Here is a 72,089-nt window from a genome sequence, read left to right on the forward strand (position 1 = left end):
GCATCATCGACTCAATGGAGATGAGTCTGAGTGAACTCAGGGAGTTGGTAATGGACAGGAAGGCCTGGCATGCTGTGATTCATGGGGTCACAAATAGTCGTACATGACTGAGCGACTGAACTGAACGGAACTGATGGTTTTTCCAGCAGTCATGTATGGATGTGAGAGTTGGACTATAAAGGCTGAGTGTCAAAGAATCGTTGTTTCCAAACTGTCGTGTTGGAGAAAATTGTTTGAGAGTCCCTTTAACAACAAAGAGATTGAATCAGTCAATCCAAAAGGAAATTAACCCTGAATATTCATTGGAAGTACTGATGCTGAAACTGAAGCTCCAATACTTTGGCCACCTGATGGGAAGATCTGACTCACTGGAAAAAATCCCTAATGCTGGGAAAGATTGAAGGCAGGCGGAGAAGGATTAACAGCGGATCACAGACTCAATGGACGTGAGTTTGAGCAAACTCTGGGAGATGGTGAAGGACTAGGAAGCCTAGTGTGCTGAAGTCCATGGGATTGCCAAGAGTCAAACAACTGAATTTCTGAACAATAAAAACAACTTTCTCTTCTTTACTTCACTCTGTATAATAGGCTCTAGTTTCATTCACCTCATTAAAACTGACTGAAATATGTTCTTTTTAATAGCTAAATAATATTCCATTGTGTATGTGTGCCACAACTTCCTTATCCATTCATCTGCCAATTGATATGTAAGTTGTTTTCATGTCCTAACTATTGTAGATAATGCTGGGCAGTGAACATTGGTATATATGTGTCTTTCAATTCTGGTTTCCTTGGGGGTATTGTTGGGTTGTATGTTAGCTGTATTTGTAGTTTTTAAGGAGTCTCCATACTGTTCTCCATAGTGGTTGTATCAGTTTGTATTCCCATCAGCAGTGTAAGAGTTCCCTCTTCTCAACATCTTCTTAAATATTTGTTGTTTGTAGACTTTTTGATAATGGCCATTCTGACTGGTGTGAGATGAGAACTCATTGTGGTTTCGATTTGCATTTCTCTAATAATGAGCGACATTGAACATCTTTTCCTGTGTTTATTAGCCATCTATATATCTTCTTCCCATTTAGGCCTTCTGCCCAATTTTTGATTGGGTTGTTCATTTTTCTAGTATTTAACTGCATGAACAGCTTGTATATTTTGGAGATTAATTATTTGACAGTTATTTTGTTTGCTGTTATTTACTCCCATTCTGAAGTCTGTCTTTTCACCTTGCTTATAGTTTTCTTCATTATGCAAAAGCATCTAAGTTTAATTAGATCCCACTTGTTTATGTTTATTTTAATTACTCTGGGAGGTGGGTCATAGAAGATCTTGCTGTGATTTATGTCAGAGAGTGTTCTGCCTATGTTTTCCTCTGAGAGTTTTATAGTTTTTGATCTTACATATGGGCCTTTAATCCATTTTGAGTTTATTTTTGTGGATTTTGTTGGAAAGTGTTCTAAACTCATTCATATACACATGTTTGACCAGTTTTCTCAGCACCACTTGTTGAAGAGACTGTCTTTTCTGCATTCTGTATTTTTGCCTCCTTGATAAAAGATAAGGTGTCCATAGGTGTTTGGTTTTATCTCCAGGATTTCTAGTTTGTTCCATTTTTTTTCTATATTTTTGCTTTGTGCCAGTACCATACTGTCCTGATGACTACAGTTTTGTAGTATAGGCTGAAGTGGGGAAGGTTGACTCTTCCAGTTACATTCTTCTTTCTCAAGTTGCTTTGGCTATTTGGGGTCTTTTTGTGTTTCCATATAAATTATAAAATTATTTGTTCTACTTCTATGAAATGCCATAGGCAGTTTGATAGAGGTTGCATCGAAACTATAGATTGCTTTGCATAGTAGTCATTTTAATTATAGCCCAAGTCAACTTGATTCCAGTCCAAGAACATGGTATATTTCTCCGTTTATTTGTGTCATCTTTGATTTCTTTCATTAGTGTTTTATAGCTTTCTGTACACAGGTCTTTTGTCTTTTTAAGTAAACTTATTCCTAAATATTGTATTCTTTTTGTTGCAATGGTGAATGGGACTGTTTCCTTAATTCCTCTTTCTGCTTTTTCATTGTTAGTGTATAGGAATGCAAGGGATTTCTGTGCATTAATTTTGTATCCTCTAACTTTATTATATTCATTGACTAGCTCTAGTAATTTTCTGGTGGCATTTCTGGTGATATTACTGGGTTCCTGTCACCTAGTCAGTTATTAATACCTGCTCTGACTGTGGCCATAAATATGTATTTTTCTCTAAATGTATTCAACCTCAAACAAAGCAACAAGAAAAAAGTCATCCAAGGAGTTGTGGGAATCCAGTCCCAGTAAGGGATGGAGTTAACACCAAGCTGTGACCATTTAATATTTTTTTCTTTTTAACTAATTTATTTATTTTATTTGGAGGCTAATTACTTTAAAATATTTTAGTGGTTTCGGCCATACATTGACATGAATCAACTATGGGTATACATTTAAGTTGTAAGGCCCTCCTTTATCTTGAGAACAGTTAAATTATGGTGGTGTTAGTGTTAAAGAACCTGCCCACCAATGCAGGAAATGTAGAAGATGCGGGTTCAATCCCTAACTCAGAAAGATCCCCTTACAAAGGACATGGCAACCTAATCCAGCATTCCTTCCTGGAAAATCCCATGCACAGAGGAGCCTAGTGGTCTATGGTCCATAAGGTCACAAAAAGTCTAGCACGACTGAAGTGTCTTAGCATGCACACAAGGATAACCAGACTAGCAACAGTAGGAAATTAGACTGGGAGCCTTTTGGACAGTGTCAATATATAATTTCCTGAAAGACAAAGATTGGCACATAATAGACTAAGTCAGATGACCTGAAAATATACTGAGCAATAGCTAATTGAATCCCTTGGCTTAATTGTCACTACATTATTTGTATTTTACCTGTTTTATGAATATTTTTGTTACTTATATTACCATATGTGACTGAACCTCCAATAAAAGTAATGATGACTAGTTGATTCAAAGCAGTTGATCAAATATATAGTTCTGTATGCAATTGATTATTGTAATAGTGTGACTCTAGGTATGGGAAGATAAAACAAGAGGGAATTTTTCCTGGATCATAACAGATTGAGTAAGACAGATTGATCCAGAACCCTATGGTTACTGTTGATAGACCTAGTCCAGTAACAGCACGTTCTGTGGCCTATCATAGAAATCTTAGGCAGACCTAAGAATGGGACCTAGCACTGTGGGAAGAAATGGTCATGAAATGCCTCCCAAAGTATGGTTAAATTTATGATCATCAGGTGGTGATGGTGGTTTAGTCGCTAAGTCGTGTCCGACTCTTGCAACCCCATGGACTGTAGCTTGCCAGTCTCCTCTATCCATGGGATTCTCCAGGCAAGAATACTGGAGTGGGTTGCCATTTCATTCTCCAAGGGATCTTCCTGACCCAGGAATCAAACCTGGGTCTCCTACATTTCAGGCAGATTCTTTACTGATTGAGCTATGAGGGAAACCCATGACCACCAGGGGTTCCTGTCAACTACAAATTGGCACTTACCATCAGCACTTGCAATCTTGTGCTGCTGCAGCTGCTGACCTTCAACATCCCCTAAAAGGAATTCAGAGTGGAGAGCAGAAATGAGGCACTTTGTACCCAGGGAATATCTGGCAAGACAGGTCTTCAGATAGATAATTTCAGGAATGAATTTTATGAGTCCAATTCTTGTATCTCCTCATATCTAGAAAAGCGCTAAAATCCTTCACGGTGATGACTGATCCTTTTACTTATCAAAACGATTCACAACAAAATGCTTCACTAGCAGAAACTTTCTGTAAAAAATGTGTGATTGTATTGTATTCCTGTTCACAAAAACCACGTATATACTGATCTTTCCCATTGCCTCTTTGGAGAAGTTTCTCAGAGTTATCCGAAGTGCTGTCCCCAGAGTTGCAGTTTTCATTTTGTCTCCAATAAAACATAACTTGCAACTCTCATATTGTGTAGTTTTTTTTTAAGTTGATAACTATTTTAGAAAAAGGGACAGACACTGGAAGAAGTCATAAACTAGCATGGAATATTAGAGCAGTTATTATTACATTCTGAAAAAAAGAAGGGGGAAGTGGATAGGCAACCAATAAGGTCTATCACAGCATCTTTCAATGGGGGAATAAATATCAAGGATATGAGGGGACTAGCAGAAAAATGATTGAATGAATAGTTTGGATACACATGCTCACCTACTGAAATATGGGAGTTTTATGTTAAGTATTTGTATTGATAAGAATAGCCATAAAAAGTAGTGCATGGATATTGCTTCTTAAGTTTTCTGATTCTGTTGCTTTTTTGATATGTCTCCATTTGAAAAATCACAATAAATATGTAATGAATTTTGTCAGTGATCTTCAGTTGTCTTCTTAAAATTTAATCCCATTTTGTTGTTTGGGGTCTTACATATAAATATAACATTTAGTAAAGTTTTCTCAGCAGCTTTATAAAATTGCCTTTTTTGAATAAGTTCTTCTGATTCTGTGATTCATAATTGTGTGTGTGGATGCATGTGTTTATAGTACTTTGAAAATGAGAATTTCTGAGCACATGTTTCAAATAAGAATGTCTAAAGCTATAGAAGACCACAATAATTGCAACACAATACCCACTTTAGCTTCCCTGATAGCTCAGTTGGTAAAGAATCCACCTGTAATGCAGGAGACCTTGGCTCAATCCCTGGGTCAGGAAGATCCCCTGGAGAAGGGATAGGCCACCCACTCCAGTATTCTTGGGCTTCCCTTGTGTCTTCAGCTGGTAAAGAATTCACCTGCAATGCAGAAGACCTGGGTTTGATCCCTGGGTTGGGAAAATCCCCTGAAGAAGGGAACAGCTACCCACTCCAGTATTCTAGCCTGGAGAATTCCATGGACTGTATAGTCGATGAGATCTCAAAGAGTCAGACACAACTGAAAGACTTTTACTTTCACCTACTTTATTGTTAAATGTCATTTAGAAGCTATAAAAATATCCACTTTTGTACTATTTAAGTTGAAACCTCTCAGCCCTTTATCTCTACTTTACTAAACTGCTCCTCATACAGTCTCTTACACATCTATGCATTCAACAAATCTTTGGTGATCATCTACTCTGAAGCAACACTCTGCTAGGCATAGGAGATTAAATTACGAACAACAACAATAGCAAAAAACAAAACAGACTAGCCAAAACTTAATGTAGGGCTTGGACTTCCCAGATGGTGCTAGTGGTAAAGAACCTGCCTGCCAGTGCAGAAGGCAGAGGAGATGCAGGTTAGACCCTGGGTCCAGAAGATATCCTGGAGTAGGAAATGGCAACCCACTCCAGTATTTTTGCCGGGAAAATTTCATGGACAGAGGAGCTTGGCAGGGTATAGTCTATGGGTCCACAAAGAGTCTGACATAACTTAACACATGCATGCACACACACACGCATAGGGCTTGCTTTTCATGTTCCAGGAAACATAAGATCTCTGGCTCGTTTCACATTACACTTTACCCCTTTTAATTTGCTCCAAGTTTATTCAGATTATTGACTCACTTCAAGGTTTATTTTGATAAACCTTTAAGTGTTCATCTTCACTTGTAACATCCATGAGTAATTAAAATATAAGAGTTGGTGAAAATATATCCAACTCCAAGCTCCTACTGGAGCTTCCTCCAGTAATGGTAATGGTAATAATGGGTAATAATAATGTGGGTAATGGTAATAATGGGTGGAAGAGACATTTCAAATTTTATTTTTAGCCATAAAGTTATAGTATTAACATTTATCTTCATTACATAGGTTTGAAAGTCAGAATGTCTCATCAATAAGAAATAGAGATATTACCTTACTGGGCTAATATTTTATATGCAAAGCATTCACATTTCTTTGTTTTATATAGGATGTATCAACACAAGATTCAACCTAATTCTGTTTTTGAAATGAAGAATATAGCTCTGGATGACTCTATTACTACCTTCCTACATCTTTAATATTCTATGTCATGCCAGGTAAACCGGTTATTTGATCCATCTCTATTACACATTGAAACCCTAGAAGAAATTTAATTAGCTTGTCCAGGGCCACCATATTAGTGACAAACACCAACATTTGAACACTGGTCTCCTGAATCCCAATGTATTTTTTTTTTTACTTCTGAGTTCTTATGTGCTAAGTTACTTCAGTTATGTTTTACTCTATGCAACCCTATGGACTGCAACTTGCCAGGCTCCTCTGTCCATGGAATTCTCCAGGCAAGAATACTGGAGAGGGTTGCCCCCCCCTCCTCCAGGAGATCATCCTGACCCGAGGGTTGAACCCACGTCTCTTACATCTACCTTCTCCTGCCCCCAATCCCTCCCAGCATCACGGTCTTTACCAATGAGTCAACTCTTCACATGAGGTGGCCAAAGTACTGGAGTTTCAGCTTTAGCATCATTCCTTCCAAGGAAATCCCAGGGCTGATCTCCTTCAGAATGGATTGGTTGGATCTCCTTGCAGTCCAAGGGACTCTCAAGAGTCTTCTCCAACACCACATTTCAAAAGCATCAATTCTTTGGCGTTCAGCCTTCTTCACAGTCCAACATTCACATCCATACATAACCACAGGAAAAACCATAGCCTTGACTAGACGGACCTTTGTCAGCAAAGTAATGTCTCTGCTTTTGAATATGCTATTTAGGTTGGTCATAAGTTTTCTTCCAAGGAGTAAGCGTCTTTTAATTTCATGGCTGCAATCACCATCTGCAGTGATTTTGGAGCCCCAGAAAATAAAGTCTGACACTGTTTCCACTGTTTCCCCATCTATTTGCCATGAAGTGATGGGACCGGATGCCATGATCTTCGTTTTCTGAATGTTGAACTTTAAGTAAACTTTTTCACTCTCCACTTTCACTTTCATCAAGAGGCTTTTGAGTTCCTCTTCACTTTCTGCCATAAGGGTGGTGTCATCTGCATATCTGAGGTTATTGATATTTCTCCCAGCAATCTTGATTCATAATGAAAAATTAGAAGTTTGAGCATATTCTTCATGAGACTTAGAATAAGCCATTTACAACTTTATGTTTTCATAGATATTACCTAGTTAATACTCCTTAATTAACTAGGAGTTACTCTTTGGAAATTTTGACACCACTTTTTTTGGTCCATTAATGCTAAATTTATATGTATTTGACTATTTTCATTGACTTAATAAGTATATTTAAAAAATAAAGTAGTACTTTATCAAGACTATTTTAAATTGGTTTTACCTCAACAGTTTTTCTAAAGTAATGCTTATTTTTTATTGACACTATATTTTTAGTTTCTCAATATAGAGATATTTTGTAGGAATTTTTAAATGCAAAAGATTATAGTCAAAAATAAAATTACCAATAATCTCACTATTAGCATTTTGATGTGTTTATGTCCTTTCTTTTCACAATAAATGTATTGGTTTTATGTAGTAGACAGAAAACTATATGTACAGTTTTATGTTCTTGTTTTTTTCATGTGAATGTTAATGATACAGTGATGAACAAAACAGACAACATTACTGTGGAATACAATTTGTAATGAAATTTTAATATTTTGATTTACTGAAACCACTCCCTAATTTGTACACTTAGAGTGTTATCAAATTTTAATATTTTATGTAAAACTATAATGAATGTCTTTGTATGACAATAATGTTACTTAGGATGCATACCTAGGAGTGGAATTGCTGGACCTCAGGGTAGGAACATTTTTAAGGCTCTTTATACATAGTTGGCATTCTTTTTATTCCTTTATATGATTATGGTACATTTCTTACTTAGAAATTGAGTGGCTTTGCAGTACTTTCCTTCATAAAGCAATACCATTTGACTGATTTGTGAAATTTGCCCAACAGAAGGATTCTGAGATATACTGCATACCATTGGTCAAGTAGAAACTAATGTGATGCCTTGAATCATACTTCCTTCCATTTTCTAAAATAAAATGGGCCAATTTTATATAAGAAACATAAATTTTCAAAACTAAAGAAAAAAATTGGAGATACCTTAATATGGCGAAGGAATAGGATGGGGAGAATATTTTCTTCCCAAAAAATTTAACAAAAGATCAGTTGAGTGCTAACCAACTTCCAAAAAACCACTTCTGAACACTGGTGAAGGACACCAGGCACCCAGAAAGGCAGCCCATTCTCTTCAGAAGGAGGTAGGGCAAAAGATAAAACACACAAAGACAGACAAAAGAGTTAGGGATGGAGACCCATCCTGAGGAGGGAGTTGTGAAGGAGGAGCAGTTGTTTCCAAATAGCAGGAAACCTTCTCACCGGTGGGTCTGTGGGGAGTTTTGGAATCTCAGAAGGCAACATAACCAGGAGGAGAAAAACAAACAAACAAAAAATCCATAGATTACACGTCTAACTGCAACTCCCAGTGGAGATGTAGCCCAGATGCTCACGTCCGCTACCAGTGGCGGGGGCTGGACAGGGAGGTGTGGGTTGCATGCTTAGGGTAAGGATTGGGCCTGAATGCCCTGAGGACAATCTGAACGAGTTAACCTGAGATAGCAACCCAAACTGTGGAATAGCCAAAGAGAGAAAAAGAGAGAGAGAGAGAGAGAGAGAGAGAGAGAGAGAAAATTTTCCCTAGAATAGCTCTAACCTAAGGCACAGCCTGGCCCACTTACAGAACAAAGGATTGAGTGAATGTCAAAGGAGAGCTAGCCAGCTACAGACCAGCCCCTCTCCCTGCTGGAGGTAGAGAGGCAGGTGTGCGACAGCCAGAGCCAGAAGGCAAGGGGCGATCTCGGCCCCAGAGACTGCCTCCTCCACCAGTGAGAAGGCTCCCAGTTGCTAACCAAGTCTTCTTGGGATCCTGGATGGTTGACATCTACCAGGAGGGTCGAGGCCAGAGATCAGCTCCCCAGAGGAGACACATGGCACACCTGAGATGGTGCTCTTGCAGCACACCCAGGAAACCTAGCAGCTGGGACCAGGGAGGTGATTAAGATGCACAGCCCACCTGGGACAGTGTGCTGGCTAAGCACCTGGTCACCTGAGCTCCTCAGGCCTGGGAAGGACACAAAACGCACACTCAACGGAGTGCCTTTGTGAAGTACCCAAGAACCTGAACCTGAGCAGCTTAGACCTTGAAAATAGGTATAAGCTGGAACAAGGAACTCTCTAAAACTGATCTGACCCCACACTACATTCAAAATCTCCTGAAAAATTCCTAGATATACTTTTATTATTTTCACTTTATATTTTTTTCTTTTTAAGTTCTTTATTTCTCCTTTAATTTTCATTTTTATAACTTGCTATTACTTGCAAAAAAGACTCCATTTTTAAGCAAATTTCATATAAATATTTTTAAAATTTCTGTGATTCATTTTGTTTAGTATTTTTAATATTGTATTTTTGAGAGTTTAACCTCTACTCTAGATTTTTAATCTTTGCTTTTTGGTAGTTGTTATCAATTTTGTACCTTTAAGAATCAAATCCTCAGTACCCACTTTTACTCAAGGATGTGATTACTGGCTTGATTGCTCTCTCCCCTTTTGACACTTCATCTTCTCCCAAAGGCCACCTCTATCTCCTCCCTTGCCCTTCTCTTATCTACTTAATTCTGTGAATCTCTCTGTGTGTTCCAGTCTGAAGAGAGCACACAGGGAAATTATTACTGGCTAGATGGCTCTCTGCCCTTTTGTCTCCCCTTCTTCAACTCCTAGTCACCTCTATCTCCCTGCTCACTCTTCTTTTCTCCATGTAACTCTGTGAAACTCTATGGGTGTTTCTAACTGTGAAGAATCTTTTATCCATTAACCTAGGTGTTTAGTCACCTGTGCTGTATGGATGGAGAAGTCTTCAGGCTACTGTAAGAATAAGATTGAAAGACAGAGGCAAGACGCCTAAATCCAAAACAGGAGAACACCAGAAAGCTCCTGACACCACTTAAGTCCTGTTCAGTCGCTCAGTCTTGTCCAACTCTTTGCAACAATATGAATTGCAGCACGCCAGGCCTCTGTGTCCAATACCAACTATTGGAGTTACTCAGACTCATGTCCATTGAGTCAATGAGGCCATCCAGCCACCTCATCCTCTGTTGTCCCCTTCTCCTCCTTCCCCCAATCCCTCCCAGCATCAGAGTCTTTACCAATGAGTCAACTTTTCAGATGAGGTGGCCGAAGTACTGGAGTTTCAGTTTTAGCATCATTTCTTCCAAAGAAATCCCAGGGCTGATCTCCTTCAGAATGGACTAGTTGGATCTCCTTGCAGTTCAAGGGACTATCAAGAGTCTTCTCCAACACCACAGTTCAAAAGCATCAATTCTTTGGCGCTCAGCCTTCTTCACAGCCCAAATCTCACATCCATCCATGACCACAGGAAAAACCATAGCCTTGACTACACGGACCTTAGTCGGCAAAATAATGTCTCTGCTTTTGAATATGCTATCTAGGTGGGTCATAACTTTTCTTCCAAGGAGTAAGTGCCTTTTAATTTCATGGCTGCAGTCACCATCTGCAGTGATTTTGCAGCCCCCAAAAATAAAGTCTAACACTGTTTCCACTGTTTCCCCATCTATTTCCCATGAAGTGATGGGACCGGATGCCATGATCTTCATTTTCTGAATGTTGAGCTTTAAGCCAACTTTTTCACTCTCCTCTTTCACTTTCATCAAGAGGCTTTTAGCTCCTCTTCACTTTCTTCCATAAGAGTGGTGTCATCTGCATATCTGATGTTATTGATATTTCTCCCGGCAATCTTGATTCCAGCTTGTATTTCGTCCAGTCCAGCATTTCAATGATGTACTCTGCATATAAGTTAAATAAGCAGGGTGACAATATACAGCCTTGATGTACTCCTTTTCCTATTTGGAACCAGTCTGATGTTCCATGTCCAGTTCTAACTGTTGCTTCCTGACCTGCATACAAATTTCTCAAGAGGCAGGTCAGGTGGTCTGGTATTCCCATCTGTTCCAGAATTGTCCACAGTTTATTGTGATCCACACAGTCAAAGGCTTTGGCATAGTCAATAAAGCAGAAATAGATGTTTTTTTCTGGAACTCTCTTGCTTTTTCCATGATCCAGTGGATGTTGTAATTTGATCTCTGGTTCCTCTGCCATTTCTAAAACCAGCTTGAACATCAGGGAGTTCACGGTTCACATATTGTTGAAGCCTGGCTGGGAGAATTTTGAGCATCTTACTAGCATGTAAGATGAGTGCAATTGTGTGGTAGTTTGATCATTCTTTGGCATTGCCTTTCTTTGGAATGGGAATGAAAACGGACCTTTTCCAGTCCTGTGGCCACTGCTGAGTTTTCCAAATTTGCTGGCATATGGAGTGCAGCACTTTCACGGCATCATCTTTCAGGATTTGAAATAGTTCAACTGGAGTTCCTTCACTTCCACTAGTTTGTTGGTAATGATTTTTTCGAAGGCCCATTTGACTTCACCTTCCAGGATATCTGGCTCTAGATGAGTGATCACACAATCGTGACTATGTGGGTGGTGAAGATCTTTTTTGTATAGTTCTTCTATGTATTCTTGCCAACTCTTCTTAATATTTTCTGCTTCTGTTAGGTCCAGACCATTTCTGTCCTTTACTGAGCCCATCGTCGCATTAGATGTTGCCTTGGTATCTCTAATTTTCTTGAAGAGATCTCTGGTCTTTCTCATTCTGTTCTTTCCTCTATTTCTTGCATTGATGTCTGAAGAAGGCTTCCTTATCTCTTCTTGCTATTTTCTGGAACTCTGCATTAAGATGCTTATATCTTTCATTTTCTCCTTTGTTTGTGGCCTCTCTTCTTTTCACATCAATTTGTAAGTCCTCCCCAGACAGCCTTTTTGTTTTTGCATTTCTTTTCCATGGGGATGGTCTTGATCCCTGTCTCCTGTACAATGTCACGAACCACATTCCATAGTTCATCAGGCACTTGATCTATCGATTGATATAGGCCCTTAAATCTCTTTCTCAATTCCACTGTACAATCATAAGGGATTTAATTTAGTTCATACCTGAATGGTCTAGCGGTTTTCCCTACTTTCTTCAATTTAAGTCTGAATTTGGTAATAAGGAGTTCATGATCTGAGCCACAGTCAGCTCCTGGTCTTGTTTTTGTTGACTGTATAGAGCTTCTCTATCTTTGGCTGCAAAGAATACAATCAATCTGATTTTGGTGTTGTCCATCTGGTAATGTCCATGTGTAGAGTCTTCTCTTGTGTTGTTGGAAGAGGGTGTTTGCTATGACCAGTGCAATTTCTTGAAAAAACTCTATTAGTCTTTGCCCTGCTTATTTCCACATTCCAAGGCCAAATTTGCCTGTTACTCCAGGCATTTCTTGACTTCCTAATTTTGCATTCCAGTCCCCTATAATGAAAAGGACATCTTTTTTTGGTGTTAGTTCTAAAAGGTCTTGTAGATCTTCATAAAACCATTCAACTTCAACTTCTTCAGCGTTACTGGTTGGGGCATAGACTTGGATAACTGTGATATTGAATAGTTTGCCTTGGAAACGAACAGAGATCAGTCTGTCATTTTGAGATTGCATCCAAGTACTGCATTTCAGACTCTTTTGTTGACCATGATGGCTACTCCATTTCTTCTGAGTGATTCCTGCCCACAGTAGTAGATATAATGGTTATCTGAGTGTAATTCACCCCTTCCACTCCATTTTAATTTGCTGATTCCTAGAATGTTGACGTTCACTCTTGCTATCTCTTCTTTGACCACTTCCAATTTGCCTTGATCATGGACCTGACATTCCAGGTTCCTATGCAGTATTGCTCTTTACAGCATCGGACCTTGTTTCTATCACCAGTCACATCCACAGCTGTTTTTTTGTTTGTTTGTTTGTTTTGTTTTGTTTTGCTTTGCTTTGGCTCCATCCTTTCATTCTTTCTGGAGTTATTTCTCCACTGATCTCCAGTAGCGTGTTGAGCACATACTGACCTGGAGAGTTCCTCTTTCAGTATCCTATCATTTTGCCTTTTCATAGTGTTCATGGGGTTCTCAAGGAAAGAATGCTGAAGTGGTTTGCTATTCCCTTCTCCAGTGGACCACATTCTGTCAGACCTCTCCACCATGGCCTGCCCATCTTGGGTTGCCCTGTGGGCATGGCTTTGTTTCATTGAGTTACACAAGGCTGTGGTCCTAGTGTTCAGCCTTGTTTAAATCAATAAAACTAAGCCATGCCTGTGGGGCAACCCAAGACGGGCAGGTCATGGTGCAGAAGTCTGACAGAATGTGGTCATCTGGAGAAGGGAATAGCAAACCACTTCAGTATTCTTGCCTTGAGAACCCCATGAACAGTATGAAAAGGCATAATGATAGGATACTGCAAGAGGAACTCCACACGTCAGAGGTGCCCAAAATGCTACTGGAGATCAGTGGAGAAATAACTCGAGAAAGAATGAAGGGATGGAGCCAAAGCAAAAACAATACCCAGCTGTGGATGGGACTGGTAGTAGATGCAAGGTCTGATGCTGTAAAGAGCAATATTGCATAGGAACCTGGAATGTCAGGTCCATGATCAAGGCAAATTGGAAGTGGTCAAACAAGAGATGGCAAGAGTGAATGTCGACATCCTAGGAATCAGCGAACTAAAATGGACTGAAATGGGTGAATTAAACTCAGATGATATTATATTTACTACTGCAGGCAGGACACCCTCAGAAGAAATGGAGTAGCCATCATGGTCAACAAAAGAGTCCGAAATGCAGTACTTGGATTCAATCTCAAAAACGAGAGAATGATCTCTGTTCATTTCCAAGGCAAACCATTCAATATCATGGTAATCCAAGTCTATGCCCCAACCAGTAACACTGGAGAAGTTGAAGTTGAACAGTTCTGTGAGACCTACAAGAACTTTTACAACTAAAACCCAAAAAATGATGTCCTCTTCATTATAGGGGCCTGTAATGCAAAAGCAGGAAGTCAATACCTGGAGTAACAGGCAAATTTGGCCTTGGAATGTGGAATGAAACTGGGCAAAGACTAATAGAGTTTTGCCAAGAAAATGCACTGGTCATAGCAAACACCCTCTTCCAAGAACACAAGAGAAGAGTTTACACATGCACATCACCAGATGGTCAACACCGAAATTAGATCGATTATATTGTTTGTAGCCAAAGATGGAGAAGCTCTATACAGTCAAGGAAAACAAAACCAGGAGCTGATTTTGGCTCGGATCATGAACTCTTTATTACCAAATTCAGGCTTAAATTGAAGAAAGTAGGGAAAACCACTAGACCATTCAGGTATGACCTAAATCAAATCGCTTATGATTATACAGTGGAAGTGAGAAAGAGATTTAAGGGCCTACAACTGATAGAGTGCCTGATGACCTATGGAATGAGGATTCAGAGATTGTACAGGAGAGAGGGATCAAGACCATTTCCATGGAAAAGAAATGCAAAAAAGCAAAATGGCTGTCTGGGGAGGCCTTTCAAATTGCTGTGAAAGAAGAGAAGCAAAAAGCAAAGGAGAAAAGGAAAGATATAAGCATCTGAATGCAGAGTTCCAAAGAATAGCAAGAAAAGATAAGAAAGCCTTCTTCAGAGATCAATGCAAAGAAATAGAAGAAAATAACAAAATAGGAAGGACAAGAGATCTCTTCAAGAAAATTAGAAATACCAAGGGAACATTTCATGCAGAGATGGGCTCGATAAATGACAGAAATGGTATGGACCCAACAGAAGCAGAAGATATTAAGAAGATGTGGCAAGAATACACAGAAAAACTGTACAAAAAATATCTTCACGACCTGGATAATAATGATGGTGTGATCACTCATCTAAAGCCAGACATCCTGGAATATGAAGTCAAGTGGGCCTTAGAAAGCATCACTATGAACAAAGCTAGTGGAGGTCATGGAATTCCATTGGAGCTATTTCACATCCTGAAAAATGATGCTGTGAAAGTGCTGAAGTCAATATGCCAGCAAATTTGGAAAACGCAGCAGTGGCCACAGGACTGGAAAAGGTCAGTTTCACTCCAATTCCAAAGAAAGGGAATGCTAAAGAATAATCAAACTACCACACAATTGCACTCATCTCACATGCTAGTAAAATAATGCTCAAAATTCTCCAAGCCAGGCTTCAGCAATACCTGATCCATGAACTTCCTGATGTTCAAGCTGGTTTTAGAAAAGGCAGAGGATCCAGAGTTCAAATTGCCAACATCCACTGCATCATCAAAAAAGCAAGAGAGTTCCAGAAAGACATCTATTTCTGCTTTATTGACTATGCCAAAGCCTTTGACTCTGTAGATCAAAATAAACTGTGGAAAATTCTGAAAGGGATGGGAATACCAGACCACCTTACCTGCCCCTTTGAGAACTCTGTATGCAGGTCAGGAAGCAACAGTTAGAACTGGACATGGAACATCAGACTGGTTCAAAATATGAAAAGGAGCAAGTCAAGGCTATATATTGTTACCCTGCTTATATAACTTATATGTAGAGTACATCATGAGAAGTGCTGGACTGGACGAAACACAAGCTGGAATTAAGATTGCTGGGAGAAATATCAATAACCTGAGATATGCAGATGACACCACCCTTATGGCAGAAAGTGAAGAGGAGCTAAGAAACCTCTTGATGAAAGTGAAAGAGGAGAGTGAAAAAGTTGGCTTAAAGCTCAACATTCAGAAAATGAAGATCATGGCATCCGGTCCCATCACTTCATGGGAAATAGATGGGAAAACAGTGGAAACAGTGTCAGACTTTATTTTTGGGGGCTCCAAAATCACTGCAGATGGTGATTGCAGCCATGAAATTAAAAGACCCCTACTCCTTGGAAAAAAATTATGACCCACCTAGATAGCATATTCAAAAGCAGAGACATTACTTTGCCGACTAAGGTCCGTGTAGTCAAGGCTATGGTTTTTCCATTGATCATGTATGGATGTCAGAGTTGGATTGTGAAGAAGGCTGAGTGCCAAAGAATTGATGCTTTTGAACTGTGGTGTTGGAGAAGACTCTTGAGAGTCCCTTGGACTGCAAGGAGATCTAACCAGTCCATTTTGAAGGAGATCAGCCCTGGGATTTCTTTGGAAGGAATGATGCTAAAGCTGAAACTTCAGTACTTTGGCCACCTCATGTGAAGAGTTGACACATTGGAAAAGACTCTGATGCTGGGAGGGATTGGGGCAAGAGGAAAAGGGGATGACTGAGGATGAGATGGCTTGACGGCATCACCTGCTCGATTGACGTGAGTTTGAGTGAACTCCAGGAGTTGGTGATGGACAGGGAAGCTTGGCATGCTGTGATTCATGGGCTTGCAAAGAGCTGGACATGACTGAGCCACTGAACTGAACTGAACTGAACTGAGTTGGAAGATAGAATGGTGGAAATGAACGAAGCAGAATGGGAAAAAAAAAAAAGAATTAAAAGAAATAAGAACAGCCTCAGAGCCCTCTGAGACAATGTTAAATGTCCCAACATTCAAATCATAAGAGTCCCAGGAGAAGAAAAAAAGAAAGGCCTTGAAAAAATACTTGAGGATATAATCATTGAAAATTTCCTTAAAATTGGGAAAGAAATAGCCACCGAAGTCCAAGAAAACCAGAGATTTCCAAACAGGATAAACCCAAGATTAAACACCCCGGACACATGTTTTCAAATTAACGAAGATCAACCACAAAGAGCAAACATAAAAAACAAAATGGAAATTGAACAAATAATACACAAGGGGATCCCCATTAGGATAATAGCTGATTACTCAGTTGAAACTCTTCAGGCCAGAGGGGACTGGAAGGACATACTTAAAGTGATGAAAGAGAAAAACCTACAAAACATATTACTGTACCCAGCAAGGATATCATTCAAATATGAAGAAGAGATCAAAAGCTTTACAGACAAGCAAAAACTGAGAGAATTCAGCACCACCAAAGCAGTTCTTCAACAGATGCTAAAGGATCTTCTCTAGACAGGAAACACAGAAAGTGTGTATAACCTCGAGCCCAAAACAACAAAGTAAATGTCAATGTGACCATACTTATCAATAATTACCTTAAATGGGTTGAATGCCCCAACCATAAGACAAAGACTGGCTGAATGGATAAAAAACAAAACCTCTATATATGCTGTCTACAAAAGACCCACTTCAAAACAAGGTACACATACAGACTGAAAGTGAAGGGCTGAAAAAAGACATTTCATGCAAAGAGTACCAAAGTAAAGCAGGAGTAGCAATACTCATATCAAATAAAATAGACTTTGAAATAAAGGCAATGAAAAGAGATAAAGATGGACCCTACATATGACCAAAGGATCAATCCAAGAAGAATATATAACAATTATAAATATATATGCATCCAACATAAGATCACTGCTATATGTAAGGCAAATTCTAACAAGTATGAAAGGGGAATTTAACGGTAACATAATAATAGTGGGAGACTTTCATACCCCACTCACACCTATGGATAGATCAACTAAACAGAAAATTAGCAAGGTAACAGAAACTTTAAATGATACAATGGACCAGATAGACCTAACTGTTATCTATAGGACATTTCATCCCCCAAAAATGAACTTCACTTTTTTCTCAAGTGCACATGGAACATTATCCAGGATAGAGTAGATCCTGGGCCATAATTCTAGTGCAACTTTTCTGATCACAATGTGGTTAAGATTAGATGTCAACTGTTAAAAACTATTAAGAATGCAAACATATAGAGGTTAAGCAACACAATTCTGAATAACCAATAAATCAAAGAAGAAATCAAAAAAGAGACCAAAATATGCATAGAAACAAATGAAAATGAAAACCCAACAACCCAAAACCTATGGGATTCAGTAAGAGCAGTGCGAAGGGGAAGGTTCATAGCAATACAAGCTTACCTCAAGAAACAAGAGAAAAATCAAATAAATAACCTAACGTTACACATAAAGCAACTAGAAAAAGAAGAAATGAAGAAACCCAGGGTTAGTTGAAGGAAAAAAATCATAAAAGTTAGGGCAGAAATAAATGAAAAAGAAATAAAGGAGACTGTAGCAAAAATCAACAAAACTAAAAGCTGGTTCTTTAAGAAGATAAATAAAATAGACAAACCATTAGCCAGACTCATTGAGAAAAAAAGGGAGAAGAATCAAATCAACAAAATTAGAAATGAAAATAGAGAAATCACAACAGAAAACACAGAAACACATGGGATCATGAGAGACTACTATCAGCAACTGTATGACAATAAAATGGAATACTTGAAAGAAAAGGATGAATTCTTAGAAAAGCATAACTTTCCAAAACTGAACCAGAAAGAAATAGAAAATCTTAATAGACCCATCACAAGCACAAAATTCGAAACTGTAATCAGAAATCTTCCAAGAAACAAAATCCCAGGACCAGATGGCTTCACAGCAGAATTCTACCAAAAATTTAGAGAAGAGTCAACACCTATCCTGCTCAAAATCTTCCAGAAAATTGCATAGAAAGGTAAACTGCCAAACTCATTTATGACAAGACAATCTCCATAATACCAAAACCAGACAAACATGTAAAAAAAAATAATAATAATAACTACACACCAATATTACTAATGCAATGGATGCAAAAATACTCACCAAAATTCGAGGAAGCAGAAACCAACAAGATATTTAAAAGATCATTCATCATGACCAAGTGGGCTTTATCCCAGGGATGAAAGGATTCTAAATATTTATAAATCAATCAATGTGATACAAAATATTAACAAATAACTGAAAGATAAAAATCCTATTATTATCTCAATAGATGCTGAGAAAGCCTTTGAAAAAATTCAACATCCATTTATAATTTAAAAGACAAAACCCTCCAGAAAGCAGGCATAGAAGGAACATACCTCAACATAATAAAAGCCATATATGATAAACCCACAGCAAGCATTATCCTCAATGATGAAAAATTGAAAGCATTTCCCCTAAAGGTAGGAACAAGACAATGGTACCCACTCTCATCACTACTATTCAACATAGTTTTGGACATTTTAGCCACAGCAATCAGAGAAGGAAAAGAAATAAAAGGAATCCAGATTGGAAAAAGAAGAAGTACAAACTCTCACTGTTTGGAAATGACATGCTCCTCTACATAGAAAACTCTAAAGACTCCACCAGAAAATTACTAGAGCTAATCAATGAATATAGTAAAGTGGCAGGGTATAAAATTAACACAGAGAAATCCCTTGCATTCCTATACACTAACAATGAGGGGAAAAAAGAGAGAGAGAAATTAAGGAAGCAATTCCATTCACCATTGCAATGAAAAGAATAAAATACTTAGGAAAAAATTTACCTAAAGAAACAAAAGACCTGTATATAGAAAACTGTAAAACACTGATGAAAGGAATCAAAGATATCATAAATAAATGGAGAAATATACCATGTTCATGGATCGGAGGAATCAATATAGTGAAAATAAGTGTACTACCCAAAGTAATCTATATATTCAGTGCAAACCTTATCAAGCCACCAATGGTATTTTTCACAGAACTAGAACAAGTAGTTTCACAATTTGTATGGAAATACAAAGAACCTCGAATAGCCAAAGCAATCTTGAGACAGAGGAATGAAACTGGAAGGATCAACCTGACTGACTTCAGACCACACTGTAAGGCTACAGTCATCAAGACAGTATGGTACTTTCATAAAGACAAAAATACAGATCAATGGAACAAAATAGAAAGTCCAGAGATAAATCCATGCACCTATGAACACCTTATCTTTGACAAAGGAGGCATGAATACACTGAGAGAAGACAATCTCTTCAGCAAGTGGTGCTGGGAAAACTGGTCAACCATCTGTAAAAGAATGAAACTAGAACACTTTCTAACACCATACACAAAAAAAAAACTCAAAATGGATTAAAGATCTAAACGTAAGACCAGGAACTATAAAACTCAAAGAAAACATAGGCAAAACACTCTCTGACATTAATCACAGCAGGATCCTCTATGACCCACCTACCAGATTAATGAAAATAAAACCAAAAATAAACAAATGGGACCTAATTAAACTTAAAAGTTTTTGTATAATGAAGGAAATTATAAGCAGGGTGAAAAGACAGCCTTCAGAATGGGAGAAAATAATAGCCAACAAAGCAAACAACAAAGAATTAATCTCAAAAATATACAAGCAGCTCCTGTAGCTCAATATGAGAAAAATAAACAACCCAATCAAAAACTGGACCAAAGATATAAACACATTTCTCCAAAGAAGACATACAGATGTCTAACAAACATGAAAAGATGCTCAACATCACTCATAATCAGAGAAATACAAATCAAAACCACAGTGAGGTACCATCTCACACCTGTCAGAATCGCTGCCATCAGAAAGTCTACAAGCAATAAATTCTGGAGAGGGTGTGGAAAATGGGAACTCTCTTACACTGTCAGTGGGAATGCAAAATAGTACAGTCACTATGGAGAACAGTGTGGAGATTTTTAAAAAACTGGAAATAGAACTGCCATACGGCCCAACAATCTCACTGCTGGGTATACACACTGAGGAAATCAAAATTGAAAGAGACACGTGCATCCCAATGTTTATTGAAGCACTGTTTAAAATAGCTAGGGCATGGAAGGAACCTAGATGTCCATCTGCAGATGAATGGATAAGAAAGTTGAGGCATATATACACAATGGAATATTATTCAGTTATTAAAAAGAATGCATTTGAGCCAGTTCTAATGAGGTGAATGAAACTGGAGTCTATTATACAGATTGAAGTAAGCCAGAAAGAAAAACACCAATACTGTATATTAACACATATATATGGAATTTAGAAAGATGGTAATGATGACCCTATATTCAAGACAGCAAAAGAGACACAGATGTAAAGAACAGAATGTTGGACTCTGTTGGAGAAGGTGAGGGTGGGATGATTTGATAGATTAGCATTGAAACATGTATAATACTATATGTGAACTAGATCACCAGTCCAGGTTTGATGCATCAGACAAGGCACTTGGGACTGGTGCATTGGGATAACCCTGAGGGATGGGATGGGGAGGGAAGTTGGAGGGGGTTTCGGGATGGGCGACACATGTACTCCCATGGCTGATGCATGTCAATGTTTGGGGAAAACCACTATAGTATTATAAAATAATTGGCCTCCAATTAAAATATGTAATTTAAAAATAAGGAAAAATCCAATGCAAATTAGGTTAAAAAAAAAACTAATGAGAATAGCAAATGAATTGCTCTTCCTCTCAGGGTCAAAACAATACTCACTTATGTTTATCTAGGACAGATAGACAATTATACCTATACACATCCCTATCTACTGCACAAGTTTTCATTTCATATGATGAAAATTTCACATTTGTAACTTTCCTACCAAGTACAATTTGATAAGTTGTTCAAACGTAACTCTGTACATAACCAACAGTTGTGTTCAAATTTGGAGATGGGAAAAATTTTTTTTTTCATACTCTTTGGTACTATTTTAATAGGCATTTTACCTTTGCTTAATTTACATATCTATGAATATACTATATTTAAGTGTTTTTTTAAGGAAAATATCTGCAAGCTTATATATAGTTTTGGAGGAAAAGGAGCCTGAACATGAAGAAAATGTACACACTACAGTTGCTCTTTAGAGAGGAATATTCTTGTATTTTCCTTTCAGCCCATATATCTCTCATGCACACATACACAGGTGTATGTGTATAGTTACACAGATTTGTGTGAACATATGCATGCCCAAAATTCATGTTAACATAAACTGATATCAAGCAATTAGATGTGTCTTAAGCAATCAGCTTCGTTTCTAGTTTAAGTAATCACCATACTGTTCTCCATAATGGCTCTATCAGTTTACATTGTCACCAAATGTGTTGGAAGGTTCCCTTTTCTACATATCCTCTCCAGCATTTATTGTTTGTAGATTTTTTGATGATGGTCATTTTGGCTGGTGTGAGGTGATACCTCACTGTAATTTTGATTTGCATTTCTCTAATAATTAGTGAAGTTTAGCATCTTTTCATGTGTTTATTGGTCATCTGTCTTATTTGGAGAAATGTCTGCCTAGATTTTTTGCCGATTTTTTGATTGAGCTATGTTTTTTTTTTCTTTCTGATTTTGAGCTGTTTGAGCTGCTTATATATTTTAAAGATTAATCACTTGTCAGTTGTCCCATCTTCAATTATTTTCTCCTATTTTGTGGATTGTCTTTTAATCTTGTTTATAATTTCCTTTGTCTTTCAAAAACTTTTCAGTTTAATTAGATTCCATTTGTTTGTTTTATTTTTATTTCCATTACTTTACAAGATGGGTCAAAGAATAAATCTGCCATATGACCCAGCAGTCCCACTACAGGGACTATACCCTGAGAAAGCCACAATTCTAAAAGACACAAGTACCCCAATATTCATTGCATCACCATTTACAGTAGCAAGGACATGAAAACAACTTAGATATCCATCTACAGATGAATGGATAAAGCAGAAGTGGTACATATATGCAATGGAATATTATTAAACCATAAAAAATAATGAATTTGAGTCAGTTCCAGTGAGGTGGATGAACCTAGAGCCTGTTATACAGAGTGAAGTAAGTCAGAAAGAGAAAAACAAATATTGTATATTGACACATGTATATGGAATCTCAGAAAATGTTACTGATGAACTTATTTGCAGGAAAGGAATGGAGATATAGATTTAGAGATTGCATCTGTGGATACAGTCGGGGAAGGAGAGAGTGAAATGAATGGAGAAAGTAGCATTGACATATATACATTACCATGTTTAAAATAGATAACTGGTGAGAAGTTGCTGTATAACACATAGAGCCCAGCCTGGAACTCTGTGATGACCTAGAGAGGTGGGATAGGAAGAAGGTTGGGAGATTAAAGACGGGGGTGATATATGTATAATTATGGCTGATTTATGTTGTTGTAGGGCAGAAATCAACACAACATTGTAAAGCAATTTTACTCTAACTTAAAAAATAAAAACAGATTCAATCAATGAAAAACTGATTCTCTCAGTTCAAACTGTAAAACATTGTGTGTGAACACGTCTAAAGTTATGGAATAGATTTCAGAAGCACTTATGCACTGTAAAATGTAATTACTGTGTCTTGTCCCTTTAAGTTCCTGCTGTTTACAGTCTCTTTATGATGTCATCACTCAGCGTTACCAGTTTGAACTTACAGTGTTAAAGTCCTGGCAACCTATAGGCAGGGGAAATGTCTCTTCCAAGATTGTAAGTCCTCTTTTCAATAATTTTTAGCGTTTTTAACGGTTAGTATGCTCAATTTAGCTTCATATTTATATTTTAATATAAATAATGTTCCTCTAATAGTAGCTACTTATAGATTAAAACTTGTATTTTATTAGCATCATGCTCTATCCAACTGAGCTAACTGGCCATGACTGAAGGTTGTATTTTAAACAGAGGTACAAAATTTCCATTAACATCTTAAGTGTTTTACTTTGAAATTTAACTAGTTTAGACTCTTTCACAAAATAGCTGCGTGGCCTTGAATATTTTAATCACTCTGAGTGTGTGTATATGTGTACTTATAACCACATCTTATTTTAGGGAGAAGGGAAGTAGTTACTGTGTGTGAAGGCACTTTAAAATGAAAAGCAGAATAAAACATAGTAAGAATTTATTATGGTACTCTGGTATATTTAATTTTTTATGTAAAGAATATTAAGCCATCCTGTTTTTCTGATAAAAAAGAAGGCTTTATATTATTGCTAATTAAAACATTATAGTTACTTGATTTTTAAAGGTATCATTAAGTGGATGATAAAATATTATTCATAGGAATTAAACAAAAGTATTTCTTCAGGATTAAGTGGCTACATCATTCAGTGTTAGTCTCTATTTTAAACGTCAGTCTCCTTTAAAAGAGTATTACTGACAGTAATACAAAAATTTATGATGATGTAAGCCATATTGACTTACAGCTAATAGCTAATATCCATGTATATTAAGTTGAACCATATAAAACTATCAATATTCAGCCATTTTGACTTACAAAAATAGAAAATTCTTATGACACAACCTATTTTTAAAAGCATGTAAAAATCAGTAAGAAAGCTATAGTTAATATGCCATAGGTAATTTGTAGAAAAAAATGTCAAAGATCAGTAAAAATATGAAAAACTGCACAACTTCAACAATGAAAATAAAGTTTAGAAAACCTTTTACTCCAAAATTCAAATTCTAAAAAATTATAGAGATCTATTCCCTGTTAAAATGATATATTTCTATAATGTTTGGATTTTTTTTTCAAAAAGTATGTATTATTTCTAGAATCAGAAAATGCAACATAGTTTGGAAAAAAAAAGGAAAATAATGATTTTATTTAGAAATTAATGATTTAGTTCCCTAGTGCTTTTAAAATGTATTTCTAGTTTAATATTGCCTATATCTCCTCTTGCCTCTTACATCACAAAGGGCTCAAATTATGTCACTACTAGACATTATTATCTCTTTTAAACACAGTATTATAAGTAAATCCTTCTCTAGTGAGAAGTATTTTCTCCCATATCCTCTTATAAAACAGAACTCAGAGGTACTGTAGATTTGTTTCCTCAGTGGCATTTCCAAATCTTTTCTCTTCTCTATTCCTTAAAAAGAGCTTGCTTGGAATCTCATGCCATCAGATTATGTCACCTGATAGCTTTCCCTACTATATTCATCTAGTGATTCCATTTTTGCTCCACTTCATTTTACCATGATTTTCTTATGTGGCCTACTATCATGCTATACAGTACTATCAACTGTACTCTTGTCAATTCCTTGTGATTTTTCTGTTGTTGTCCAGCCCCTCAGTCATGACTGACTCTTTGTGACACCATGGACCACAGCACACTAGGCTTCCCTGTCCTTCAACATATCCCAGAGCTTGCTCAAACTCATGTCCATTGAGTAGGTGATGTCATACAACCATTTTGACCTCTGTTGTCCCCTTCTACTTCTGCCTTCAGTCTTTCCCAGCATCAGGGTCTTTTCCAATGAGTCAGTTCTCCACATCAGGTGGCCAAAGTATTGGAGTTTTGGCTTCAGTATCAGTCCTTCCAATGAATATTCAGGATTGATTTCCTTTAGAATTAAGTGATTTGATCTCCTTGCAGTCTAAGGGACGCCCAAGAGTCTTTTCCACACCACAGTTCAGAGATATCAATTCTTCCATGCTCAGCCTTCTTTATGGTCCAACTCTCACATCCGTACATGACTACTGGTAAAACCATAGCTTTGACTAGATGGATCTTTTTCAGCAAAGTAATGTCTCTGCTTTTTAATATGCTGTCTAGGTTTTCAATGATTTTTTTTCCCAAGAATTAAAATTCTTTTAATTTCATGGCTGCAGTCACCATCTGCAGTTATTTTGGAGCCCAAGAAAATAAAATCTGGCACTGTTTCCATTGCTTCTCCACTTATTTGTCATGAAGTGATGAGCCTGGATGCCGTTATCTTCATTTTTTTGAATGTTGAGTTTTAAGCCAGTTTTTGCACTCTCCATTTTCACTTTCATTAAGAGACTCTTTAGTCCCTCTTCACTTTCTGCCATAAGGGTGATGATATCTGCATATCTGAGGTTATTGAAATTTCTCCCAGCAACATTCCAGCCTGTGCTTCATTTAACCTGACATTTCACTTGATGTACTTTGCATATAGATTAAATAAGCAGGGTGACAATACACAGTTTTGATGTGCTCCTTTCCCAACTCAGAACCAGTCCATTGTTTCATTTCCTGTTCTGTTGCCTCTTGGTCTGCATACAGGTTTCTCAGGAGGCAGGTAAGGTGGTCTGGTATTCCTATCTGCTTAGGAATTTTCCATAGTTTGTTGTGATTCACACAGCCACAGGCTTAAGCATAGTCAATGAATCAGAAGTGGATGTCTTTCTGGAATTCTCTTGCCTTTTCTATGATCCAACAGATGTTGGCAACTTGATCTCTCATTCCTCTGCCTTTTCTAAATCCAGTTTAAACATCTGGAAATTCTTGACTTTCATACTGTTGAAGCCTAGCTTGGTGAATTTTGAGCATTACTTTGCTAGTGTGTGAAAGAGTGATTGTGGGGTAGCTTGAACATTCTTTGTCATTGCCTTTGTTTGGGACTGGAGTAAACACTGATCTTTTCCAGTCTTGTGGCCACTACTGAGTTTTCCATATTTGCTGGCATATTGAGTGCAGCGCATTCACAGAATCATCTTTGAGGATTTCAAATAGATCAGCTGGCATTTTACCAACTCCACTAGCTTTGTTCATAGTGATGCTTCTTAAGGCCCACTTGACTGTGGACTGCAGGATGCCTGGCTCTAGGTGAGTGATCAAAGCATCATGGTCATCTGGGTCATGAAGATCTTTTTTTGTATAATTCTTCTGTGTATTCTTGCCACCTCTTCTTGATATCTTCTGCTTCTGTTAGGTCCATACCATTTCTGTCCTTTATTGCTCCTATCTTTGTATGAAATGCTTCCTTGTTATCTGTAGTTTTCTTGAAGACATCTCTAGTCTTTCCACTCTTTTGTTTTCCTTTATTTCTTTCCATTGTTCACTTAAGCCTTTTTACAACACCCCATGTATATGTGTCATTTTCTTCTTTGCCTTTTGCTCCTCTTCTTTTCTCAGCTGTCTGTAAGGGCATCCTAAGACAACCATTTTGCCTTTTTGCATTTCTTTCTTGGGGGGTGGTTTTGATCACTGCCTCCTGTACAATGTTACAAACCTTCATCTGTAGTTTTTCAAGCTCTCCGTCTGTCGGATATAATCCCTTGAATCTATATGTCACTTCCACTGTTTAATCATATGGGACTTGTTTTAGGTCATACCTGAATGACCTATTGTTTTTGCCTACTTTCTTCAAATGAAGTCTGAATTTGAAACTAAGGAGTTTATGATCTGAGCCACAGTCAACTCACAGTGTGAGCTCACAGCTCACAGCTCACAGTCTTTTTTCAGACTGTATAGAACTTCTCCATCTTTGACTGCAAAGAATATAATCAGTCTGATTTTGGTATTGATCATCTGGTGATGTTCATGTGTAGAGTCGTCTGTTGTGTTATTGGAAGAGGGTGTTTGCTATGATCAGTGCATTCTCGTGGCAAAACTCTGTTAGCCTTTGCCCTGCTTCATTTTGTACTCCAAGGCCAAGCTTGCTCATTACTCCAAGTATCTCCTGACTTCCTACTTTTGCGTTCCAGTCAGCTATAATGAAAATGACATCTCTTTTTTTGGTGTTAGTTCTAGAATGTCTTGTAGGTCTTCATAGAACCACTCAACTTGAGCTTCTTTGGCATTAGTGGTCGGGGCACAGACTTGGATTACTATGATATTGAATGGTTTGCCTTAGAAACAGAGATCATTCTGTCATTTTTGAGATTGCACCCAAGTCCATTCTAAAGGAGGTCAGCCCTGGGATTTCTTTGGAAGGAATGATGCTAAAGCTGAAACTCCAGTACTTTGGCCACCTCATTCGAAAAGTTGACTCATTAGAAAAGCCTCTGATGCTGGGAGGGATTGGGGGCAGGAGGAAAGGGGATGACAGAGGATGGGATGGCTGGATGGCATCAGCAAATCGATGGATGGGAGTTTGAGTGAACTCTGGGAGTTGGTGATGGACAGGGAGCCCTGGTGTGCTGCAATTCATGGGGTCGCAAAGTCGGATATGACTGAGTGACTGAACTGAACTGAACTGATTACATTTTTTACTCTCTTGTTGACTATGAGGTCTACTTCATTTCTTCTAAGGGATTCTTGCCCACAGTAGTAGATGTAAAGGTCATCTGAATTAAATTTATGCATCCCAACCCACTTTAGTTCACTGATTCCTAAAGTGTCAATGTTCCCTTTTGCCATCTCCTGTTTGACCACTTCCAATTTACTTTGACTCATGGACTTAACATTCAAGGTTTCTATGCATTATCATTCTTATAGCATTGGACTTTACTTTCCCTACCAGACACATCCAGAACTGGGCATTGTTTACACTTTGGCTCAGCTTATTCATTCCTTCTGGAGATAATTCTCCACTCTTCTCCAGTAGTATATTGGGCACATACTGATCTGAGGAGTTCATCTTTCAGTATTGTATCCCCTTGCTTTTTCATACTGTTCACGGGGTTCTCAAGGCAAGAATGTTGAAGTGGCTTGCCATTCATTTCTTCAGTGGATCATTTTTTTTTTTGTCAGAACTCTTCATCATGACTCATCTGTCTTGGGTAGCCCTACATGCTATGGCTTATAATTTCATTGTATAAGATAAGGCTGTGATGTATGTGATCAGTTTGGTTAGTTTTCTGTAATTGTCCTATTCATTCTGTTTGCCCTGTGATGGATAAGGACAAGAAGTTTGTGGAAGCTTCCTGATGCTAGGTACTGAAAGTGAAAGTGAAGTCACTCAGTCCTGTCTGACTCTTTGTGACCCCATGGACTGTAGCCTATCAGGATTCTCCATCCATGGGATTTTCCAGGCAAGAGTGCTGGAGTGGATTGCCATTTCCTTTTCCAGGGGATCTTCCCGACCCAGGAATCAAACCTGGGTCCCCTGCATTGCAGGCAGACACTTTATCATCTGAGCTACCAGGGAAGCCCTACTAGGTACTGGTTGTGGGCAAACTGGATTTTGCTCTGATAGGTGGGGCCTTGCTCAGTAGAATTTTAATCCAATTTTCTGCTGATGTGGTACTGCATTCCCTCCCTGTACTTTGGCCTGAGGCAAAACTATGGTAAGAGTAATGGCAGTAATGGTGACCTCTTTCAAAAGACTTATGCCAGCACCATGCGGCTCCCAGGACTGTTGAAGTCAGTGCCCCTTACCCTGCAGCATGCCACTGTTGAGCCATGCCTTCAACAGAGACTCCTGGACACTCACAGGCAAGTCTGGCTCAGTCTGCTCCTTTCTCCTGGGTCCTGGTGTGCACAAGATTTTGTTTGTGCCATCCAAATGTTTGTTTCCCCAGTCCTGTGGACGTTCTGTAGTCAAATCACACTGGCCTTCAAATTCCCTGGGAGTTCACAGTCCCTTTGCAGTCCCCAGGTTGGGAAATCTGTTCTGGCCCATAGAACTTTTGTAACACTGCAATAACTTTTTTGGTATTACTTTTCTCCAGTTTGTGAATCCTCTGCTCTGTGGCTCTATAATGGGGCTAATGGTAATCTCCAAAAGGTCTTATGCCACATGTTGTGCCTCCCAGGTCTGCTGTAGTCAGAGACCCTGTCCCTGAGGCAGGCCACTACTGACCTGTGCCTCTGCAGGAAACACTCAAACACTCAAAGGCAGGTCTGGCTCAGTCTCCTGTGGGGTCCCTGGGTCCTGTGCACACAAGGCTTTGTTTGCACCCTTCAAGCATCTCTGGCCTGTATAAGGTTTGATTCTAAATGACATTTTGCCCCTCCTACTATCTTGTTGGGGTTTCTTCTTTTCCCTTGGATGTGGGGTATCACATTTTGGTTGGATCCAACTTCTTCCTGTTGATGATTGAATGAAGCACAAGCTGGAATCAAGATTGCTGGGAGAAATATCAATAACCTCAGATACATAGATGACACCACCCTTGTGGCAGAAAGTAAAGAGGAACCAAAGAGCCTTTTGAGGAAAGTGGAAGAGGAGAGTGAAAAAGCTGGCTTAAAACTCAACATTCAAAAAACTAAGATCCTACATCCGGTCCCATCACTCCAGGGCAAATAGATGGAGAAACAATAGAAACAATGACAGGCTTTATTTTTCTTTGACTCTAAAATTACTGCAAATATTGGATGCAGCCATGAAATTAAAATACCCTTGCTCCTTGGAAGAAAAGCTATGACCAACCTAGAGAGCATATGAAAAGCAAAGACATTACTTTGCAGACAAAGTCTGTCTAGTCAAAGCTATGGTTTTTCCAGTAGTCATGTATGGATGTGAGAGTTGGTCTATAAAGAAAGCGGAATGCCAAATAATTGATACTTTTGAACTGTGGTCTTGGAGAAGACTCTCGAGAGTCTTGGCGTGCAAACAGATCAAGCCAGTTAGTCCTAAAGAAATCAGTCCTGATATTCATTGGAAGGACTGATGCTGAAGCTGAAGCTCCAATACTTTGGCCACTGGATGTGAAGAATTGATTCATTGGGAAAGACTTTGATGCTGGGAAAGGTTGAAGGTGGGATGAGAAGGGGACAACAGAGAATGAGATGGTTGGATGGCATCACTGACTTGATTGACATGAGTTTGAGCAAGTTCTGGAAGTTTGTGAGCAACAGGGAAGCCTGGTGTGCTACAGTCCGTGGGTCACAAAGAGTCGGACACAACTGTGACTGAACTGAAATGACAAATTGTATTATTAAAATATTTTCTAATTGTTTTTTTTTAGTTTTTTATTTTTTAAATTTTAAAATCTTTAATTCTTACATGCATTCCCAAACATGAACCCCCCCTCCCACCTCCCTCCCCATAACATCTTTCTGGGTCATCCCCATGCACCAGCCCCAAGCATGCTGCATCCTGCGTCAGACATAGACTGGCGATTCAATTCACATGATAGTGTTTTGTTGTATATCTAAATATAATTTATTTTCACATTTAATCTTATATCTATATTTTGCTAGATTATCTTATTAATTGTAATTGTGTGTCTATAGGTATTATGGATTTTCTACATAAACATGATGTTATGCAAATAATAACAGTTTTATTTCTTTTTTCCCTTATTCTTGACATTGTGTTTATATTTTTCTTTCCTTATTGCACTAGCTAGAACCTCCAGTAAAATATTACATTGAAGTTGACTAGCAGATATCCTTTTGTTGTTCCTGAGCTTAAGGGGAATATTTCTAATGCTTCAGCATTGAGTATTTGTATTTTCTATAGTTTTCTGTATATATCCTTTATCGGGTTAAGGAAATTTTTTTCCAATTTTTATTTGCTAAAGTTTTACCATTAATTTGTTAGACTGCATATTGAAATATTCATATAATTTTCCCTTCTTTATTTTGATGTGTTAATGTGATGAATTCCAAATGTTTAACCTGAATTAAATCCTGTTTGATTGTGGTAGAGTACCCTTTCTATGTATTGAATTAGATTGAATATTTAAGGATTGAGGTATTTATATTTATGAGAGATATAAGTCTGTGATTTTTTTTTCTATTAATGACCTCATCAGATTTTGGTATCAAGGTTATGTTCTTTTCATAGAATAAATTGATAAGTCATTCTTCTTTTTCTGTTCCTTGGAAGATTTTTTTGAATAATTGTTACTTTCTCTTCCTTAGGTGTTTGGGAGACTTAATCAATGAAGACATCCACACCTGGAATTCTCTATGTTGGTACGTTTTTAATGATCAAACAATGTCTTTAGTATACATACAGTAATCTATATTTTCTACTTAACCCTTGTTTCAGATTTCATATTTTTTTAAAAAAGGAATTTTCCTATTTCATCAAAATTTTCAATATATTAGCATAAAGTTTTTGCTTCTTTCATTTCTTTCTGATGATAATTTTAATGTTTTTTCCTCTTATATATGTTGGCTTTATTTTGCTGTTCTGTTTTTAGTGTCTTAAACTACATATTTAAGTCCTTGACTTTTCAGCTATTCCTCTTTTCTAATTTACAAATTTAGTTATAAAGTTTTAAATAGGTTTTTACATCCCACAAATATTTCAATACTGTATTTACCTTATGCTCTTCAATATGCTTTTAAAATATTTTCTAGTTTCCATTGTAATTCATTCTTTGATCCATAGATTGTATTTTTAATTTCTAATTGTTTAGATATTTTTCAGTTTCTGTTGTTGATTTCTAGCTTTATTCAATTGTGAGCAGCAGACATATGCCATATGATTTAGTACTTTGATACTTGTTGAACCTCACTTATTGCCTAGCCTATGGTCACTTTTGTTAAATGTTCCATGTGAACTTGAAAAAAATGTATAGTATTGTGCAGTTATTTGGTGTAATGGCTTTATATTATGCCAACTTTTGTCAATAATGTTATTCAACTTTTCTATATCTCCACTGTATATTCTTTTATTCTTGTTCTATTAGTAATTTAAATAAATATGCTGAAGTCCCCAACTATAATTGTCAGTTTGCACATTACTTTTCCTTTTATAAATTATAGTTTTATGTTTTTTAGAGCTATGTCAGTGGGTACATACATATTTAGAATTACTACATCTTTCTGTTGGATTATCCCCTTTACCATTATAAAATATTCCTGTTTATTTTTATGTATCTTAAAGTTTACTTTGACATTAGTTTAGCTCCACAAGCTTATTATCCATTAAGGTACACAGTGTATTCCTTTTCCATTAAAATCAAAAAAGAAAAAAATCACGTTCTCATATTTTAGCTTTATTATAATCCACTGTGCAGATTCATGTTTTAAGTGGTGTACTTAGTCCATATACTTTTCTGTGGTAAGAAAATTAACCATGAGAACTACTCACCAAAGTTTTAAGTGTAAAACACAGTATTGTTAATTATAGGCCCAGTGTTATGCAGAAAAGCTCTATAACTTGTTGATTTTAGCCTATTTGATTTTTTAAATTTTATTTATTTTTGGCAGCAATGGGTCTTTCTTGGGTTTCCCTGGTAGCTCAGGTGGCAAAGAACCCACCTACAATGTGGGAGACCCTGGTTCGATTCCTGGGTTAGGAAAATCCCCTGGAGAAGGGACAGGATACCCACTCCAGTATTCTTGGGTTCCCCTGGTGGCTCAGAGAGTAAAGAATTTGCTGCATTTTTGCAGCGTGCAGGCGTTTAGCTGTGGTGAGTGGGAGCTACTCTTGTTGGGCATGAGCTTCTCACTGCAGTAGCTTCTTGTTACAGACCACAGGATTTATGTGCACAGGCTTCAGCAGTCGTGGCAAACAAACTCAGTAGTTGTGGCTCACAGGCTTAGTTGTTCTACAGCATGTGGAAACTTCCCAGACCAGGGATCAAACCTGTGTCTCCTGCTTTGGCAGACAAATTCTTACTGCACACCAGGGAAGTCCCCAGTCCATTTGTTTTTAACGTAATAGCTTTATGTTTGGATTTACATCTATCATTTTAGTTTTATTATTTGTCCCATGTCTTTGTTCATTTATCCTTTATTGCTTTCCTTTTTATTAATCAAACATTTTAATTATATTTCTTTTTCTATTATTTTCTTTATACAATTTTAGTTATTCTTTAGTGGTTATGTTTTAATTTAAAAAACTATATTATAAATTTGTATCTTTACAACTCCCAGGGAATCAAGCTTCTTATAACACCTTAACTCCAATTATTTCACCAATCTTTATTACCACTATAAATTTTGAATTTAAATTCATAAATTTTATTTTAAGCTTACCAGGTTATCATTATTATGTATAAATACTTAATATTCATGTTCTGCACCCAAATATGTGCTGTTTTATGCTCTTTATTTTATCTTAAGTATGTATTATCTTAGGCCATTTCCTTCTACCTGAAGAATTCTTACTTGCATTTGTTTTAGTACTTTCTGCTACCCATACATCTCTCACAAATTTGTTTTATTTTAATATAAAAACAATGTCTTTATGTCACACTCACTTTTGAAAAGTATTTGTGCTGTGATAAAAATCTTAAATTGTCAGTGTTTTTTGTTGTTGTTTTTGTTTTGTTTTGTTTTTTAAGAACTAAATATGCCTTCCATTCTCTTCAGACTTCTGTCACTAATTTTCCTCTATTCCAAAATATAGGTTCAGGTCACTTATGTAACAAAACTGTATGCACACAATCATTTCTTGCACTAAGATGTACACTTTGGAATTAATAAAAATTCTCAAGATTTTAACTATATTAAAGCCCTAATGATTTGAGACTGAGGCCACTTGTATATAAGGCAGTAAGTCACTTCAATAGTGTCCAACTCTTTGTTACCCTATAGGCCATAGCCTGAGAAGCTTCTCTATTCATGGGATTCTCCAGGCAAAAATAGTGGCAGAAATCTTCCCAACCCAGAGATCAAACCTACATCACTTTCATGTCCTGAATTGGCAGGCAGGTTCTTTACCACCTGGGAAGCCCATATACAAGGTAGATATGTTGTGATATTTGACTGTTTTCCCATTTCTCATTGTTTCTTGATTACCTTCTCTAGTGTTTTTCAAAATGAGATGTACATGCAAGATAATCAATTGGAATATGTGAACAGGATATTACAACTTCAATTTATGTAGTTTATTTCATCTCTTAAAATGTTCTATCTTAATGCATACTTTATAAGGTATATTATTACGGCAGAATTTGAATTATCCACACATCACACATATTGAGTCATGCTCAAAACAAAGTTTGAAGAGGATTACTTTAGACTGTAGCAAAGAAGTCAAAATCAATACAGGTGCAAAGTATTTTTCCCAGAATGTGAAGTCAGTGACCCAACCAGCATTTCAAACTTTCAAACTTTTAAGTTTCCAGGATCCCAGGCCATTTAACCTTCTAGCTATGCTATAGAATAAATGTGGTTTCAATACAGATGAATAGACCGTTGATCTATTTTTTTGAAAAAGCAAACATCACAAGCTTGCACAATTTCATAAATCTATGAAGTTTTCTTTTTCAAGACCATGAATTCATACATAAAACTGAGCGTGATTCATAACTAGAACTGAGTGTCCAAACAACCTGTGAAAGTTTTTAGATAGACTTGATTGAGCCACACCTAGAGACTCTGGGTTGCAAAGAGTCAGACACAACTGCAGTGACTTAGCACACACAAGTACAACCTCAGAATTAGCAATGGTCACAATCTACTGTTCCTGCTAATTAATAAGGAAGTAATAGTTAAATAAAATAAAACTTTAAAAAGATAAAAATTTTAAAATTAAAAACATTATACCATGTATATCTTCGATAGACAACACAATCATTACAAAATTAAATGAATACTTTCCAAATGGAAGATACCGTGGACCAATTTCCCCATGTGTAGCAGCAACTCAAAATACAAATCAATACTTATACATTCCCCTCTCACACATCATTAGTGGTTTAATTTAAGTGCTAAGAATATTAAAACGTTGTTCAGTTCAGTTCAGTTCAGTTCAGTCGCTCAGCCATGTCCGACACTTTGCGACCCCATGAATCTGAATCGCAGCACACCAGGCCTCCCTGTCCATCACCAACTCCTGGAGTTCACTCAGACTCACATCCATCAGGTCAGTGATGCCATCCAGCCATCTCATCCTCTGTCGTCACCTTCTCCTCCTGCCCCAATCCCTCCCAGCATCAGAGTCTTTTCCAATGCGTCAACTCTTCGCATGAAGTGGCCAAAGTACTGGAGTTTCCACTTCAGCATCATTCCCTCCAAAGAAATCCCAGGGCTGATCTCCTTCAGAATGGACCAGTTGGATCTCCTTGCAGTCCAAGGGACTCTCAAGAGTCTTCTCCAACATCACAGTTTAAAAGGATCAATTCTTCGGTGCTCAGCCTTCTTCACAGTCCAACTCTCACATCCATACATGACCACTGGGAAAACCGTAGCCTTGACTAGATGGACCTTTGTTGGCAAAATAATGTCTCTGCTTTTGAATATGCTCTCTAGGTTGGTCATAACTTTTCTTCCAAGGAGTAAGCGTCTTTTAATTTCATGGCTGCAGTCACCATGTGCAGTGATTTTGGAGCACAAAAAAAGAAAGTCTAACACTCTTTCCCCATCTATTTCCCATGAAGTGATGGGACCAGATGCCATGATCTTCATTTTCTGAATGTTGAGCTTTAAGCCAACTTTTTCAATCTCCACTTTCACTTTCGTCAAGAAGCTTTTTAGTTAAACATGGTAGGTTGTCTTCAAAATTTATGTAGTGAATTTAGAAGATATATGGTTCATACTGATTTACATGTTTTCATTAGAAAATTGCAGGGGAACTAATTTTATTTATTGTTCTATATAATTAAATATTTTATATGTTATAGAATTTTTCAAATTAGTGGTTTTTTTACTAAGTTAAATTTGTCATTAGTAAGTTTATTTAGATATGCACATAAGATTATATTTCCTTCTCTTTACCAAGTTTTTTTTAAATAAATTTATTTATTTATTTTAACTGGAGTGTTTTTATTTCAGTTTTGATCTATAGTCTATTTTTATTCAAGTTTCTGATGAGAAATACAGTCATATACATCTATAACTTGATTTAAAGGAAGGGAATTGTGGATTATAGGTAGACAGTCTTAAATAATGGAATTCAGAGAACACATCAAATTTCTGATAGCATTACTATTAAAGGCATCTTAGTAATAATAGTCACTATTATTATTATTATCAGACATAGTACAAATCGAATTAAAACATTTTCTTTTTTAAACAGGCAAGAAATAACCATCAAAACATATGATAATCCCATACCAAGTAAGAATTAATATTATATTTGAAAATAATTTTAGGGAAAATGACTAGTCTCTTCCATTCAATGTGATAAAGCATAAAAAACCCTGAGATTTTGTTAAAATCTAAGAGAAGCATGAATATTGGTGTGTGTGTGTGTGTGTGTGTGTGTGTGTGTTTAAACTATTTCTATAGTCAGAAAGAAAAAAGTTGACAGTTCATGTGTTGCACAGCTAAAGCTTTAGGAAATTTCTTAATATATTGAGTTGAAATCTACCTGCACTGCTACAAATTTATCCATTGATTCTAGTTATTCCCTTAGGAAACAAAGAAGTCTCTGACATTGTAATTAAGAGCATGAACTCTGGAGCCAAATTATCTGTACTTGAATCTTAACACTTATGCTAAATTTATGATTTGGGGGCAAGTAATTTAACCACTCTAGGTGCTTTATTTTTCTACATCTGTAAAATGGAGTCAATATAAATTATATTAACTAATTCAAAGTTTTGCAATGACTAAGAGTTGATATATATAAACTACTTAAAACACAGTCCAGCATATAGCAAGTGTTATATATGTTTTAGCAGTTGCAGCTATCATATTACTACTATTACTACTCTTCTTCTACTCTTTTATGTAACAACTCTAAATATTTGAGTATAATGATCACATCTCTTGTTAATCTCCAGAAGAACTATCTAAACTATCCCACTTTTCTTCTTTTGATAGCTTCCAGATAGCTTGATCCTCCTGATCACTCTATTCTGGGTACCCTTAAATGTGTGCATGCCCTTTCTTTTTTTTTTTTTTCAATTAATTTTATTTTTTTTAATTTTAATTGGAGGCTAATTACTTTACAATATTGTATTGGTTTTGTCATACATTGGAATTAATCTCCCATGGGTGTACATATGTCCCCCATCGTGAACCCCCTCCCACCTGCCTCCCCATCCCATCCCTCTGGGTCATCCCAGTGCACCAGCCCTGAGCACCCTGTATCATGCATCAAACCTGGACTGGTGATTCATTATACATATGATGATATAAATGTTTCAATGCCATAAAGGTGTCAGAAATGAATGAAGCATTTGGGTCTGTGGCCCTAATTTTTATGGCTTGGGATGTCATTGAGGTTAGATGAGGAGAAACATAAACACTTAATCAATTGAGATATTTAACTGATGCTCTGTTAATAGCTTTTATGCTATTGTGCTATTAATAGATATTGTGGGGACTATAGAGGAAGTCATATGCTCTGCAATTTAAACAAAATGAAATGAAGGTAGTGGAGGTGATGGAGATGTATGGAAGGAAACAGTTAATTTTTATTTTCCATTCCTACTGTTTGATTATATAACTGTAACTATTATTTTCATTATTTTTTTAAAAATTGGAGGATAACTGATATACAATGTTGTCTTAGTTTCTACTGCACAGTAATATGAATCAGCTATAAATATACATATCAGTACAGTTCAGTCATTCAGTCGTGTCCGACCCCTTGAAACCCCATGAACTGCAGCACTCCAGGCCTCCCTGTCCATCACCAACCCCTGGACTTCACCCAAACTCGTGTCCATCGAGTCGGTGATGCCATCCAGCCATCTCATCCTCTGTTGTCCCCTTCTCCTCCTGCCCCCAATCCCTCCCAGCATCAGAGTCTTTTCCAATGAGTCAACTCTTCGTATGAGGTGGCCAAAGTACTGGAGTTTCAGCTTTAGCATCATTCCTTCCAAAGAACAGCCAGGACTGATCTCCTTTAGAATGGACTGGTTGGATATCCTTGCCGTCCAAGAGACTTTCAAGAATCTTATCTAACACCACAGTACCAAAGCATCAATTCTCAGGCACTCAGCGTTCTTCACAGTCCAACTATCACATCCATAATGATCACTGGAAAAACCATAGCCTTGACTAGACGGACCTTAGTCAGCAAAGAAATGTCTCTGCTTTTGAATATGCTATCTAGGTTGGTCATAACTTTCTTTCCAAGGAGTAAGTGTCTTTTAAATTCATGGCTGCCATCACCATCTGCAGTGTTTTTGGAGCCCCAAAAAATAAAGTCTGCCACTCTTTCCACTGTTTCCCCATATATTTCCCATGAAGTGATGGGACCAGATGCCATGATCTTGGTTTTCTGAATGTTGAGCTTTAAGCCAACTTTCTCACTCTCCTCTTTCACTTTCATCAAGAGGCTTTTTAGCTCCTCTTCACTTTCTGCCCTGAGGGTGGTGTCATCTGCATATCTGAGGTTATTGATATTTCTCCTGGCAACCTTGATTCCAGCTTATGCTTCTACCAGCCCAGCGTTTCTCATAATGTACACTGCATATAAGTAAAATAAGCAGGGTGACAATATACAGCCTTGATGTACTCCTTTTCCCATTTGAAATCAGTCTGTTGTTCCATGTCCAGTTCTAACTGTTGCTTCCTGGTCTGCATGTAGGTTTCTCAAGGAACAGGTCAGGTGGTCTGGTATTCCAATCTCTTGAATTTGCCACAGTTTATTGTGATCCACACAGTCAAAGGCTTTGGCATAGTCAATAAAGCAGAAATAGAGGTTTTTTCTGGAACTTTCTTGCTTTTCCATGATCCAGCGAATGTTGGCAATTTGATCTCTGGTTCCTCTGCCTTTTCTAAAACCAGCTTGAACATCTGGAAGTTCATGGTTCACGTATTGCTGAAGCCTGGCTTGGATAATTTTGAGCATTACTTTGCTAGTGTGTGAGATGTGTGCAATTGTGTGGAGGTTGAGCATTCTTTGGCATTGCCTTCCTTTTGGAATTAAAACTGACCTCTTCCTGTCCTGTGGCCACTGCTGAGTTTTCCAAATTTGCTGGCATATTGAGTGCAGCACTTTCGCAGCAGCATCTTCCAGGATTTGAATGATCTCAACTGGAATTCCATCACCGCCACTAGCTTTGTTCGTAGTGATACTTTCTAAGGCCCACTTGACTTCACATTCCAGGATGTCTGGTTCTAGGTGAGTGATCACTCCTTCGTGATTATCTTGGTCATGAAGATCTTTTTTGTACAGTTCTTCTGTGTATTATTGCCCCTCTTCTTTATAGCTTCTGCTTCTGTTAGGCCCATGCCATTTCTGTCCTTTATCAAACCCACCATTGCATGAAATGTCCCCTTGATAGCTCAGATTTTCTTGACGAGATCTCTAGTCTTGCTCATTATGTTGTTTTCCTCAATTTCTTTGCATTGATCTCTGAGGAAAGCTTTCTTATCTCTCCTTGGTGTTCTTTGGAACTCTGCATTCTGATGCTTATATCTTTCCTTTTCTCGTTTGCTTTTCACCTCTCGTCTTTTCACAGCTATTTGTTAGGCCTCCCCAGACAGCTGTTTTGCTTTTTTGCATTTCTTTTCCATGGGGAAGGTCTTGATCCCTGTCTCTTGCACAATGTCACAAACATCCGTCCATAGTACATCAGGCACTCTATCAGATCTAGGCCCTTAAATCTCTTTTTCACTTCCACTGTATAATCATAAGTATTTGATTTAGGTCATACCTGAATGGTCTAGTGGTTTTCCCTACTTTCTTCAATTTAACTCTGAATTAGGCAATAAGGCGTTCATGATCAAAGCCACAGTCAGCTCCTGGTCTTGTTTTTGCTGACTGTATAGAACTTCTCCATCTTTGGCTGCAAAGAATATAATCAATCTGATTTTGGTATTGGTCATCTGGTGATGTCCATGTGTAGAGTCTTCTCTTGTGTTGTTGGAAGGTGTTTGCTATGATCAGTGTGTTTTCTTGGCAAAACTCTATTAGACTTTGCCATGCTTCATTCCATATTCCAAGGCCAAATTTGTCTGTTACCCCTGGTGTTTCTTGACTTCCTACTTTTGCATTCCAGTCCCCTATAATGAAAAGGACATCTTTTGGGGGTGTTAGTTCTAAAAGGTCTTGTAGGTCTTCATAAAACCATTCAACTTCAGCTTCTTCAACATTACTGGTTGGGGCATAGACTTGGATTACTGTGATATTGAATGGTTTGCCTTGGAAACGAACAGAGATCAATCTGTCGTTTTTGAGATTGCATCCAAGTACTGCATTTCGGACTCTTTTGTTGAACATGATGGCTACTCCTTTTCTTCTAAGAGATTCCTGCCCACAGTAGTAGATATAATGGTCATCTGAGTTAAATTCATCCATTCCAATCCACTTTAGTTCTCTGATTCCTAGAATATCAATTTTCACTCTTGCCATTTCTTGTTTGACCACTTCCAATTTGCCTTGATTCCTGGACCTAACATTCCAGGTTCCTATGCAATATTGCTCTTTACAGCATCGAACTTGCTTCTATCACCAGTCCCACCCACAACTGGGTATTGCTTTTGCTTTGGCTTCATCCCTTCATTCTTTCTGGAGTTATTTCTCCACTGATCTCCAGTAGCATATTGGGCATCTACCGACCTGGGGGGTTCCTCTTTCAGTATCCTATCATTTTTCCTTTTCATACTGTTCATGGGGTTCTCAAGGCCAGAATACTGAAGTGGTTTACCATTCCCTTCTCCAGTGGACCACATTCTGTCCGACCTCTCCACCACTACCTGCCTGTCTTGGGTGGTCTCACATGGCATGGCTTAGTTTTATAAAGTTAGACAAGCCTGTGGTCCATGTGGTCAGATTGGCTAGTTTTCTGTGATTCTGGTTTCATTGTGTCTGCCCTCTGATGCCCTCTCACCATACCTACAATCTTATTTGGGTTTCTCTTACCTTGGACGTGGGGTATCTCTTCATGGATGCTCCAGCAAAAGCCACTGCTCCTTACCTTGTACGAGGGGTATCTCTTCATTGCCTCCCCTCCTCACCTTGGACGTGAAGTAGCTCCTCTCAGCCCTGCATATATCCCCCCCATTGAGCCTCCCTCTCACTCCCCTATCCCACCCATTCTGTAATCACAGAGCACCGAGCTGAGCTCTCTGTGTTATACAGCTTCTTCCCATTAGCTATCTATTTTATACATGGTAGTGCATGTGTTGGTTTAATCTAGAAAATAAAATTACAAATATCATTTTAAACACAATTTGGTTCTAAATGGACTAATCAATTTTTATTTTTCCTTAACTGGCATGCAAATAAACTACAAACTCGGGGGGGGGGGCTATATTTTGAGTTATAATTTAGTTTAAACTATATTCCTTGCTCAGGAATTTTTTTTCATAACTGATGAAAGTCTGGCTGCAAAATTGTTTCTTATCCTCTCTCATTTCAGTCGGTGAATCAAGCAAAAAATTATGGAATCAACAATATTTCACTATAACATTTCCCAAATCATCCAAGCCAGGTGGAAAAAAGAGATTAAGACCTTCAGAAATACAAATCACAGTTCCTGTGAGTATTGACAAGATCATTTTTAACTAAATATAATATATTACAATACATACATACAAATAAAATACATAATTTGAATTTTGATATCTTTAGGAGGCAGATATTTTAGGTGTATAATTCCCTGTATAGCAGATTGTCCCCAACTGTTTCTGACTGAACTTTTATTTATACATGTTCCTCCATTTAAAAGGCATTTTAAAGCTTATAGGCTAGGTAAGCTGGAGAATCCAATACTGAAACTGGTGGGATCTCTCAGGCAATGTTTACCAGCTGCAAAAACATATAAAATTTGAGCCTTAGAATAGGAGCCAATCTTGAGGTTTCAGGGCCTTTACATTTTCTTTAATCTAGCATTCAAATACTAGATACTTGGAGATTCCAGTTTTCTATTGCTTTTATAAAATGGAGTTATTCTTACAACTAACCAAAAGAAAAGTTAGCTTACAGAGGTCACCTTTAGTGATAGCAAAATATGTTTTAAAAGCATCTCCCAAAGCAGAGCTGTAGTCAATGCATTTATTCAAGGGTCATTTATTTACACCTATAGAGAACCAAGTTTCATGCTTCTCTTCATGGGCTTCCTTTCATTCCATATAACAATGGAAGAAATATAAGAAGTAAATGTAAAATTAGTCTATGTGGTCACTGTGGCAACCAGCCTTGACAAATGTTTGGACAGAAATAAAAAACTAATAATTATAATATGCTACTGCTACACAAATTAATGAGAATAAGACACTTGTTTTATTTTATGTATTTGTTTTCAGTAGTGCTTCACAGAAGAGATCTTAGGCTCTAAATTTGGTTAAAAAAAATTGAAAGTATATGTAGAAATCAGGCTAACCCTGAAGCCTACAGAATTGTAAACTATTGTAAGAATTATCATGGCACACTTCAAGATTATCAGTTTATTTTTTTAATCTATTTTGGGGCAGAAGGATACATGAAATATTTCAAAATATCTCTCCCATGTAGGAGTTCTAGAGGAATTTATTATCTATTGTGAAGCCAGGTCCTGAAGTGTCATGAATCATTGTGGACCCCCTCTTATCTTAATATGAATCACTGAAGATATTCTGAGGTTCTTCTTAAATTTGTTTTATTTCCAAAGTGGAGTTTTCTCACACACACATACAAACACACACAGAGTGTTGGAAAAGAAACAGCCACAATCTAAATGTCATCGAAAAGCTAGACTATTTGTTTCAATATAAAAAAGATATAACTCATTAAAAAACATCATTATTCTAACAATTTTTTTCAGAGACATGATAAAAGAAATTTAGATGAACTTCAGAAGCCAGCTCATATATGGATAAGGCATTCTTTAAGGAAGAAATTTCAAAGTCCATCTATTAATTTAACCGTCATGAGACAGGCCTCATTCAGACATCCTTATACTCATATAAGCCATTCTAAAAAGGCAGAATCTAAAAAGTACAAAGATGGCAAAAAAGGAACAGCTTTGAAGAAAATTTCCAAGAAAGATACAGGCCCACATGAAATAGATGAGAAACTTGAAATAGGAAATAAAGCAGAAAAAACTCCATCTAAATCATCACATGGAAGTCAACTATCTAAGGAGTCAAAGTCCAAATCAGAAACAAGCCCAGAATCCAAAGATTCTATACCAGTTTCAATAAAGCATCAAAAAAAAGAAAAGATATATTCAAAAGATTCCAAGGAGATGGATTTTGAATCCATAAATACAAAGAAGTACTCTAAGAGCTCAAAGAATAATTCTGATGCCATATCAGAGACTTGCTCAAAAAATAGTTCAAATGTGGGCTTAATGGTACATTTAGGGAAGTCGGATGCTGAGACCATGGAATTTGATATGTGGTTAAAGAATTATTCACAGAATAATTCAAAGAAGCCAACAAAGAAGGATGCAAAAAAAGATGCAAAAGGGAAGGGCTCTGATGCTGAATCTGCAGATTCAAAAGATGCAAAGAAAGATGCAAAGAAAGATAAGAAGGGTGCAACAAAAGACACCAAGAAAGATGCAAAGAAGGATACAGAATCTACTGATGCAGAATCTGGAGACTCAAAGGATGCAAAGAAAGGCAAGAAAGAGTCAAAGAAAGATAAGAAAATGGATGCCAAGAAGGATGCTGCATCCGATGTAGAATCTGGAGACTCAAAGGATGCAAAGAAGGATTTGAAAAAGGGCAAGAAAGATTCAAAGAAAGATAAGAAAAAGGATTCCAAGAAAGATGCAGAGTCTACTGATGCAGAATCTGGAGACTCAAAGGATGCAAAGAAAGATTCAAAAAAGGGCAAGAAAGATTCAAAGAAAGATAAGAAAAAGGATTCCAAGAAAGATGCAGAGTCTACTGATGCAGAATCTGGAGACTCAAAGGATGCAAAGAAAGATTCAAAAAAGGGCAAGAAAGATGATAAAAAAAAGGATGCCAAGAAAGATGCAGAGTCTACTGATGCAGAATCTGGAGACTCAAAGGATGCCAAGAAAGATTCGAAAAAGGACAAGAAAGATGATAAAAAGGACAAGAAAGATGATAAAAAGGATGCCAAGAAGGATGTTGTGTCTACTGATGCTGATTCTGAATCTGAAGGGGATGCAAAAAAGAGTGAAAAAGATTCAAAGAAAGATAAGAAAGATTTAAAGAAAGATGACAAAAAGAAGTCTACAATGAAGTCTGGAGAGTCTACTGAAACTGAGTCTGATTGGGAGTCAAAGAAGGTTAAGCGAGATTCAAAGAAAGACGCCAAGAAGAGTGCAAAGGATACAGAGTCTAGTGGTGCTGAATCTGATGTGTCTTCCAAAAGATACCTAAAGAAGACTGAAATGTTCAAAAGTTCAGATGCTGAGTCTGAAGAGTCTCTATTTAAACCTGGGCCTAAAAAGAGAGTTGATGAATCAGATGCCACATCTACAGATTCAAAGAAGGATGCAGTGGAACCAAAAAGAGGAATCAAAATGTCATCTCGGAGGACTACATTCAAAGAAAAAGGAAAAAAAATAGGTACAGGTAGAGTTCCTCCGTCAAGAGAAAGACCACCACTACCTCCTTGTGAGCCTATACTGCCATCACCTAGAGTCAAACATCTCTGTCGGTGCCAGATGCCTCCTCCACCTCTAAAGCCAAGATATGCTCCTTTGGTATGTTTGCTCCTGTTTTATTTTTAGAGAAAATTGGATTAAAAATGAAAGATATATTTTAAATTTTGAATTCATATTTTCTCTGAAGATTAGTTCTCTTTTACTGGAATATTGACAAGTTTGAGACTCACAGATGAGAAAAGATAGAGTACTTCCCCAGGACTCAAAAGAGTTACAAAACAAATGTCAAAAAGTTAAGAATAGTATTTAGATTGGAGCAGAGAGAACTGGCTTGGGATTTAAGAAACTATTCATGATTATTTGTAAAATAATTTGAAAAATAATCATTCATAATTATTTGTAAAAAGGATCATATTACAAATGTGGTAACTGTCCTACACTTATGAAAGAAAAAAAAGGAAAATGGCTAAAATTTTCAAGGGGCATATTTTAGTTGGATATAAAGACATTTCCTAGGAAGTTGCTGAATATGGTAAAAAAAAACTCAACCAAATTCAGACACAGCAAGATGGAAACATAACATACTAGGATTCAGATATGCAAAAAAGTATATTTAATTATTTAATTTTTAACAGTATCTTTATGAGGTGTCACTAGTACTGATAATCGAGGGAGCGGGGAGTATTTTCAAGGTTGATCCAATCTCTTTGGATCTGTAAATTTAAAGTTTTCTATTTTTCTCCTACAGAGGATCTCCCTTTCAATACCCCTTCCTTTAAAACATGGCTGTAAAGGGAAGCTTAGTTAAACATCTCACTTGTTGGCTCGCTGATCTTTGGTTGAGGTGTGATTCATTTGCATGGTTTCTGGGCATCAGTTTGTATTTCCTCTGCTTTCCCACAGTGTTAATTGACTATTCTCAGCACGGTAGGTTTCATGTTCTCTGTCCTGCTAAATTCAGAACATCTGTAGATATGGCTGGGATTGGACCTTATATTTAATTAATTTTCCCCCACCCTTTCTTCCTCGTCCTCTCTGTCTCCCCATTCTTGTTCTTATCTCTCAAAAGGCTTCCATTTCCTTTTCTGAATGGTGGGAATCTCACTTTACATTGTATTCCAAGTTTTTCTCTACCCTCGGTTTATTTATAATAAAGCTTTATGTATTGATTTCCATTTGCTCTTCATATATTTTACATTTGTGGGAGAGATTAATTAATCCTTATTATCTCTTTCAAAAAGGCTGATTTTAAGTCCATTTTTCTCCTGGCAGACTCAAAATGTCAGCTTTGTGACAAAGCTGGTTAATGACCTCATTGTTTAGGGCTCAGTCTAAGTCAACGGGCAGATAACCAGTAAAGCAAAAAAATTTGTAAGAAATTAAAATATATTGGTGGATAATTTTAAGGTAATTGAGAAGAAGAGACCCTCCAAAAGCTGAACTCTCTTCCAAAAGCAGTTTTTGTGAAAAAATATGTAAAATACAAGAAATACTACAAAATCCTTGAATCTGAGGATTAATTTTAGTTGTAAAAAAAAAAAAAAAAAACTTCCAGGATATGTTCTGGCCTTGCATATATGCATACTATCACTGTAATAAGCTTAAATTTGTATAGCTACCATCTAATCAGGCTCTTCCATCCCTACGATTTTATTAAAAGTGTTCTTTTCAAGATTACCAAATATCTTCTTGTAGCCACACATATTGAGCTCTCTTCTCTCCTCATGTTATTCTATAATCCAGCATCATGTAAACCAACCTCTTCTTTCAAAACACACTTACTTAACTTGACTCTATCCTATCCTGTTCTTTCTACTTACTGGTAGCTTTTCACCACCTTCATTATGTCTTACTCTTCTTCACCTTTAATGTTAGAATGATCTAAGACTTGGTCCTGGACCTTCTCTCTAAAATTCTCCTTTGGTGAGTTCATCCAATTCAATAGTTTTAAATGTCATTTATGTATTGATTACTCCTAAAGTAACATAGCCAACTTTGGTCTTTCCAATGAGTTACAAATTCTAAACACCTACTTGGAATTTTCAGTGTAGAGTCTACTGGACATCTCAAATTTAACATATATAAACAACACTCTTAACCCATTTCAAAACCTAGTCCTTTCCAGTATTCTCCATCTTAGTAAATGGCACTGCCATCCACCCATTTAATCTTTTAAAATCTGGATATCATCTATGATTCTGCTCTTTTCCTCATCCCCCATATGAGATCAATCACTAAAACTTGTCTACCTTACCTCCAAAATATATTCTGAATCAGTCCACTTCTTCTATGTCAACTACTACTATCTAAATGGTCCCAAAACTCATCATAATCTTTGCTGAAGTACTGGAAGAGTCTTGCTGCCTCTATTGTCCACTGCTTAAAAAACTAACGGTTACCCATTGCATTCATAATAAACTCAGGCTTCTTACCCTGGCTTTCAATGCTTACATTATCCAGCCTCTATTTTCTACCCTCATCTTGAACCAGTTACCCATTTTATTTTTTGACCAACCCAAACTACTATTATTTTTGCTTCTCGTATACATTAAGATTGCTCTCTTGCCAAGTTTTTGCATATAGTGTTCCCTCCGCTTGGAATTCTCCCCAGTTTTTGCATGACTAGTCCTTCTCATCATTTGGTTTTTCAACTTAAATATTACTTTTTTGGATAAGCCTTCCCTGATTTACTATATCTTATGTTATCCCCTCCCACAACTGTCCAGTTACTCTTCTAACTCAGAATCCTACTTTATTTTTCTTCATAGAATATTATTGTTGTTGTTGTTGCTGTTGTTTAGTTGCTACATCATGTCTGACTCTTTGTGCAAACCTATGGGCTATAGTCTGCCAAATTCCTCTGCCCATTGGACTTCCCAGGCAAGAATACTGGAATGGCTTGCCATTTCCTTTTCCAAGGGGTCTTCTCCACCCAGAGACCAAACCCACATTTACATCAGCAGGTGGATTCTTTACCACTGAGCCACCAGGGAAGCCCCTTCATAGAATGTATCTTAATATAAAATGTATGTTTATTCATGTTTGCTAATTATATTAACCATTAGAATTTAGGCTCCATGCAACAGTGAACCTGACCTTTATTATTCTTTATTTCTGTATCCACAGTTCAAAAAGTGTCACCTAGCCTATATTTCATTGGTTAAGAATTTGATATCTCTAAAAGAGCTGCAAATCATATCATATCTGACATCCATTTTCCTAAGTATTTCTTTTCTAGCAATATAAGACTAAAATGAACAAATAAGACATTTTAGAAGGAAAGAAGTCACAATAGTGAAAGTTACATTCTAAATTGATATCTGAATAGAAAAGATATATAACCTCACTTTTGTGTGGGAAATTAATGATCAGACTGTGTTAATGCATCTTAAGTCTTAAGTCTTAAGTTAATGCATCTTAAGTCTTTTTTTGTGGGCTTGAAAAACCATGTCCTTACTCCTCCAATCAGAGTCCTTCTGATTCTTACAGCAGCACATAAATAAGGCTAGTACCTTGTTTCAGGGTCAGCATTATTCCTGGATTAAAATAATTCACAATGAAATTATGCTTGTGAAGATTGACTTGCTCCTCAAGTTTGAATGAAGAATTATTTTTGTTCCATTTAATGTAGGTAGAAAACTAAGTTTAGAGTGTTTGTTTTCCATTCTAATTTTTCTATTTTTATTTAGATATAATTGGTATACTCTGGCATTTTAGTTTCAGGTCTACAACATAAGATTTGATATTTTTATATATTTAGAAATAATCATGACAATAGTATATGCAACTCTATCACTGTGCATAGCTACAAACTATTTTTATGTGATGAAAATTTTTTAAAAGCACTCTATTAACATTGTCAAACATAGGTACAGTATTATTAATTGTAGTTGCCCTTCTGTGCATTGTATTTCCATGACATTTGTTTATAAGTGGAAGTTTGTACTTGTTAACTCTTTTTAACCATTTTGTCCACCACCGACACTCCCCACATCTGACAACAACCAATCTGTTCTCCGTAATTTAGTATTTTGTTTTTCTTTCTAAATTTTCTGTATATGATATCACACAATATTTTATTTTTTTAAATTTTTACTGAGGTATAGTTAATTTACAATGTTGTTGGTTTCTGGTGTACAGCAAACAAAATCACTTATACATGTCCATCAGATCAGCTCAGTTGCTTAGTCGTGTCCGACTCTTTGTGACCCCAGTCCATGGGGTCTTTGTCCATCACCCACACCCAGAGCTTGCTCAAACTCATGTCCACCGAGTTGGTGATGTCTAACAACCATCTAATCCTCGGTCATCCCCTTCTCCTCCTGCCTTCTATCTATCCCAGCATCAGGTCTTTTCTAATGAGTCAGTTCTTCACATCAGGTGGGCAAAATATTGGAGCTTCAACTTCAACATCTTTTCTTCTGATGAATATTCAGGACTGATTTCCTTTAGGAAAACTGATTTGATCTCCTTGCAGACCAAGGAATACTCAAGAGTCTTCTCCTATACCACAGTGCAAAAGCATCACTTTTTTAGTGCTCAGCTTTCTTTACAGTCCAACTCTCACATAGATACATGACTACTGGAAAAACCATAGCTTTGACTATATAGACCTTTGTTGGCAAAGTAGTGTCTCTGCTTTTTAATATGATATCTAGTGTGGTCATAGCTTTTCTTCCAAGGTGCAAAGGTCTTTTAGTTTCATGCTGAAGTCACCATCTTCAGTGATTTTGGAGCCAAAGAAAATAAAGTCTGTCACTGTTTCCATTGTTTCCCCATCTATTTGTCATGAACTGATGGGACCTGATGCAATGATCTTCCTTATTTGAATGTTGACTTTTAAGTCAGCTTTATTTCTTTTAATTTTTATTTTTACTTTATTTTACTTTACAATACTGTATTAGTTTTGCCATACATTGACATGAATCCACCACAGGTGTACATGAGTTCCCAATCCTGAACCCCCCTCCCCCCTCCCACCCCATATCATCTCTCTGGATCATCCCTGTGCACCAGCCCCAAGCATCCTGTATCTTGTACCAAACATAGACTGGTGATTCGTTTCTTACATGATAGTATACATGTTTCAGTGCCATTCTCCCAAATCATCCCACCCTCTCCCTCTCCCTCAGAGTCCAATCGTCTGTTCTATACATCTGTGTCTCTTTTGCTGTCTCACATACAGGGTTATCATTACCATCTTTCTAAAGTCCATATACATGTGTTAGTATACTGTATTGGTGTTTTTCTTTCTGGCTTACTTCACAGTTTCATCCATCTCATTAGAACGGATTCAAATGTATTCTTTTCAATGGCTGAGTAATACTCCATTGTGTATATGTACCACAGCTTTCTTATCCATTCATCTGCTGATGGACATCTACGTTGTTTCCATGTCCTGGCTATTATAAACAGTGCTGCGATGAACATTGGTGTTCATGTCACTCTCTCAATTTCATCAAGAGGCTCTTTAGTTCCTCCTGACTTTGTACCATAAGTGTGGTGTCATCTGCATATCTGAGGTTATTGATATTTCCCCTGGCAATCTTGATTCCAGCCTGTGCTTCATGCAGCTGACATTTCGCATGGTGTACTCTGCTTATGAGTTAAATAAGCAGGGTAACAATATACAGTCTTGTCATGCTCCTTTCTCAATTTGGAACCAGTCCATTGTTCTATCAGAGAAGGCAATGGCACCCCACTCCAGTACTCTTGCCTGGAAAATCCCATGGACAGAGGAGCCTGGTAGGCTGCAGTCCATGGGGTCGCTAAGAGTTGGGCATCATGACTGAGCGACTTCACTTTCACTTTTCACTGTCATGCATTGGAGAAGGAAATAGCAACCCACTCCAGTGTTCTTGCCTGGAGAATCCCAGGGATAGGGGAGCCTGGTGGGCTGCCGTCTATGGGGTCGCACAGAGTCAGACACGACTGAAGTGACTTAGCAGCAGCCATTGTTCTATGTCCAGTTCTGACTGTTGCTTCTTGACTTGCATACAGACTTCTCAGGAGGCAGGTAAGGTGGTCTCACATTCCCACATCATTAAGAAATTTCCCAGTTTATTGTGACCTACACAGTCGAAGGTTTTAGTGTAGTCAGTGAAGCAGAGTAGATGTTTTTCTGGAATTCTCTTGCTTTTTCTATGATCCATCAGATGTTGGCAATGTGATCTCTGGTTCCTTTGCCTTTTCTTAATCCAGCTTGTATATCTGGAAGTTATTGGTTCACATACTGTTGAATTTACATAATGTTGCATAATTTTGAGCATTACTTCGCTAATGTGTGAGATGAGTGCAATTGTGTGGTTGTTTGAACATTCTTTAGCATTGCTTTTCTTTGGGATTGGAATGAAAACTGACCTTTTCTAGTCCTGTGGCCACTGCTGAGTTTTCCAAATTTGCTGGCATATTCAGTGTAGCACTTTAACAGCAACATGTTTTAGGATTTGAAATAGCTCAACTGGAATTCCATCACCTCCACTAGTTTTGTTCGTACTGTTGCTTCATAAGGCCCACTTGACTTCACATTCCAGGATGTCTGGCTCTAAGTGAGTGATCACACCATCATGGTTACCTAGGTCATGAAGATTTTTTGTATAGTTCTTCTGTGTATTTTCTCACCTCTTCTTAATATGTTCTACTTCTGTTAGGTCCATGCCATTTCTGTCCTGTATTGTGCCCATCTTTGTATGAAATATTTTCTTGTTATCTCTAAGGATACAGGGTATACATGTACATATATTCACTTTTTTATAGATTCCTTTCCCGTATAGATTATGACAGAGTATTGAATTCCCTGGCCTGAAGGATAAGTCCTTATTAGGCATTTGTATTATGTCTAGTAGTGTGTATATGTCAATCCTAATCTCCCAATGTATCCCTCCCTTCCTATTATCCCTCTAGTAGACATAAATGTATTTTCTACATCTGTGACTCTATTTCTGTTTGGGAAATAGCTTCATTTGTACCTCTTTTTTTTTTTTTAGACTGTACATATAAGTGATAACATATATTTGTCCTTCTCTTTCTCTCTTGATTCACTCACTATGACAATCTATAAGTCAATCTATGTTGCTGCAAATGGTGGTATTTTGTTCTTTTTAATAGTTTGGTAATATTTCATTGTATATATGTACCACATTTTTAACAATTTATTTTTAATTTTAGGATGATTGCCTTACAATGTTGTGTTGGTTTCTGCCACACATCAATATGAATCATCCATAGGTACACATATTTTCCCTCCCTCTTTAATCTTCCACCCTCCCCCCACCTCATCCCACACCTCTAGCTTGTGACAGAGCACTGGGTTGAGCTCCCTCTGTCATATAGCAAATGCTCACTGGATATTTATATATGGTAATGCATATGTTTCCAAGCTACTCTCTCAGTTTGTCTCACCCTCTCCTTCCCCCACTGTGTCCACAAGTCTATTCTCTGTTTACATCTCTAACCCTGCCCTAAATACAGCTTCATTAGTACCATTTTTCTAGATTCCACATATATGCATTTTTATGTGATATCTGCTTTTCTCTTTCAGACTTACTTCACTCTTTATAACAGGCTCTAGGTTCATCCATCTCACTAGAACTGACACAAATGTGTTCCTTTATATGGCTGAATAATATTCCACTGTATATATGTACCATAACTTCTTCATCTTATCATCTGCCAATGGGTATCTATTTTGCTTCCATGTCCTGGCTATTGTAAATAGTGTTTCAGTGAATATTGAGATACATGTGCCTTTTAAAGTTGCAATTTTCTCAGGATATATGCCCAGTAGTGGGATTATTGAGTCACATGCTAGTTTTATTCCTAGTTGGTTTTTTTTTGTTTGTTTGTTTGTTTGTTTGTTTGTTTAGTAAATCTCTATACTGATCTCCATAGTGGCTGCATCAATTTACATTCCCACCAACAGGGCAAGAGCATTCCCTTTTTTCCACATTCTCTCTAGCATTTATTATTTGTAAATTTTTTGATGATGGCCACTCGGACCAGTGCAAGGTGATACTTCATTATAGTTTTGATTTGCATTTCTCTAATAACAAGCCATGTTGTGTAGTTTTTCATGTGTTTAATAGCTATCTGTATGTCTTCTTTGGAGAAATGTTTGTTTAGGTATTCTGCCCATTTTTGATTGGGTGGTTTGTTTTACTGATGTTGAGCTGCCTGAGCTGCTTGGATATTTGGAGATTAATCCTTTGTCAGTTGGTTGCAGAGTCAGACACAACTGAGTGGCTTCAATTTTCACTTTCATTTGCAATTGTTTCTCTCATTCTGAGGGTCTTCTTTTCATCTAGTTTATGTTTTTCTTTGCTATGCAAAAGCTTTTAACTTTAACTAGATCCCATTTGCTTATTTTTTGCTATTATCTCCATTACTTTAAGAGGTGAGTCATAGAGGAACTTATTATGATTTATGTCAAAGAGCATTCTGCCTATACTGTCCCCTAAGAGGTTTTTTTTTAAATCTTTTATTTTATTATTTATTTTTTACCTTACAATATTGTATTGGTTTTGCTATACATCAACATGAATCTGCCACGGGTGTACACATGTTCCCAATCCTGAACCCACCTCCCACCTCCCTCCCCATACCATCCCTCTGGGTCATCCCAGTGCACCAGCCCGAAGCATCCTGTATCTTGCATCGAACCTAGACTGACGATTCATTTCTTATATGATATTATAGTTTTAAAGTATCTTATCTTACATTTATGTCTTTAACCCATTTGAGTTTATTTTTGTGTATGATGTTATAGAATTTTCTAATTTTATTCTTTTACATGTAGCTGTCCACTTTTCCCAGAAACACTTATTGGAGATGCTGCCTTTTTTCCATTGTATATCCTTGCCCTCTTTGTCCTATATTAGTTGACCATAGGTGTGTGGGTTTATTTCTATGCTTTTGATCCAGTTTATTGGATGTATATTTCTATTTCAGTGCCAGTACCATACTGTTTTGATGACAGTAGCATTGTAGTGTAGCCTAAAATCAGGGAGTCTCATTCCTCAAAATCTGCTTTTCTTTTGCACAATTCCTTTGGCTATTTGGGGTCTTTTTGTGTTTCCATAAAAATTGTAAGGTTTTTATTTATTTTTATTTTTTTGGTTGTACTTATGGGGAATTTTTCATTGGTAATTTGACAGGGATTGCTTTAAGTAGGATATTCTCTTTGATGATATTGATAATTTCAATCCAAGAACATAGTATATATCATCATCTGTTTGTGTTGTCTTTGATTTCTTTAATCAGCATCTTATAGTTTCTGGACTACAGGTCTTTTGCTTCCTTAGGTAGGTTTATTTCTAGGTATTTCACTATTCTTTTTGATGCAATGGCAAATGTAATTTTTTAATTTAATTTCTTTGTCAGATCTTTAATTGTTAGTGAACAGATATACAAGAAATTTCTGTGTATTTACTTTGTATTATAGCTTTATTAAATTCACTGATGAGCTATACTAGTTATTTTAGGATTTTCTATGTATAGAAATTCAATATCAATATTTGTCTGTGTCTCTTTTCTACCCTATAGGATCATTGTTACTGATTCTAAATTCCATATATATATGCATTGATATACTGTATAAGTGTTTCTCTTTCTGGCTTACTTCATCCTGTATAATAGGCTATAGTTTCATCCACCACATTAGAACTGATACAAAATATTCTGTTTTATAGCTGAGTAATATTCCATTTTGTATATGCACCACAACTTCCTTATCCATCCATCTGATGGATATCTAGGTTGCTTCCATGTCCTAGCTATTATAAAAAGTGCTGCAATGAACGCTGGGGTGCGTGTGTCTCTTTCAGTTCTGGTTTCCTTGGTGTGTATGCCCAGAAGTGAGATTGCTGGGTCACATGGCAGTTCTGTTTCCAGTTTTCTAAGGAATCTCCACACTGTTATCCATAGTGGCTGGATCAGTTTGCAATCCCATCAACAGTGTAAGAGGGTTCACTTTTCTCCATACCCTTTCTAGCATTTATCTTTTATAGACTTTCTCATGGTGGCCATTCTGAACAGCATGAGATGATACCTCATTGTGGTTTTGGTTTGCATTTCTCCAATAATCAGTAATTTTGAGCATCTATTCATGTGTTTGTTTGTTTGTTTTTTGCCATAGGTATGTCTTTTTTGGAGAAATGTCTGTTTAGTTCTTTGGCCCACTTTTTGTTTGGGTTGTTCATTTTTTTGGTATTGGGCTGCCTGAACTCCTTATATATTTTGGAGATTAATTATGTATCAGTTGTTTCATTTGCTATTATTTTCTCCCATCCTGAAGGCTGCCTTTTCACATTGCACAGCTTCCTTCATTGTGCATAAGCTTTTAAGTTTAATAAGGTCCCATCTGTTCATTTTCATTTCCATTATTCTGGGTGGTGGGTCATAGAGGATCTTGCTGTGATTTATGTCAGAGGGTGTTTTGCCTGTTTTCCTTTAGGAGTTTTATAGTTTCTGGTCTTATATTTAGATCTTTAATCCATTTTGAGTTTATTTATGTGTATGGTGTTAGAAAGTGTTCAAGTTTCATTCTTTTACATATGGTGGACCAGTTGTTCCAGCACCACTTGTTAAAGAGATTGATTTTTCTCCATAGTATTTTTTTTTTTTGCTTCCTTTGTCAAATATAAGTTGTCCATAGGTTCATGGATTTATCTCTTGGCTTTCTATTTTGTTCCATTGATCTACGTTTATGTCTTTGCACCAGTACCATACTGTCTTGATGACTGTAGCTGTGTAGTATATTCTGAAGCCTGGAAGGATGATTTCTCCAGTTCCACTCCTCTTTCTCAAATTGCTTTAGCTTTCCATGTTTTTTTGTGTTTCCATAGAAATCGTGGAATTACTTGTTCTAGTTCTTTAAAAAATAACATTGGTAGCTTGATGGAGATTGTGTTGAATTTATAGATTGCATTTGGGAGTATACTAATTTTCACCATATTTACTCTTCCAATCCATGAGCATGGTATATTTCTCCATCTATTTGTGTCATCTTTGAGGTCTTTCATCAGTGTTTTATAGTTTTCTGTATACAAATCTTTTGTTTCCTTATGTACATTTACTCCAAAATATTTTATTCTTTTTGTTGCAATGATGAATAGGATTGTTTCCTTAATTTCTCTTTCCGTTTTTCATCATTAATTTATAGGAATGCAAAAGATTTCTGTGTGTTAATTTTATATCCTGCAAATTTACTATATTCATTGATTAGCTCTAGTAATTTTCTGGTGATATCTTTAGGGTTTTCTATGTAGAGTATCATGTCATCTGCAAACAGTGAGAGTTTACTTCTTTTCCAATCTAGATTATTTTTATTTCTTTTTCTTCTCTTGTTGCTGTGGCTAAGACTTCAAAATTATGTTGAATAGCAGTGGTGAGAGTGGGCACCCGTGTTTTGTTCCCTGTTTTAGAGGAAATGATTTCAATTTTTCGCCATTGAGGATAGTATTTGCTGTAGCTTTGTTGTATAAGGTTTTTATTATGTTGAAGTACGTTCCTTCTATGCCTGCTTTCTGAAGAGTTTCTATCATAAATTGGTATTGAATTTTGTCAAAGGCTTTCTCTGCAACTATTGGGATAATCATTTGGTGTTTATCTTTCAATTTGTTAATGTGGTGTATCACATTGATTGATTTGCAAATATTGAAGAATCCTTGCATCTCTGGGATAAAGCCCACTTGGTCATGATGTATGGTCTTTTTAATATATTTTTGGGTTCTGTTTGCTAGAATTTTGTTGACGATTTTTGCACCTATGTTCATCGGTGATATTGACCTGCAGTTTTCTGTTTTGTTTTGTTTTGTTTTGTTTTTGTGTGTGTGGCATCTTTGCCTAGTTTTGGTATTAGGGTGATGGTAGCTTCATAGAATGAGTTTGGGAGTTGATCTTACTCTGCAATTTTCTGTAAGATTTGAGTAGGATAGGTGTTAGATTTTCTCTAAAATTTTGGTAGAATTCACCTCTGAAGCCATCTGGTCCTGGGCTTTTGTTGGGAGATTTTTGATTACAGTTTCAGTTTCCATGTTTGTGATGGGTCTGTTCAGATTTTCTATTTCTTCCTGATTCAGTTTTGAAATTTGTCCATTTCTTTCAAAATGTCCATTTTATTGGCATATAGTTGCTCACATTAGTCAATTATGTTCCTTCATATTTCTGTTTTGTCTGTTGTGATTTCTTCATTTCTGTGTGTAATTTTATACATTTGATTAGTATCCCTTTTTTCTTGATGAGTTGGCTAACAGCTTGTCTATTGTGTTTATCTTCTCAAGAAAGAAATTTTAGTTTTGTTGTTCTTTGTTATAGTTTCTTTTTTTTCTTTCATTTATTTCTGCTCTGATTTTTATGACTTCTTTCCTCCTACTAACTTTGAGTTCTTTTTCTTCTTGTTTTTCTAGTTGCTTTAGGTGAAAAGTTGGGTTGTTTATTTGATGATTCTCTTGTTTCTTGAAGTAGGCTTGTATTGCTATGAATCTCTGTCTTAGCATTGCTTTTACTGAATTCCATAGGTTTTGTTTGTCATATTTTAATTTTCATTTGTTTCTATGCATATTTTTATTTCTTCCATGATCTGTTAGTTATTTAGATGTGTGTGGTATAGCCTCCATATGTTTGTGATTTTAATATGTTTTTGTTCCCTGTAGTTGACATCTAATCTTAGCACATTTCAATTAGAAAAGATGCTTGAAATGATTTCATTTTTGTTAAATTTACCAAGGCTGATTTATGGCCTAGGATGTGATCTACCCTGGAGAATGTTCCGTGTACACTTGAGAAAATTTGAAATCCATTGTTTTGGGGTGAAATACCATGTAGATATCAATTAGGTCTAACTGGCTCATTGTATCATTTAAAGCTTATGTTACCTTGCTAATTTTCTATTTGGTTGATCTATCCATAGGTGACTGTGCAGTATTGAAGTCCCCCTCTATTATTGTGTTATTGTTAATTCCTCCTTTCATATTTGTTGGGATTTGCCTTATGTATTTGGTGCTCCTATGTTGAATGCATATATATTTATAATTGCTATATTTTCTTCTTGGGTTGATACTTTGGTCATTATGTAGGATCCTCTTTGTCTCTTATCACTGGCTTTATTTCAAAGTCTATTTTATCTGATATGGGTATTCGTACTCCTGCTTTCTTTTGGTCTCCATTTGCATAAAATATCTTTTTCCAGCCCCTCACTTTCAGTCTGCATGTGTCCCTAGGTTTGAGGTGGGTCTGTTTTAGACAGCATATAGAGGGGTTTTGTTTTTGTATCCATTCAGCCAGCCTTTGTCTTTTGGTTAGAGCATTTAACCCATTTACATTTAAGGTAATTATCAATAAGTGTGATCCTGTTACCATTTCCTTTGTTTTGGGCTTGTTTTTATAAGACTCTTCTGTGTTTCTTTCTAGAGAATATCCTTTAGCATTTGTTGAAGAGCTCGTTTGGTGTTCTGAATTCTCTCAGTTTTGCTTGTCTGTACAGCTTTTGATTTCTCCTTCATATCTAAATGAGATCTTAGCTTGGTAGAGTAGTCTTGGTGGAAGGTTTTCCTCTTTCTTCACTTTAAGTATGTCCAACCATTCCCTTCTGGCTTTACCCTTGCTGATTTTAATATTTGTTCTTTGTTTTCAATTTTTGTAAGTTTGATTAATACATGTTTGGGGGTGTTTCACCTTGGGTTTATCCTGTTAGGAGTTGTCTGGGTTCTTGGACTTGGATGACTATTTCCTTCTCCATTTTAGGAAAGTTTCTGACTAGTATCCCCTGAAGTACTTTTTCATGCCCCTTATTTTTCTTTTCTTCTAGGACACCTATGATTTGAATTTTGGGGCATTTAACAATGTCCTTGAGGTATCTGAGATTGTCCTCCTTTCTTTTAATTATTTTTCTTTTCTCCTTTCTGCTTCATTTATTTCTACCATTCTATCTTCCACCTCACTTATCTCCTCTTCTGCCTCAGTCATTCTACTGCTGGTTCCCTCCATAGTGCTTTAATCTCAGCTATTGTATTGTTCAATATTGATTGACTCCTCTGTATTTCTTCTAGGTCTTGTAAACATTTCTTGCATCTTCTCAGTTCTTTTCTGTAGTCTGTTTACCTGTAACTCCATTTTGTTTTCAAGATTTTGGATCATATTTACTATTGTTATTCTGAATTCTTTTTCAGGCAGACTACCTGTCTCCTTATCTTCTGTTTGGTTCAGGGGGTTTTCATCATGTTCCTTCACCTGATGAATATTTCTCTGCCTTTTCACTTTGTTTAGATTGCTGTGTTTGGGGTGCCATTTCTGCAGGCTGGAAGGTCATGATCCCTATTTATTGTGGAGACTGCTCCCTGAAGATGGGGTTGGACCAGTGGTTTGTAAAGGTTTCCTGGTTGGGAGAATTCGTGTCTCTGTTCTGGTTGGTGGAGCTGGATCCACTCTCTGGCTTGCAATGAGGTGTGCAGTAGTGACTTTTGGACAGTCTATGGGCTTGGCATCTCTCTGGGCAGCCCATCTTTTAATGCTCATGGTTGTGTTCCTATTTTCCTGGAGCATTATTGTGCTGTGTCTTGCACTGGAACTTGTTGGCTCTTGGGTGGAGCTTGGTTTCAGTGTAGGTATGGAAACTTTTGGGTGATCTCTTGTCTATTAATGTACCTTGGAGTCGGGAATTCTATGATATTCTAAAGTTTTGGAGTTAAGCCTCCTGCCTCTGGCTTTTGATCCTTCTCCAATAGTAGCCTCAAGACCTCAACATACTTCTTCTATTCAAAATCAGCCAAATTACAAATTGAAGTTAAACAGATAGGAATTGTTGAATTATAGAACTAGGTTTAAAATATACTTTCTTCCTAAAACACATGTTGCTTCATGATAAAATAAGGCACATAAATCCCTTTCTTATTCCAAACGTGTTTCTTCATTTCCAGAATAACGAATTAAACTAGATGAACTATAAATTGTAACTGTAGACAGCACAGGAGGAAGAGCTTGGTATTCCCTACTGGTGGTTTAAATATGTAGGCAATATGTCTGCCTATGATTGGATTAGAATAGAGAGCAGTCAGTCAGTCAGTTCAGTTGCTCAGTTGTGTCTGACTCTTTGTGACCCTTCTATATCTCTACATAATGTATTTATATAGTTTTTTCTCAGTTTTATACATTTTCTGTTGGCTCGCTTCCAAAATGGAAGATTTTATTCATCTTCTCTTTGTCTAATATGAATCTTTATTTTTAGTTCATTTGTTAATTACACTTGTAACTTGAAACATTGTATTTGTAATTGTTTTTCCTAGTGCTCTTAAATTTTTCTCTTCAGTTCTCCTTTCTTGTCCCCTTACTCTAGTTTTTCTATTAAAAACATTCTTTTAGGGATGTCCTGAAATAATCTTTCACCAAACACTATGGCCTTGTATCCATCCTCACTACCTTGTGACTTCTTGCTTTCATTGGAAATGTCTCCACCCTTAACTGTTTTTGAATTTCTACAACTATTGTTTTCTTTTATCCTCCTTAATTACTATGTATCTATATTCATGTTTGTCACTTATTCTTCATTCCATGCCAAACTCAGTGTTTTTCCTATGGTTCATTTTTGGGGTTAACCTTGAAGAAACTGTTATAAGCCATAAAAAATATACTTACTTCCAGCAAGTTAATTTTTCTGCCCCTAATTATCAATACTAGCAACCACTCATTAGTTCAGTTCAGTTCAGTTGCTGAGTCATGGCTGAATCTTTGAAACACCATGCAGTACAGGACTCCAGGCTTCCCTGGAGGTTTCACCAGCTCCCAGAACTTACTTAAACTCATCGAGCTGGTGATGCCATCCAACCATCTCATTCTCTATCATCCCTTTCTCCTCCTGCCTTCAGTCTTTCCTTGCATCAGGGTATTTTCCAGTGACTCAGTTATTCACATCAAGTGGCCAAAGTATTGGAGTTTCAGCTTCAACATCAGTCCTTACAAAGAATATTCAGGACTGATTTCTTTAAGATTGATTGGCTTGATCCCCTTGCAGGCCAAGGGACTCTCAAGAGTCTTCTCCAACACCACAGTTCAAAGGCATCAATTCTTTGGTGCTCAGCTTACTTTATGGTCCAACTCTGACATCCACAATGACTCCTGGAAAACCTATAGCTTTGACTAGATGGGCCATTGTTGGTAAAGCAATGCCTCTGCTTTTTAATATGTTGTCTAGGTTGGTCATAGCTTTTCTTCCAAGGAGTAAGCATCTTTTAATTTAATACTGTAGTCACCATCTCCAGTGATTTTTGAGCCCAGAAAAATAAAGTCATCCACTGTTTCCCTGTCTATTTGCTATGAAGTGATGGGACCGGATGCCATGATCTTCGTTTTCTGAATGTTGAGCTTTAAGCCAACTTTTTCACTCTCCTCTTTCACTTTTATCAAGAGGCTTTTTAGTTCCTCTTCACTTTCTGCCATAAGGGTGGTGTCATCTGCATATCTCAGGTTATTCATATTTCTCCCAGCAATCTTGATTTTAGCTTGTGCTTCATCAGTCCAGCGTTTCTCATGATGTACTCTGCATACAAGTTAAATAAACAGGGTGACAATATACAGCCTTGACATACTCCTTTTCCTATTTGGAACCAGTCTGTTGTTCCATGTCTAGTTCTAACTGTTGCTTCCTGACCTGCATACAGGTTTCTCAAGAGGCAGGTCAGTGGTCTGGTATTCCCATCTCTCTCAGAATTTTCCACAGTCTATTGTGATCCACACAGTCAAAGGTTTTGGCATAGTCAATAAAGCAGAAATAGATGTTTTTCTGGAACTCTCTTACTTTTTTGATGATGCAGTGGATGTTGGCAATTTGAACTCTTCTTCCTCTGCCTTTTCTAAAACCAGCTTGAACATCAGGGAGTTCACGGTTCACTTATTGCTGAAGTCTGGCTTGGAGAATTTTGAGCATTACTTTACTAGCATGTGAGATGAGTGCAATTGTGCAAATATACAGGTATAGTAACAGACAAATTTGGCCTTGGAATACAAAATTAAGCAGGGCAAAGACTAACAGAATTTTGCCATGAGAATGCACTGGTCATAGCAAACACCCTATTCCAAAAACAAGCAACCACTCATAAAGATATGGATTAAATAGATATGCTTTTTTTACATGTTTGAATCTGACTATGTTATGTTTCTATCTTCCACTGTACTTGGAAGCATTCGTCTATTATTATGTCTTAAATTTCACCTTTCTGTGTGCATCTCCAAATCTGTATCCCTAGCCTATTCTTTTATCCATACTCTTGCAGGTTGTCTCCTTTCATTCAACTTCTAAGTTGAAGGAAACGCAAAAACTGGATTTGAGTCTTAACTCCACCACTAAATAGGAATTATTTTGTGCTTTTGTTTAAGTCATCCAGCAAAAAAAAAAAAAAAAAAAAGCCGTGTAAGGAAGGTTCACTGATGAACTTTGAGATGTTGCCAGAGCAATCTCTGGTTTTGTTCAGTTACATCAAAAATTTATATTTAGAATTGTAACTATATTTAGAAAAATTCAGTATTCAGTAGAATCATCCGTCTTCATTTTTTGTTTAATCAGTCAACAAATATTTCTTGAACAAATATTCTGTGTCAAACACTGAACTAAACAAAGCAGATACACAGATACATGTGTATTTCTATTGTAAAACATAAGATTTTCTCCCAGGAAATGAAAATGCCTGCACTTGTACTTTCTTAAAGCTCCCCTTCATGGATCACAACCTTGTTGTGACAAGAGAACTTGCATAACTCAGTGAATCTATAAGCAATGCCATGCAGAGCCACCCAAGATGGACAGGTCAGAGTGAAGAGTTCTGATAAAATGTGGTCCACTTGAGGAAGAAATGGCAAACTACTCTAGTATTCTTTCCACAAGAACCCCATGAAGAGTGTGAAAAGGCAAAAATATATGACACCAGAAGATGAGTCTTCCAAGTCAGAAGACATCCAATATGCTACTGGGGAAGGGTGGAGGGAAATTACAAATAGCTCCAGAATCAATGAAGTGGGTAGCCCAAAGCAGAAATGGTGCTCTTCTGTGACTTTGTTTGATGGTGAAAGGAAAGTCTAGTGATGTAAAGAAAGATATTGCTTAGGAACCTGGGATGTTAGATCCGTGAACCCTGATAAATTGGTGAAGCAGGAAATGGCAAGAGTGAACTTTGCCATCTTAGGAATCAGTGAACTAAAATGGACAGAATCGAGTGAACTTAATTCAGACGACCATTATATCTACTGCTGTGGGAAAGAATCCCTTAGAAGAAATAGAGTACCCCCATAGTCAACAAAATAGTCTGAGATTGCATCCAATGCAATCTCAAAAATGAAAGAATGATCTTGGTTTGTTTCCAAGGCAAGACATTTATTATCATAGTAATACAAGTTGATGCCCCAACCACTAATGCTGAAGAAACTGAAGTTAACTGGTTCTCTGAAGACATACAAGAACTAAACTTCTAGACAAACTTTTAAAACTAACACCCCCCCCCCCAAAAAAAAAAAAGTTGTCCTTTTCTTCACAGGGTATATTAGAATGCAATACTAGGAAGTCAAGCGATATCTGGAGTAACAGGCAAGTTTGGCCTTGGAGTACAGAGTGAAGCAAGGCAAATGTTAACAGTTTTATCAAAAGAACAAACTGGTAATAGGAAACACCCTCTTCCAAAAACACGAGATAATTATACATGGACATCACCAAATGGTCAATACCAGTATCAGACTGATTGTGTTCTTAGCAGCCAAAGATGGAGAAGCTCTATACAGTCACCAAAAACAAGACCAGGAGCTGACTGTGACTCAGATCATGAGCTCATGTTGCAAACTTCAGGCTTAAATTGAAGAAAGTAGGGAAAACCACTAGGCCAATCATGTATGATCTAAGTCAAATCATTTATACAGTGGAGGTAATAATTGATTCAAAGAATTAGATCTGGTAGGTAGAGTGCCTGAGGAACTATGGATGGATGTTCATAGCATTGTATAAGAGACAGTGACCAAAACCATCCCAAAGGTAAAAAAGTTACAAGAAGGCAAAATGGTTGTCTGAGGAGGCTTTACAAATAGTGTGGGAAAAAAATAGAAATGAAAGGCAAAGGAGAAAGGGAAAGATATACCCAACTGACTGTAAATTTCCAGAGTATAGCAAAGAGAGATAAGAAAGGCTTTTAAATAAGTAATGCAAAGAAATAGAGGAAAACAATAAAATAGGATACTAGAAATATCTTCAAGAAACTTGGAAATATCAAGGGAACATTTCATACAAAGATGGGCATGATAAAGGATAGAAACGATATGGACTTAACCAAAGCAGAAGAGATTAAGAAGTGTTGGCAAGAATGCACAGAAGAACTATTAAAAAAATGTATTAATGATGCAAATAACTGTGATGGTGTGGCAACTCACCTAGATCCAGACATCTTTGAGTGTTAAGTCAAGTAGGCCTTAGGAAGCATTTCTTCGAACAAAGCTAGTGGAGGTGATGAATTTCCAGCTGACTTATTTAAAATACAAAAAGAATGTGATTAAAGTGCTGGGCTCAATATGTCAGCAAATTTGGATAACTCATCAGTGGTCACAGGACTTGAAAAGGTCAGTTTTCATTGCAATCCCAAAGAAGGGAAATGTCAAAGAGCATTCAAACTACTGTACAAATGCACTCATTTAACATGCTAGCATGGTTATCCTCAAAATTCTCCAAACCAGGCTTCAATAAGACATGATCAAAGAACTTCCAGATGTTCAAGCTTGGTTTAGAAAAGACAGAAGAATTGGAGATCAAATTGCTAACATTCAATGGATCATTGAGAAAGCAAGAGAGTTCCAGAAAAAACATCTACTTCTGCTTCATTGACCATGCTAAAGACTTCGACTGTGTGGATCATTACAAACTATGGAAAATTCTTAAAGAGATGGGAATATCAGACCACCTTACCTGTCTTCTGAAAAACTTGTATGCAGGTCAAGATGCAACAGAAAAAAATTGAGAAAGGAATACCACAAGGCTGTATATTGTCACCCTACTTTCAAATTCTGAAAGATGGACTCAATATGTCAGCAAATTTGGAAAATTCAACAGTGGCCACAGTACTAGAAAAGATCAGTTTTCATTCCAATCCTAATCCCAAAGAAGGAAAATGCCAAATAATGTTCAAACTACTGTACAATTGCATTCATTTCACATGCTAGCAAGGTTATGCTAAGCATCCTTCAAGCTAGGCTTCAATAAGATATGATCAAAGAACTTCCAGATATAGGGTACATTATGCAAAATATCGCTGGATGAGTTGCAAGCTGGAATCAAGATTACCAGCAGAAATATCAACAACCTCAGATACACAGACAGTAAAGCATCTGTCTGCAATGCAGGAGACCCGGGTTAGATCCCTGGGTTGGGAAGATCCCCTGGAGAAGGAAATGGAAACCCACTCCAGTATTCTTGCCTGGAGAATCCCATGGACTGCAGAGCCTGGTAGGCTACTGTCCATGGGGTCGCAAAGAGTCGGACACGACTGAGCGACTTCACTTTCACTTTTCAGATTCACAGATGATACCATCCTAATGGCAGAAAGTGAAGAGGACCTAAAGAGTCTCTTAATGATTATGAAAGAGGAGACTGAAAAAAATGGCTTAAAACTCAAAATTAGAAACCTAGAATCATGGCATCCAGTACCATCAGTTCATGGCAAATAGAAGGGGAAAAAGTGAAGCAGTAACATATTTTATTTTCTTGGGCTCCAAAATCACTTCAGATGGTGACTAAAATCATGAAGTTAAAAGATGCTTGCACCTTGGAAGGAAAGTTATGACAAACCTAGACAACATATTAAAAAAACAAGGACATCACTTTGCCAACAAACGACCCTATAGTCAAAGCTATGGTTTACCCAGTAGTCATCTATGAATGTGAGATTTGAGCCATAAAGATGGCTGAATGCCGAATAATTGTTGCTTTTGAACAGTGGTGCCGGATAAGACTCTTGAGAGTCCCTTGGACTGCAAGGAGATCAAAAGAATAAATCCCAGAGGAAATCAACTCTGAATATTCATTGGAAAGACTGATGCTGAAGCTGAAGCTCCAATACTTTGGCCACCTGAAGTGAAGAGCTGACTCACTGGAAAAGACCCTGATGCTAGGAAAAATTGAGGGCAAGAGAAGAAGGTGGCAACAGAGGATGAGAATGTTAGATAGAATAACCAACTCAATGGACATGAATCTGAGCAAATTCCAGGATATAGTGAAGGACAGAGGAGCCTGACATGCTGCAGTCAATATGGTCACAAAGAGTCAGACACAATTTAGTGACTGAACAATAAGAATCTTGAAGATAGTCTTCCTTGAGAATTGTTGTTGTTTAGTCACTAACTCGTGTCCAACTTTAATTCATGTACAATCCCATGGACTGTAGCCCAGCAGGTTCCTCTCTCCATGGGATTTCCCAAGCAACTCACTGGTGTGAGTTGCCATTTCCTTTTCCAGGGGATCTTCCTGACCCAAGGACTGAACTTCTGTCTCCTGCTTGGCTACCACTGAGACACCTGGGAAGCTCCCTGAGAATAGAAACAGTCAAAAATACCACACAAACTTTCCATCTTTATGTTCTTTGCTCTTCTACTTTATTCTTGAGAACTGGAAATGTATGGAAAAGTATTTAATAAATTTCAGCACTTACTTAAGATGAAAACACCAATTTACGTATGGCAAAATGAACACGATATTGTAAAGTAATTGACCTCCAATTACAATAAATAAATTTATATTAAAAAATAAAATAAAAAGGAATCGTTTCCTTATCTTGATAATAGCTATCTAACAAAGACTGAAAGGAAACAGTAAACTCTCAAGACACATTTTCTTGAAGATCAAGAATAATATTATAATTCATTATAAACATCTTAATTATTTTTCTTTCACAATCTTTCTTGGATCCTGTTGATTCAGTATATATCTAAAATCTGACCGCTTATGAACCACATTGCTACCCGCCTGGTCCTCATCACTATTATCTCTCTCCTTTATTACTTCAGTAGCCTCCTAAGATATCTCTTGATTCTAATCTTTCCTCTTCATGTCCTTAACATGGATTCAATTTATTGAACATCATTTAATTGATAAAGTTTATTAAAATATATACTTAGAATTAACAAAGTTAAATTAAACCTAATGAACCAAAACTTGAGAACAACAACAAACTCTGGCACTTAATTTCACTCAGAATGAATGTCAAAATGTTTACAACTGCCAATAAGATCCTAGATAATCTGACTTGCTGTTCTCTCTGATCTTACCTTTTCATCAGTCTGATGAAGCCATACTGGCATCCTCCCATACATCCCAGGAATAGGACTTTGCATAAATCCACACTTCAACCTAGAATCTTATTTCCTCAGATTTCCATGTGGTTAATTCTCTCTTCAAATATTTGCTCAAATATCAATTTTTCAATGAGGTTAATCTAATCATACAATTTAAAATTGCAACAATCCCCACTACAGCATACTAGTCCTCACCTCATCTTTTTTCCCTATGAAATTTTCTACCTTCCACTATGTAACTTACTTATTTATTATGTTGTGTATGTGTGTGTGTGTGTGTGTGTGTGTGTGTGTGTGTGTGTGTATTTTTTGGTAAAAGGTAAGCTCTTTGAAGACAAAAACTCTTTACTTATATGTCCAAGAGAGTGGCTGGCACTCAATATTAATTTAATAAATCAATTAATTTGTCATTTATTAGAAATTAGCAAGAAATGAATGAAAGAATTGCTGGGAATTTTTAAAACTCCAGACCGTGCTAGATAGTATGAAATTTTAGTCTGCCCAGTTTATGAATTAACTTACTCATTCACTCATTCAATCAGGGTGAAAAAGTGATATATGAACTGGGTTATGAAAGATAAGAAAGATTTTTGAAAGGCAAAGGCAATGGGAAAAGTTTCTGTTCAAGAATACCCAACTAGTTAATACCAAAACCAATTTATGAAATTGCATCATGAAATGGAATATGAGTATGATATTGAAAGATGATATTAACTGAAGGAAGAAACAAAATTTCCAGACAAGGAAGCAGATAAAATGGTTGATGGGAGTGACACAGAGTTGGCAAGAGGCATAGTAAGCATAAAGCAAGGCTAAGGGGCATAAAAGCAGCAATAGAAAATTGTGATACCTCTCCTACAGTTACAGTGTTTTTTTGTTTTTGTTTTTGTTTTTTTAAGAAATACTAAACTAGAAATAAATGGAAGATGAACAAAGTACTGATTTGTTTCATGATGATTCTTTGATTTTTTTAAAAAATTATATAGTTTCAAGATATTTCTTTTTACCTGTTATGTAACTGTGTTGATACACCGCTGCTTTGCTCCACTCTAAGTGTGCAACTAATCTACCCTTTCTGTTCACTTACCATTAGTTTTGATGTCTTCTTGCTGACGTCTAATTGTCAAGAATAAGCTCTAATTCCATGATCTGCCTTCCTCAGGCAAATTTCCATTTTTTGAACACTCCCAAAACTATTTTATGTATGGGAGAAATTCTACTACTACTCTCTGAATAGTGAATAAATTAATAAATACATCATTATCCCTGAAGCCTCAACAGTTCCAAGTAAGATATACAGATATATGTATATCTATATATCTATACCATTAATTCACTGCTGATGGCAAAAGAAGAACAACACAAACTGGTTAAATTTCTTCTAGATCTATATGGGACTATGTATGAAAAGTCACAAATGGGATGGTACTATCTGATTCAGTAATCCCATTATTAAAAATGTATTGTAATAAAAACAAGTCAGCAGCAGAAGAAAAAAAAACCCTCTGGGCATAAAGATAACAATTGCAGTACTGTCTATAAGACAAAAATTTTGGAATTAAACTAAATGTAGAAAATTAGAAGATTGGGTTTCTAAAATATAAAACATAGTATTTATTCATTAAAATACAAGTTGTGAGACGTTGACTTTAGAGGGAAAAGTTTATACTACAATGTTAAGGGAGAACATAGAGGAAAATACTATAGGTTTGCAACTAGATGAAATTTGCAACTACTCCACAAACAATAGACAATAATGTGCAAATGTGAAAACACTTTTATTAATGTGGTGGAATTTAGAGAGACTATTAGTATTTAAAATGTATTTCTGTGTTTTTATATTATCAACTTTTGAAGTCCTAGTCCATTAAAGTAGTTGTGTTCATAATGTAACATTGCTTAGGACTTGGTTCCTACACAAGTGCTGGTGGTTGGACTAGTATTCAGTACTTCACATCTTTAAGGGAACATTAGGATCATGCAGAGAAATTATTAAACATGCTATTTCTGACCCCATCTCAGGCTTTTAATGCTAACTCTAGGGTGGGATCCAGGGATCTACATTTTTAATAATAAAACATAAAAATTATATCCAAGTTTGCTTCCACTTGTGTGTTTTATTGTGGTCTTTAACACATCAGGAACTCTCTATAATTACTAGCTTTTTTTCAATGCTACTATTTATTTTAATCTTTTTGCTACTTTATTCCTCAGCCTGAAGCAAAATGGATTCATAAGCTGCTTTAAAGAACAACTGATCACTTCATTTCACAGAATGGCCTTACCGCAATTAACAATAGCTACTCTCAAATGAGCATTTCTACTTCTGTGGAACTGTAATAAATAAAAACAAGTCTTCTGTGAGCACCAGGAGTTGATTTTTTTACATGTAATTTATAAAGGTGATGTATAGAGGTGTATGATTTATTTACTAAAAGCCTGATCTACTCAAGACAAAGGTTTGCAGCATTTTACATCACTTCACTTTGGAAGCTACTTCTATGTTCAAATGTTCTTTGGGATTCTCTTATGTGTTCTGTTAAATTTCTGTTTTACTTTATATTTAGAAAAAATAAAATGGAAGGAACCAGATCTTTCACACCATTAAAATAAACAGAGATATATGCAGATCATAATCCCTACCACCCACATACATAAACAAAATTCCAAGTGCAATCATTTTTCTTTAGAAATTATTTCTTTAGTTTATTATTTTCTTTAATGATAAACTGCAAGTGACCATAGGAGGATAAAATATGCTTATCAATCATTATACAAGTTCCTATGAATATGCTTTTCATATTCCTTCTGTATGTGGAAGGAAAGATACATGCATGCATCCATGCATGCATATAGACACACAATTACACTGCGTTTCTGGTAGTTGCTCTTTCTTCCTGACCGAACCAGACTGTTGCAAACCATCTTTAGAAATGCACTTTGAGAGGTGGCCCTAAGATGGCAGAGGAATAGGATGGGGAGACCACTTTCTTCCCCACAAATTCATCAAAAGAACATTTGAACGCTGAGTAAATTCCACAAAACAACTTCTGAATGCTGGCAGAGGACATCAGGCACCCAGAAAAGCAGCCCATTGTCTTTGAAAGGAGGTAGGAAAAACTATAAAAAATAAAAAGAGACAAAAGTGGTAAGGATGGAAATCCATCCTGGGAAGGGTGTCTTAAAAAAGAAAGAAGTTTCCAAACACCAGGAAACACTTTCACTGGCGAGTCTGGCGAGCCTTGGAACCTCAGAGGGCAACATAACTGGGAGGAAAAATAAATAATTAAAACCCACAGATTATGGGCCCAGTACCCAACGATAACTCCCAGGGGAGAAGCAATGCAGACACCTGCATCCCCCACTAGCAAGTGGGGGCTGGGCAGGGAGGCACGGGCTGCATTGCTTAGAGTAAGGACCAGGCCTGAATGCCCCAAGGGCAATCTGAGGGAACTAACTTGGAACAGCAAACCAAACCCTGGGATAGCTACCCCACGAAAAGGTGAAAAGCCCTAACCTAAGACACCACCAGGCCCGCTCACAGAACAAAGGACTGACTAGAGCTAGCTGGCTGCAGACTGGCCCATCCCCCGTTGGAGACAAGCAGGCAAGGGCAGCCAGAGCCAGAAGGGGGCAATTACGGCCCCAGAGATGCATCATCTACCAAATTGCAAGCAGACTTCATTGCTAACCAAGACTTCTTGGGATTCTGGACGGTTGACATCTGCCTGAGAAGGTGCACTGGTTGTACACCCAGAAAACTGAGTGGCAGGGATAAGGAAGCTGATAAGTCACACCGACCATGTTCACCAAACACCTGGTCACCTGAGCTGCTCAGACCAAGGAAGGGCAGAAAATGCAGGCCCAACCAAGTCTGCACCTTTGTGAAGTACCCGAGTACCTGAACCTGAGTGGCTTAGACCTAGGAAGTGCATGCAACACAGGGCTGGCATCAGACAGCTTCCAGCAGAACAACCTACAGTCTAAGCAGTATAGACTGGGAAAGCACACACACCATGAGCGGGGGCAAACCCAGTGTGGCTGAGAAACTGTGAGCACTCCCCACAGACACCAGTGTTATTTGTTTGCAGCGTTCCTCCCTCCCCACAGCACAAATGAACAAATTAGTCTAAAAAAGTGTCCACCACCGCCCCCCTGTGTCAGGGTGGAAATTAGACATGGAAGAGACTAGCAAACAGAAGAAGCTAAAACAGAGGGAACCGCCTTGGAAGTGACAAATGCAGAAGTCTTGAGGCTACTAAAAGAATAAGACTGAAAACCAGAGGCAGGAGCCTTAAGTCCAAATCCTGAAAACACCAGAGAACTCCTGACTCCAGGAAACATTAATCGGCAGGAGATCATCAAACGCCTCCATATCTACCCTGAAACCAAGCATTACCCAAGGGCCAAAAAGTTCCAGAGAAAGACATACCACGCAAATTCTCCAGCAACACAGGAACATATCCCTGAGCTTCAATATACAGGCTGCCCAAAGTCACTCCAAAACCACCGACATCTCATAACTCAGTACTGGACACTTCATTGAACTCCAGAGAGGAGAAATCCAGCTCCACCCACCAGAACACCGACACAAGCTTCCCTAAACAGGAAACCTTGACAAGCCACCCATCAAACCACACCCACAGCAAGGAAACTCCACAATAAAGAGAACTCTACAAACTGCCAGAATATGGAAAAGCTACCCCAAACACACCAATATAAGGAAGATGAAGAGGCAGAGAAATACCCAGCAGGTAAAGGAACAGGATAAATGCCCACCAAATCAAACAAAGAGGAAGAGATAGGGAATCTACCTGATAAAGAATTCTGAATAATGATAGTGAAAATGATCCAAAATCTTGAAAAAAAAATGGAGTTACAGATAAATAGCCTGGAGCCAAGAATTGAGAAGATGCAAGAAAGGTTTAACAAAGACCTAAAAGAAATAAAAAAGAGTCAGTCAATAATGAATAATGCAATACATGAGATCAAAACCACTCTGGAGGAAACAAATAGTAGAATAACAGAGGCAGAAGATAGGATAAGTGAGGTAGAAGATACAATGGTAGAAAACATTGAAGCAGAGAGGAAAAAAAGAAAAACGAATTAAAAGAAATGAGGACAATCTCAGAGACTTCTGGAACAATGCTAAACGTTGCAACATTCTAATCATAGGAGTCCCAGAAGAAGAAGA

General features: G+C 37.1%; 1 protein-coding gene across 1 annotated transcript; it reads left to right on the forward strand.

The window, feature by feature from the left end:
* Positions 1-23,082: 23,082 nt before the first annotated feature.
* CYLC1 (cylicin 1) lies at positions 23,083-46,346 on the forward strand. Its single transcript, XM_060408308.1, has 5 exons — positions 23,083-23,136; positions 31,146-31,199; positions 36,202-36,242; positions 41,447-41,565; positions 42,830-46,346. The coding sequence occupies exons 1-5, from the start codon at positions 23,120-23,122 to the stop codon at positions 44,714-44,716; spliced, it is 2,118 nt and encodes a 705-aa protein (XP_060264291.1). The 5' UTR covers positions 23,083-23,119; the 3' UTR covers positions 44,717-46,346.
* Positions 46,347-72,089: the final 25,743 nt, after the last annotated feature.

This window comes from Ovis aries, chromosome X (assembly GCF_016772045.2).
Source record: "Ovis aries strain OAR_USU_Benz2616 breed Rambouillet chromosome X, ARS-UI_Ramb_v3.0, whole genome shotgun sequence".
Classification (NCBI taxonomy): domain Eukaryota; kingdom Metazoa; phylum Chordata; class Mammalia; order Artiodactyla; family Bovidae; genus Ovis; species Ovis aries.

Bases quoted from the DNA above. Each gene is read 5' to 3' on its own strand.
- CYLC1 (XM_060408308.1), top strand. The intron at 31,200-36,201 runs GTACGTTTTTAA...TTTTTTAAACAG, and splicing joins ACCTGGAATTCTCTATGTTG to GCAAGAAATAACCATCAAAA. The intron at 36,243-41,446 runs GTAAGAATTAAT...CTCTCATTTCAG, and splicing joins ATATGATAATCCCATACCAA to TCGGTGAATCAAGCAAAAAA.